The following is a 72,089-nucleotide window of genomic DNA, read 5'->3' as shown; positions in this document are numbered from 1 at the left end:
TTTCTAAATGAGTTGATTAAAATTCAAGGGATCCTAAATTCTACATTCCTCCCATATTGCTCTCTTGTGTTTACTATGCAATTTGTGAGCTACCTAACCTAAAAAACTGTTTTGTTTGAACCCATATTATAGCTTTTGAATGATGAGGATTTTTTTTTTTTTTTTAGCCTTCGAGATCAATGTTTAAATTTCCCAATACATTTCAAAAATAAAACAAGATATACTACCATGGTAAAATATTTTTATGCTAAAAAGTAAATTTAATTAACTCCAAATAAAATGAAATAGAAGAGGAAGAGGAAGAGGGAGAGGTAGAGAAGACCATCAATAATTCAGAAGTTTAGAGTATAAATTACATGATTTTCTCAGTGTTAGCTAGCAATAGCTGGAGTTATGTCCATTTGAACCAAGTTATTTTTGTTTCCAGGTCTGTTGTCTTTGTTTAAGAATCACCAGACTAGCAGTTACTATATCTAGATACTGTCCCAGGCACTTTACAAATATTAAATCATTAAATCCTCAAAACAATCTTATGAGGTGACACAACCACAATCTCCATTTCACAGATGAGGAAAATGAGGAAGAGAGTATCTCTACTTGGCAGAACCAGGATTCAAGATCACGTGAGATATTTTAAAAATTTCTGGCCTCAATTTAGATCAATGAAGTGAGAATCTATGGAGGTTAGACAAAGGCATGTACATATTTTCAAAGCTCCCAGTTGATATTAATAGGCAGCCAGGTTTGAGAACCTCTGTGCTCCAGGGAGCTTCAGCAGAAAACAGTGGACAAGAGCAAAGAACTGTGTAATCAGATGATCCTGGGTGCAAACCTTAGTCCTTTTACCTAATAGGAGCATAATTAGGAGGAAGTTACCTTTCTGGCTGTGTCTTGGTTTCCTCATTATCAACTGGGGATAATAATGATACACCATATCTACTTGATGGGTTTGCCACAGGGCTAATATTTAACTCTTTCATCACACTTACTGAAATGTGTTAGTAAAGAAGAAACTCTTGCATGCATGTCATAGGAAAATTAACAGATTAAGAGAAGATTTGGGCTACAATAATTTGATGGGATATGGTAACTTAATAGGATTAGGTAGGTTGATGATTTAGGTCCTACTTATTCTCTATTTTATATTATTTTGTTTCATGGTTTTTAGAATATCTGAAATCATTCTTGGAGTGCTTATTTAGGAGGTCATGAATGTTGATTCATAACTCTCAATCGCACGTTGCAATTATTATTTTTGTTTTTAATATATTTCTTTAATGTCTATAACTAAAATTTGAGTATAATTTGTATGCACCAATCACTGGTTAAGCTGTTGACACGTAATATCCAATTAAATATTTATATTGTTTCTATGAATTAGTTATATTTTTTCAAATTTTACTAGGAAATTGAGACACATAGCTAATGTGTTTTCCAGCATCAGATACTGGTTTTCTCCCTTCTCCTGTCTTGTAACACATTTACAGAACCACTGTAAGCACTGTAACACATTTAAAGTTTTTCTTACAACAGTATCTTAGTTCTGTAACTGTCTGGATTAATCAGCATTTACTACTGTAATGCTGCATAGCAAAAAACAAAGCCAAACAAAACAATGATATATAATAATAATTGTTTTGTTTTAGTTTTTTCACTCATGTAGCTGCAGCTTGGCTGTGATTCATCTGAACTGGTTGGATTTGGCTGAGTTTGGCTCCAAGCCAAAGATAGGTTCATGTGAATTCCATGTGTCTCTCATTCTTCTGGGACTATGGGTTATTTGACACACATTCTTATATGATAACAGCAGAAATAAAAGAGGGGTGAGAACAGAACTGCAACAACTTTTAAGGCTTGAACTCAAGCTGGCCCACTGTCACTTCTCCTTACATCTATTGATCAAACATTGATGGACAGGGATATATTCTCTGCTTCTAGTAAGAGGAACTGCAAAGTCAAATAAAAAAGGGCAGAGATACAGAGAGTGGTAACAAATTATGATCAATAATATACAGTCCCTTTCAGTTAGTAAGTCACATATCTAATAGTTGAAACTGAAATCTCTCTTAATACAGAATTGGGTGTCTTTTGTGAAATTTTTTCATTGACAACCTAGGAATGATAATTTCAAAAGGTTGAAAAAAATAATAAAATGAAATTTGGTAGACTCTTTTCTACCCTCTTTATCTGCTAAAGTTAGAATTAATAATTGTATTAATTTTAACTAATTTATAGGATTCCCCAATTGTGAATTAGTGATTCACAGGTGATTATCTATCTATTACAAGGTCAACATGTATACATGTTGGTCAGAAGCAACTACACATACACATACAATTACTTTGAAGATTGCAGTCACAGTAGGCTATTTCTCCTTCAATTTAAAACTTTACATCAGAGATTCAAGATGATGGAGGAGTAGGTGGATGTGGAGTTCATCTCTCTCCATGGATGCATCAGGAATATGTCTATAGATGCAACAATTCTCATAGAACACTGGCTGAAAACTAGCAGAAGATTTGGACACCAGAAAGGACTATAAAGATCCCTGCATAACTGGGTAGGATGGAAAAAAGAATGGAGAAGGAAGAGGAGAGGAAGTGGGATGGGGCCTGCACCCCAGGGCAGGGGAACTGAAGCAGAGGAGAGATTCCCAAATTCAGGAAAACACCCTCTCTGACAGGGAAATTAATTGGGATGGAAGGGAAGCATTTGAGGCTGTCAGAAGAGGGTGAAGTGGCCGATCTGTGGCAGACAGGACTGAGTGAGAAATACATGACAGTCCATACTGTGGCCCTACGTGCCCCAGACTGGGAATTGTGTTCACAGGTATGCAAGGGGGCTGGTGCATGGAGATTGGAAAACAGGCCTAGAGGGAGAAATCCTGTTGGCTGTGGGAAGACAGACAGAGAGGATGGGAGGGAGGAAATCTGCAGCAGGGAATGCCTATGGAGGAAGACCGGACTGCCATGGAAACAGGACGCTACTGCTGAGTCACACGCACAGGGAGGAGCCACTGTTGTAACCTCCCTCTCCCCACGTGCCAGCGCCTGCCGACAACAATAAAAGAAGCCCACTCAGGGCTGGCTCTTGGGAACTGGCTGTCAAGCAATAAAAAAAAGCCCCCTCAGAGCTGGCCCTCGCACACCTGCTGGTGCCTGGGCACCAGAAAAAGCCTGGCCAGGGCTGGTCCTCATGTGTCTTATGCTGGACACCAGAAAAGGCCCTCACTAGGGCCATATCTCTTGCACCCATGGCTGCCAGCTTCCCTGCACATTTGGCACTGCCAGCCCTCCCACAATCCAAGCAGTCATACCACCTCTGCACCCAGTTCTCAGAGGGGCAGACCCAAGAGGTCCAAGGCAGCCTCAGGACCAGACTCCTATGGGTGGACCACATGCAGAGGTGGGGATAAAACCAAAGCTGAACCCCAGGGATGGGGTGACTAAGGAAGAAGATCAAAAATCTTTCCATCAGCTGTACAAGCTGCAGATTAAATCCCTGTGATCAGCTAGGTAGACCCTGCATCTGTGGAATATCTGAGTAGACAATGAGTGTTCCCACAAATGAAAATGGTCTAGCTCTGGCAGCTGTGGACTTTGGGAGCAAGCACACGCAGGAATTGGGCCAGATCAAAGTCTGAGTGGTCCCCACAGGGCCCACAGCAGGTCCAGAGACCAGCCCAGAAGCAGAGGAGAGCCTCTTGGGGAGGCAGAGGTGGGCTGTAGTTCATGGCATGTGCAAGGACACTTACAGCAGAGACCCCAGGGAAATATAATTATTACTATTAATTTTATTATACTTTGATTCATTCTGTTGTTGGTTCTGGCTTTTTTTGTTGCTTGTTTCTTTTTCTCTCTCTCTCTTTTTTTGTTTGTTGGTTTTTTTTTGATTTTTTTTTAAATTTAGTCTTTTGGGATCTCCATGTTTTATAACATTAAAAAAATTTTTTTGTATATTTCTATATTTACTTTGCTTTTCTGTTTTTCTGTGATATTTTCCCTTTCTTTTTCTTCTTTTTCATTAACATATTTTCCTATTTTTTTTATATTTCCATTTCTACTTTGCTTTTCTTTGATCTTGTGTTTTTTCTGTTTATATTTTATTTTATTTTTATTATTTTTTAATGATTTTTATCAGTTTGCTCTGTTTGCTTGCTTAATTCTTCAGTTGGCACACTGCTTTGGTTTTGTTTTTAGGTTATGTGTTTTTGTTAGTTTTAATCCTAATTGTCTGATTTCATTTTTGAGTTCTATTTGTCTGGTTGTTCTCTTGCTTTTTGTTTTATTTGGCTCTGTTTTTGTTTCTTTTACATGTGTACGTTTGTTTCCTTGTTTCTGTTTTTGTTTGCTTGCTTTTGTTTTTACCATTTCTCTGGGGTTTTGTTTGTCTCTTTTCTTTAATATATTTTCTATCTTATCTTTATTTTATTTTTATTTCCACATCGCTTTTTTGTTGTTCTGTCTTCTTTCCCCTTTCTCTTTTTCTTTTTTATTTAAACATTTTTGTCAGTTTGTTTTGTTTCTTTGCTTCATTCTTCAGTTGGCACTCTGCTTTGGTTTTGTTTTTTGGTTTTGTGTTTTTGTCAGCTTTCTTTTTAATTGTTTGATTACGTTCTTGGATTCTTTTGTTTGTCTGGTTGTTCTCTTGTTTCTTGATTTATTTGGATATGTTTTTGTTTCTATTGTGTGTGTGTGTTTCCTTGTTTCTGTTTCTGTTTGTTTGATTTTACTTTTTACTATTTGTCTGGGGTTTTGTTAGTCTTTTTTTTTTTTCTTAATCCCCTTTATTGCCAGGTTGAATGAATTGTGGGGTCTTGGTCCCTCAACCAGAAGTCAGGCCTGAAGCTCTGGGGTGGGAACACTGAGTCCAGGACGCTGTGCCACTAGAGAATCCCCAGCCTCAGGGAAGGTTAATCGCAGAGAGCTCTTATGGAGGTCACTATCTGAATCCAAGACCTGGTTCCACCCAACTGCCGGCAGCTACCAGTGCTGGGTGCCTCACACCAAACAACAAACAAGACAGCAACATAAACCTACCTATCAGCACACAGACTACCTAAAGTCATACTAAGCTCAGAGACACCCCAAAACACACCACCTGACATGGTCCTCCTCCTCAGATGGAAAAGACTCAGCTCCACCCACCAGAATGCAGGCACCATTCCCTTGCATCTGGAAGCCTACACAAGCCACTGGATCAAACTCATCACCAGGAGTAGAGAACAGAAGCAAAAGGAGCTACGACCCTGCAGCCTGGGGAAAGGAGACCTCAAATACTGTAAATTAGACAAAATGAGAAGATAGAGAAGTATCTTACAGGCAAAGGAGCAAGATAAAAACCCACAAGACCAAATAAATGAAGAGGAAATAGGCAAACTACCTGAAAAAGAATTCAAAGTAATGATGGTAAAGATGATCCAAAACCTTGGAAATAGAATAGAGAAAATACAAGAAACATTTAACAAGGAACTTGAAGAACTAATGAACAAAGAGTAATGAACAACACCATAACTGAAATTAAAAATACTCTAGAAGGAATCAATAACAGAATAACTGAGGCAGAAGAACGGATAAGTGAGCTGGAAAATAGAATGGTGAAAATAACTGCCACAGAACAGAATAAAGACATAAGAATGAAAAGAATGGAAGACAGTCTCAGAGACCTCTGGGACAACATTAAATGCACCAACATTTGAATTATAGGTGTCCCAGAAAAAGAAAAAAAAAGAAAGGGTATGATAAAATATTTCAAGAGATTGTAGTCGAAAACTTCCCAAAAATGGGAAAGGAAATATTCCATTGAGTCCAGGAAGCACAGAGAGTCCCAGGCAGGATAAACCAAAGTGGGAAAATGCTGAGAAAAATATTAATCAAATTTAAAAAATTAAACACAAAGAAAAAATATTAAAAGCAACAAGGGAAAAGCAAAAAATAACATACAAGGGAATCCCCATAAGGTTAACAGCTGATCTTTCAGCAGAAACTCTACAGGCCAGAAGGGAGTGGCAAAATATATTTAAAGTGATGGAAGCGAAAAACCTACAACCAAGATTACTTTACCCAGAAAGGATCTCATTCAGATTTGACAGAGAAATCAAAAGCTTTACAGACAAGCAAAAGTTAAGATAATTCAGCACCAAAAAACCAGTTTTACAACAAATGCTAAAGGAACTTCTCTAGGCAGGAAACACAAGAGATGGAAAAGACTTACAAAAACAAATCCAAAACAATTAAGAAAATGGTAATAGGAACACACATATCGATAATTACCTTAAATATAAATATATTAAATGCCCCCACAAAAAGACATAGACTGGCTAAATGGATACACAAACAAGAACCACATATATGCTGTCCACAAGAGACCCATTTCAGACCTACAGACACATACAGACTGAAAGTGAGGGGATGGAAAATATCCCATGCAAATGGAAATCAAAAGAAAGCTGGAGTAACAGTTCTCATATCAGAACAAATAGACTTTAAAATAAAGACTATCACAACAGACAGGGAAGGACACTATATAATGATCAAGGGAACAATCCAAGAAGAAAATATAACAATTGTAAATATCTATGCACCCAAGATAGGAGCACCTCAATACATAAAGCAAATGCTAACAGCCATAAAAGGGGAAATTGACAGTAATGCAATAATAGTAGGTGATTTTAACAGCCCACTTACAGGAATGGACAGATCATCCAAACAGAAAATAAATAAGGAAACACAAGGTTTAAATGACACATTAGACTAGTTGGACTTAATTGATATTTATAGAACATTCCAACCAAAAACAACAGAATACACTTACTTCTCAAGTGCACATGGAATATTCTCCAGGATAGATCACATCTTGGGTCACAAATCAAGCCTTGGTAAATTTAAGAAAACTGAAGTCATATCAAGCATCTTTTCCATGCACAATGCTATGAGACTAGATATCAATTACAGGGCTTCCTTTTGATGGATATTCAATGGACATGTTTTAAGTATTTTGTTACCATCATTGGTTGATTGAATAGCTTTTTCATAAAATTGTCCATGTTGTTTTGTATATATTGCCAGTTCCCCTCCATTAGAGTAGTGACAGTTTGCATTCCCACTGAGAATATCTGAGAGTTTGTTTTCTCATAGCTTTATCAACAGAGTCAATTGTCAATCTTGTGATACTTTGCCAATTTGATAAGTGAGAAATTCGATCTCACTTAGAGTAGAGTTAATTTGTCTCTCTTATTATAAGTGAGGTTTAGCATCTTTAACATATTTAAGTTCCATTTACGTTTTTTTTCTATGAAGTTCAGGTTCATATTTCTAACATATTCTCTCTAAGCTAGTCAATATTTTTCCTCTCCATCATTAAAAGTCTTTAAAATATAAATATTAAAAAAATATATATATATAAATATTAATTTATTTATAAAATAAACTACAGAATGAAAATCCTAATTCAAAAAGATACACACACCCCAATATTTATAGCAACACTATTTACAATAGCCAAAGTATAGACTCATCCCAAGTGCCCATCAACAAACAAATGAATAAAGAAGATGTGGTATATGTATATATACAAAGAAATATTACTCAGCCATAAAAAGAATGAAATTCTGCCATTTACAACAACATAGATAGACCTAGAGAATATTATGCTTAGTGAGATTAGACAGAGAAAGACAAATACTGTATGATATCACTTATATGTGGAATCTAAAAAATAATACAAATGAATGTATGTGCAACAGACTCACATATATCAAAAACAAACTAGTGGTTACCAAAGGGGAAAGGAAAAGGGAGAGGGGTAAACAAGGGGTAAGGGGCCTAGGGGATTAATAGATACAAGCTACTATGTATAAAGAGATAAGGAAAAAGGATATATTGTATAGCATAGGGAATTATAGCCATTATCTTATAATAACTTGTAATGGAGTGTAATCTGTAAAATACTAAATCATGCTGTATACTTTGAACTAATATAATATTGTAAATCAATTATACTTCAATAAAAATAATGATAAAATAAAATAAACTACAAATGCTTTCTGCAGTTTGTCATTTTATTTACTTTGCCTTTGATTTTTTTTGCCATGCAATTTATTTACTTCTATGCAATTAAATTTCTATAGCTGATTTCTTTTGGCTTCTCTATTTTGAGTCATAGCTAGAAGAGTTACCCACTCCTTGCTTAGAAAAAAATTCACCCTTGTATGAGGCTGGATTTTATGAACAATTGACCATTTATTTTATATCCATTAACATTAATAGGAAGAGCATAATGAGTATTTCATTGAAATCTCATTCCTGGCTCTGCTACCAAATAGTTCTGTGAGCATCAATGTACTCATAAAAGAAATCGAGTCTCAAAAAGTTTGTCTAAAATTGAGTTAACTTACCAGGGATTATTATGGAATTAATTGAGAATATCAGCTTGGTGCTCTGTGATGACCTAGATGGGTGGGATGGGGGGTCGGAGGGAGGTCCAAGAGGGAAGGGATATAGGTATACATATAGCTGGTACATTTCATTGTACAGCAGAAACTAACACAACATTGTAAAGCAATTTTACTCCAATAAAAAAATAAAATAAAGTAAAATAAATAAAAAGTAAAAAAAAATATTTCATAGACAACTTCATCATCATAGCAGGTCCTTCAAAATTATTTGTTGATTCTGGATTTCTTTTATGTGTGATTTTCTCACAAAAAAATGTTTTTTGGGCTATGCTTCTCCAAAGATAATATTGGCTTTTAGCTCAAAATCCAAGTTACTACATTAAAAATCATAGCTTATTCATTTATACCCATTACATTTTTATGTTCCAATTCCTCAATAACAATGAAGATTATGTCTGTCATTTTTGGAATGAATTAATGAATGAGTTTTATGTAAGGATTAAAGCTTTTTTTTTTTAGTATCTCAGAACCATGGTCAAATTTTCAACTTTATTTTATAATATTCTTTACAACTCGAAGGTGGTCCTTAATGCCTAACCCCTCATCAATTTCTTCCCATGTGCCTCATGCATCAGACATTCAAGACTACTTGCTTCTCTCAGAAAACTTTCTCACCTCTACACATTCATTCATTCTGAACTTTTCTTGAGTCCCCTATGTACCAAGAACTCTTCTACACCTGGTGTTTGCCACTGCTGCCATAATACACAGCTGTGTTGAAATATGCAGTAATCTCCTTCCTTTGCAAAACACTATTCAGTAATTTACAGACAACATCTACCTGTTGTCTCTATTCAATCTACAATTTTTCATTGAATAAAACCCTCTTTTAACATCAGGAATTCTTTTATATTGACTTTTTATTGAAATATAACATGCTACAAAAAAGTACATAAATCAAAAGTGTAGAGCCAAATGAATATTTATAGAGTTAACAAAGTTTTGTAACCACCCCAAGATCAAGTAATAAACCTCTACTAAAACCTGAAAATCTCCTTTCTTGCTTATTCCAGGTGAATGTTCTCCCCCCAAATATACATTATGCTGAATATAAACATCATAGATTGTTTATGTCTCCACCCCTCCCATTAAAAAAAAATGAAGCTTTGTAACATGTGCTCTTGTTTCTGGATTATTTTCCAGGAGCATATAATTGAATAATATTTGCTTCTAGTTTTTGACTATTGTAGGTGGTGCTGTGTGAACATTCTTACACACTCCTTTCATGAATACATTCATTTTTAGAAGATAGTACCAAACAGTTTTCTATAGTAGTTATACAAATTTATAATTTGTGTACAACAGCAGTTTCATAGTGGTACCAGTAGGTCTAGTTGTTTCACATTCTTGTCAATACTTGGTTATTCATTAGTTGTTTCTCTTCTTTCTTTATTTTTGTTTTTACTACTCAGATGGGTGTGTATTGGTATATCATTTGGGTTTGAGCACCTTTTTGATATGTTTATGGTAATATTGGGCATTGGGTTGCATGGGTAAATTCTACCAAACATCCAAGAAAATTAATGCCAATACTTCTAAAATTCTTACAAAAAACCAGAAGACAGAACACTTCTGAACACATTTTATGGCATAAAAAGCCAAAGAAACTACAAGGAAAAAAAAAAAAAACTACAAGCCAATATTCCTGATGAACATAGATGCAAAGCCCTCAATAAAATACTAGAAAAGTGAATTCAGCAGCAAATTAAAAGGGTCATACACCATGACAAAGTGAAATTAATCCCTGGAATGCAAGAATATTTCAACATACAAAAACCAATCAATGTGATACACCACACTGACAAAATAATTTGTTAAAACTACATAATTATCTCAATGGACACAGTAAGAGAATTGGAAAAAGTTCCACATCTATTCATGACTAAAAGTCTCAACAAAATAGATATACAAGGAACTTACCTCACCACAATAAAGGAAATATAAGAAAGCCCACAGCTAACATCACAATCAGTGGGGAAAAACTGAAAGCTTTCTCTTTAAAAGGACAAGGATGTCCATTCTCACCACTCCTATTCAACATAGTACTGGAAGTCCTAGCCAGAGAAATTAAACACGAAAATGAAATAAATTGCATCCACATTGGAAAGGAAGAATTAAATTATCTCTGTTTGCAGATGATATGATAATATGTATAGAAAAATCTAAAGACTCAACAATAGAACTATTAGAACTAATAAATAAACTTGGTAAAGTTGCAGGATACAAAATGAGCATGCAAATATTATTCATGTTTCTATATACAATGATCTATCCAAAAAGAAGTTAAGAAAGCAATTCTATTCACAATAGCAACAAAAAGAATACAGTGTTTAGGAGTAAACTTAACCAAAGAGATAAAAGACTTGAATACTGAAAATCATAAAACACTGCTGAAGGAAGTTAAAGAAGACACAGATAACTGGAAAGATATGCCATATTCATGGATTGGAAGAATACTGTTAAATGTTCATACTAGTCAATATGGTTTAACTTTTTACTTTCTTAAGTTTACCAATCTTTTCTATTTAAATGTTTTAGTATATTTTCTTCTTGAAACTATATCATCTTACTTTTTACACTTAAATTTTACAGTCTATCTGGAATTGATTTTGTGTATGGTGTGAGAATTTCTAACATAATGGAAGCTTAGGTAAAATGCAAAAATTTGTAATGGCACAATTTCTCACCTATATTTAGCCTTTTCACCCTAATGCCCACCAAATCTCCATTTGGATCCCAGATGTAGGAAGATAAGGAGTCTTGGAATTTAGCCACACATGAAGGATATGGTTTATATTAATGACAGCTTTAATGGTTTCTGCTGTTCTATGACTCAGCACCTTTGTTAGATAATCACAGTTCTCAGAGTTAAGAATAATAAATGATATTTACTATACTTTATATGTGCCAGAAACTGATCCAAACAGTTTATAGACACTAATCCATTTAAGCCTTATAGCAATTCTATGAGATAGATACTATTATCCCCATTTTTCAAATGGGGCATTGAGTGAATAAGTAATTTTCAATATTCACACATCTGGTTAGGTGTGAGAACTGAGATGTATTATATGATGTAAACTGAGGCTGCCACACCCCAGATCCATTAACTACTAAACAGTATTGTTCTTAACCACACTGGACCTTCACTATAAAGGAATGATGCTATGCCATTTTAATTAGAGGATTAATAAGCTCTCTCTTCCTCTTACAATTTGTAAACTCAAAAGAATACCTTGTTTCCCTTAACTAATTATTTCTTCCAAGATTCTGTTAAATAGTGGTAATCAAGTTATTCTTGGATCAACTAATTTATCTTATTTAGAGACACATATCTAAAAATTCAGAACTTTCTTCTTTTGAGATTATGCTTATCAGTACAAACTAATTTTTGCCTGTAGTGCACAATAGATTTTGGATTAAGATATTCCAACCATATTAACCTCAGCAATCGCTTTTATTTTCAAACTGATAAACATCTTGACAATATTCTTCAGAGAAAAATTGCATTGCAAGGTCTGATACAAGCTTTGCTTTTTCATGCCAAACATCAAGAATCCTTTAACACATACCATTTAAGAAATAATCTTTATATCAACTAATATTTCAAGAATTTATTCAAATATCAATTTTTTTCACTTTCTCTGCCCCACCCCACACCAAAATTCCCTATTTCCCATAACAATTTATGCACTTTCTCTATAGTATTTAACACAGAGCTATAGTACTTAATACATTGTATTATAGCTATTTTATTTATCTATTCTAAAATCTCCTATATTGGAGACAGGGCTGACACAAGGCAATTTTTAATGGGTTCCTGTCTATATAAACAATTTGCTTTAAAAAATATATTATAAAACCAATGGAACCAAGTGAGACATAGTTATCATCAATATAGATTTAGAATCATGGGCAGAGAAGAGGTAGTTATGTATTTATTTTTCTGCTAGTGCTTGTGAATATTCTTCCTTGTGTTCAGGCACCCTATCTTACTATTCCAGTTCAAGAACCAACTCCATGTTTTTCATTGTCAGATGTGCTTTTTTGGCTAATTGCATATCTCCTACCACTAGAAAAAGGTAGTGATACTGTTATTATGACAATGCAATGGCTCTTTGGAACTTGCTAATATATAAATAATATAGACGTCAAGATGGTGGAGTAAGAAGACATGGAACTCATCTTCCCCCATGAACACCTTAAAAATACATCTACTTATGGAATAATTCTCACTGAAAACTAACTGGAAACTGGCAGAAGGACACCTGTACAAAGAAAGTTGTAAGAAAGATATACACCAAATTGGGTAGGACTGGAATAAAAGCAATCAGGTCAAGTCCTGTGAACCAGGGAAGGGACTCAAAGGAAAAGGGAAATTGCACAGACAGACACCCACCCTGGGGAGTGAGTGGACTGAACCACAGACTGGGCATCCCAGTCCTTGGGTCCTACACATAGGAAGCAAGCCCCTTGGTTGGTTAGAGAACAACTGGGACAGATAAAATGGCTACAGAAGTCTAGACTCTATTCTTGAGGACTGAGTGATTGCTAGCTTGCCCCCAGGCAGGGCAGAAAAAGGTTGGCCCTAGCAGGTGCCATGTTTCCTGTGACCTCCTTGCTGTACTTGCCAGCTGGAGCTGAGCAAATGCCACAGCCCCACTCACTCCACACAAGAACATAGCACTGGATCTAGGGTCGCCAGGAGCTGGGAAAAGACTTGACCTTGGGATACAGAGGTAACCTGGTCCTAGGGCCAGAGCCCAGGTGGGGTGGTAATGACCATTATTGTCACTTACTCAAGTGGTACTCCAAAAGCAGCCCAGACTTCTGACAGCAGTGTAGTTGCTGGGTTTCCCCCAACCACCTCACTATACACTGCAGCCCAAGCTGAACAAACTCTCTGGCGCTGCTCTCTCCATGTCAGAGTGCACCACTAGATCTGGGGCAGCCACTGCTGGGGAAAAGAAGCTATCATGGGCTGCATCTGAGTGGAGAGGTAGATGCCTACACAAGCAGAGCATTGGACCTCTATAGGTACACGAGCCTCACTTGCTTCAGCATTCCTCTCATCTGGGGCAAAGACCCCAGTGCTGGGAGAAGGAAGAACACACACTTAAGGGAATGGAGCCAGCTCAAGCCTGACCCTCATGGCTTCCACTCCAACTACAAAGGATGAGACCCAGCCCCTGACAGTGTGGTGACAGTCACTGAGCAGAAAGGAAGTCCTGCCTCACACTCTGTGCAGGCTCAAGCGCGTCCCTCTCCAGCCTCATCCCCTACGTAGGTGATAGCTGCCAGCACACCCTGTGGAAAGACATGACTGGCATCCACATCAAATCCAGAATCCGCTACCAAAGGCATATGGCATACTCAGTCTGCATAGAGATGTTCTCACATAAGAACACTCCTTCAAGAAAACAATAGGTAACTATTTCACCTAAATTCATAGAGATAGAGAAAGTTAACTAAAATTAAAAAGAAGAGGAAATATGCTCAATTGAAAGAGCAAGAGGAAACCCCTGAAAAATAAAAAATAAAAAAATAAAAAATTAAAATTTACCACGTAAAGAATTCAAAACATTGGTAATAAACATGTTAACTGAATTAGGGAAAATAATTGATCAAAACATGGATCATTTTAACAAGGAACCACAAAATATAAAAAAGATCCAATCAAAAATAGGTAATTCAATAAGTGAAATAAAAAACATTCTTAGAAGGAGTCAAGAGCAGACTAAGTGATACAGAAGAACACATAAGTGATCTGGAAGATAGAATAATGGGAAAAAAATGAAAGCAACATACAAGATCTATGGGTTAATATAAAATGTGCCAACATATGCATAATATGGGTTCCAGAAGGAGAAGAGAGAGAAAATGGGATCAAAAATGTGTTTGAAAAAATTATGGCTGGAAACCTTCTCCAACCTAAAGGAAAAAGATATCCAGGTACAAGAAGCACAGAGAGTCCCACAAAAGATGAATCCAAATAAGCCCACACCAAGACATATCATAATTAAAATGGCAAAAATTTAAAGATAAGAGAGGATTCTAAAGGCAGCAAGAGAAAAACAAAGAAGAGTCAGTTATAAGATAACCCATAAGGCTATCAGCTGATATCTCTACAGAAACACTGCAGGCCAGAAGGAAGAGACATGAAGATATTCAAAGTGCTGAAAGGGAAAAGTGTTCAATCTAGGATACTTTATGCAGCAAGATTATTATTTAGGATAGAAGGAGAGATAAAAATTACTCAGACAAGCAAAACCTAAAAGAATTCAGTGATACTAAACCTACCCTAAAAGACATATTGAAGGGTCTTCTCTAAATACAAAAGAAGCAAGAATCTATAGAAAACAGAAAATCACAATAGGAAAGGCAAATATATAGTAAGGATTGAAGACAACTTTAATAAACCAGTATGGAGATTAATAAACAATTTAAAAAGATGACATAAAAACTATTACAACCGCAATAAACAGTAAGATGATAAGCATGAAGATGTAAAATAGGACAACTAAATAACAAACTGTGGGGGAAGAGAGTATAAAAATGTAAATCTGTTAGAGTGTTCTTGAACTTGAGTGACTATCAGTTTAAAGCAATTAGATATAGTTATGGATCAACATACTTGAACTCCATGATAACCACCAAGCAAAAACATTCAATAGGCTCACAAAAAACAAAAATAAAGGAACTCAAGCATACTGCAAAAGAAAATCATCAAACCACAAAAATAAAAAGAATAAAAAATGATCAATGAAGAACTACAAAAACAACTGGAAAGCCAGGATTAAAGTGACAGTAAGTACATACCTATCAATAATTATTTTAAATGTAAATAGACTAAATATTCCAATCAAGAGACATAGAGTGGCAGATTGTATTAAAAAATAAGAACCTTCAAAGTGGTGCTTACAAGAAACTCACTTCAGGATGAAAGACACACAGACTGAAAGTGAGGGGATGGAAAAGGATATTTCATGCAAATGGTAACAACAAGAAGGGAGGGGTAGCAATAATCATATCAGACAAAATAAACTTTTTAAAAAATCTATGAAGAATGATTAAGAAGGGCATTATATAATGATAAAGGGATTAATATGAGAAGCAAATATCATACTCTTTGACATATACACACCCAGTATAAGAGCACCTAAATATATAAAGCAAATATTAAGAGACATAAAGGGACAAACTGATAGGTCTACAATAATAGTAAGAGATTTTAAGACCCCACTAGCATTAATGGACAGATGATCCAGGCAGAAAATCAATAAGGCAACAGAAGTCCTAAATGACGTGATAGACCAGTTGAAATTAACTGCTATCTACAGGACACTACATCCAAAAAAACAGAATACACATTATTTTCAAGCATACATGGAATATTCTCTAGGATAGACTACATACTAGGTCACAAAAAGAAGCTTCAACAAATTTAAGAGCATAGAAAGTATTTCAAGCATCTCTTCTGACCACAAGGGTATGAAATTAGAAATCAACTACACAAAGAAAAATGGGAAAAGAACAAACATGTGGAGAATAAACAACTTGCTACTAAAATAAATGGGTCAATTAAGAAATCAATGATGAATTCAGAAAATACCTCAAGACAAACAGAAATGACAACACAACCTTACAGAATCTATGAGATGCAGCAAAGCAGTTCTGACAGGGAAGTTTATAAATAGGCGTTCCTCAAGAAATGAGAAAAATCTCAAACAACCTAACCTGCCACCTAAAAGAATGAGAAAAAGAACAAACAAAGTCCAAATTCAGCAGAGGAAGGAGGTAAAAGATCAGAAAGAAAATAAATAAAATAGACATCAAAAACAATATAAAAGATCAACAAACCCAAAAGCTGTTTTTCTGAAAAGATAAACAAAATTGACAAACCTCTAACCAGGCTCAGAAAAGAGACAGGACCCAAATAAAGAAAATAAGAAGTGAAAGAGGGGAAATTACCAGTACAGAAATACAAAAAAAATCATAAAAGAATACTATGAACAGTTATATGCCAACAAATTGGACAACACAGAAGAAATGGACAAGTTTCTAGGAGCTTACAGCCTGCCAAGACTTACTCAAGAAGAAACAGACAACTTGAACAGACGGATCACTAGAAATGAAATAGAATGTGTAGAAAAATCTTCCTATAAACAAAAGCCCGGGACCTGAAAGGTTCAGGTGGGAAATCTACCAAACAGACAAAGAATTTATGCTTATCCTTCTCAAACTATTCCAAAAAATTAAAGACGAGGGAACACTCCCAAATTAATTCTGTGAGGCCATGATCACCCTGAAAACAAAAACCAAGAAAGACATTACAAAAAAAGAAAATTACAGGCCAATATCTTTGGTGAATATAGATTCAAAAGTCTTCAACAAAATATTAGCAAATCAAATCCAATAATACATAAAAAGGATCATACACCAAGATCAAATTGGATTCATTCCAGCGTCACAAAAATGGTTCAAAATATGCAAATCAAACAATGTAATACACCACGTTATATATATAAAAAAAGGAAAGACAGAAGCCACATGATCATCTCAATAGATGGAGAAAAAGCATTTGACAAAATTCAGCATCTATTCATGATAAAAGCTCTCACCAAAGTGAGTACAGAGGACACATATCTTAACACAATAAAGACTATTTATGAAAAACCCATAGTCACATAATACTTAATGGTGAAAAACTGAAAGCCTTCCTGCTAATTTCAGGAAGAAGAAGAGGATGCCCACTCTCTCCACTTCCATTCAACATAGGATTGGAAGTCTTATCAACAGCAATAAGACAAAAAAATAAATAAAATTTATCCAAATTGGAAGGGAAAAGGTAAAATATTTCACTATCTCCACACAAAAATTATTAGAACTAATAAATTAATTCTACCTGATAGCATAATAGTACAGAAATCTTTCATGTTTCCTTACACTAATAATGAAATATCAGAAAGAGAAAGTTAAAAAAAATCCAATTTAAAATTGCATTAAAAATATAAAATACCTAGTAATAAACTTAACCAAGGAGATGAAAGACCTATATGCTGAAAACTATAAAACATTGATAAAGAAAATTGAAGATAATTCAAAGAAATGGAAAGATGTCTCATGCTCTTGGATTGGAAGAATTAATATTGTTAAAATGGCAGTAATACTGAAAGCAACCTACAGATTTAAAGCAATCCTTATAAAAATACCCATAACATTTTTCACAGAACTAGAACAAATAATCCTAAAATTTATATGGACACAGAAGACCAAAAATTACTAAAGAAATCATGAGAAAAAGAACTGGAGCTGGAGGTATAATCCTTCCAGCTTTCAGACTATACCACAAAGCTACAGTAATCAAAACAACATGGTGTTGGCAGAAACAAAACACTCATATAGATCAATGAAACAGAATAGAGAGCCCAAAAATAAACCCAGGCATTCAAAGTCAATTAATTTATCACAAAGGAGGCAAGACTATAATATGGTGAAAGATTCTCTTCAATGAGTGGTGCTGGGAAAACTGGACAGCTACATGTCAAACAGTGAAATTAGAATATTCTTTCACACCATAAGCAAAAATAAAATTAAAATGGATTAAAGACCTAAATGTAAGATCTGAAACAATAAAACTCCTAGAACAGATCATAGGTAGAACACTTTTCAACACATATCATAGTAATATGTTTTTGGGTCTGTCTCCTAAGGCAAAAGCTTTTGCACAGCAAAGGAGACTATCAAAAAACAAAAATACAACCTACAGAATGGGAGAAGATATTTGCTGATGATATGACCTACCTTGTGGGTCAAGGTGTATTAAAATCCAAAATATATAAACAAGTCATGCATCTCAATATCAATAAAATGGCTAAAGGCCTGAATAGACATTTCTCCAAAGAAGACATACAGATGGCTAATAGTCACATTAAAATGTGCTCAACATTGTTAATTATCAAAAGAAAAATGAGATCATCTCACAACTGTCTGAATTGCTATCTTCAAAAACGTCTACAAATAGCAAATGTTGGAGAGGATGTGGAGAAAATGGAACCCATGTACACTGCTGGTAGGAATGTAAATTGATGCAGCCACTATGGAAAATAGTATGAATGTTCCTCAAAAAACTAAAAAAGGAACTACCACATGATCCAGCAATTCCACTTCTGGGTGTATATCCAGAAAAAACAAAAACACTAATTCAGAAAGATACTTGCATCCCAATGTTCATAAATAACACTATTTCAAATAGCCAAGACAAGGATACAACTCAAGTGTCCATCAATAGATGATTGTCTTCTTAAGTCAATTATATGTATATAACATATATACTATATATATATACACACACAATGGAATATTAGTCAGCCATAAAAAAGAATGAAATTCTGCCATTTGCAGCAATGTGGATAGACCTAGAGAAAATTATGCTTAGTGAAATATGTTAGATGAAGATAAATACTGTAAATTATCACTTACAGTGCAATTAAGAAAATAATACAAATGAATGTATATGCAAAAGAGAAACAGGCTCACAGATATAGAAAACAAACTTGTGGTTACCAAAGTGAAGAGTGAAGTGGGAAGGGACAGATTAGGTGTATATAATTACCAAATACAAATTACTATGTATAAAGTAAAGAAGCAACAAAGATATATCATATAGCACAGGAAATTATAGCTATTATTTTGTAATAACTTATAATGGAGTATAAGCCAGAAAAGTACTGAATCACTATACTGTATACCTGAAACTAATATAGTATTGTAAATCAATTATATTTAATAAAACAAATTTAATTTAAAATAAAAATTAATATAGATCTTGCCTCAGTAGTTCCCTGACACAATTTGTTTCACATCAATTACATCATTAGTCTTTACATTTTATCATCCTTTGTGAGTCCTATGATTCTGGTTTCCAATGACATCCTCAAAAGTTGTTAATGTGCTTTGTTGATGATGACCACAAGGGCAAGTCTTAGATTATTCAGGGAAATGTGAAAGATAATTTGTTTTCTTGTGATGTATATTTGACCCTTTGGAAACATAGAACAACACATCTTCCAAACAAGTTTTCTCAAAATCTTAAACTGTTATCATAACAATCCTAGGATATCTCTTTTACTGTGATGACACTCCTGCTTTCCACACACTACCACCAGCAGGTAGGATAAGCTAGAAGCTTATGGGTGGAATGAGAGAAACAGTCCCATTTGCACACGGAATTCCCATTCTTAGTCTGGCACAGCTCAAGAATGATTTAGGAGAGCACGAAGTCACCACGTTGATCTGAGGCAGGAGAAAATATCAGAAGAGCCCCTTGGCATTGTGAAACAAAACTCCAGAAAATTCTCACAAGAGACAGACATGTCCACCCTAAAGGAATGATTGATACAAGTATGGAACCTACAGAAGGACTAGAGTTGTTATCCTGGGTATTAGCAGCAGGAGTAGCATAGATGACAGCCAAAAGGGAAAGAATGCCTGCCACAATCCTTGCTGGCCTCAGATTATAAATTGGAGGTAGGATAGAAACCAGACGTGGACAAGCAAGAACTGGTGACAGGCATACACACCACCATGGATGGCACTTTCAGCCAATCCCAGGCCCCGTGGGGGACTTCCAAAATTTTTAGGGAACCACTGTGAATACTTGCTTCCAAAGTGTTAGTACAAAATGAGGTACAGGAATATCCTGAGGCATTGGATGAGGCAGGCCATGCTTGAGTGGTACTGTTGACACCAGTAGATAAATCAGTGTATGGCTCTTAGATCTACAATTCACTAATTATGTGAACAAATTTTATTCCCTCTCTATAAAATGAAATTCTATCTATCTCACAACGATTCTTGTGAAAATCAGAAATAAAAATGGAGATAAATTGAAATGATATGTTTGGTCACCAATAGCTGTGACTGTATGATTGTATTTTTTACAGTAATTTTTCCTATCCCACCCCCACCAGAGTATAGAATATGTTTCATCATGGGATACAAATATGAACATATTTTGCCAAGGGTAGATACCCAGTCCATTCTAGGCTAATATTGTAAGCTTTCTGGCATTCTCCTAACAGTTGGTTTAGAGCAAAACCCATGGGAGACTTTCTTAGGAATTTTTTTACTTCTGTGGAAATGGGGTATGAAGAATCCCTTTTTACCTGATGGCAACACTGAGAAGATGTAAAGAACCTGGCAATATTTTCTCTCAGCTCCTTGGAGAAAAGTCAATTTTCAGTCATAGAGAAAGAAAGCAGTAAGCAAATAATAACTAAGAGAGATGAAGAGAGTCTTGCAGAATTTTATCCCTATCTCAAGGTTTAATCCTGTTTACTAGTTATGAGTCAATACAATCTTTGTTTAGCCTAATTCAAGTAAGATTTTTGCTTTTTACAAATAAAAGTCCTAATCTATAAAATAACTAGCACAAAGTCTGTTCAGGTAAACTTCTAAACATTGGTAGTTATTATTCATAGTAGTACTGGTTGTCTTCAGAATACTACTGTTATTAGCAGTAAGAGTTCTGGTAGTCATATATTTATCTATGCCTGATTATTATTATCTTTTGGCTGCCTAATTCTTACTGTCCCTACTTCACACATGCTTTCAAGTGAAAACTTCTTTGAGATCCATCACCTTATATCCAAAAACTTACATAGCTCAGTGTTCAAGAGAAGAGGAACTCAGTAAAAAATTAAAGTGAATTATATTCAATCATTGAGAAACAGGAATGATGAACAAAGTTTTCCCAAATATTTCAGTTTTCAGCTACCTTAAATTTCCCCATTGTAATATTATAGTGAAATTGTACATGATGTCTCACACTGACAGAGACTCATGGAAGATGAATTTATATTTATCCAAATGTGAACATGTTAAGATTGAAAACTTTATCGACTTTATACAGGGCAATTAAAATTTTATGATAGCAAGGTTTGTCAGTATTTCTATATTTATTAACAAACTATGTTATTAAGTTAAACTGAATTCTTTAAAAGTATAACTATATTAGCAAACTCTAATACGACAACAAATTTTAAATAGCAATTCTGGGTTATATTTTCATCACAACTGTGAAGAAACAACTTAAAATTGTTTTATTTTTCCTCTTGCTTTGGGAGAGACTTTTTTAGGGCTTTCTGTGCAGAAAAAAAAATATGGAAATTTCTGTGATTCCTGTATGTTCAGGAAGATGCAGAAAAATGTCAGACTTATTCCCCTTCTTTAATACAAATTTCTTTATCTATCAGAGAAATGTTCTTTGTCATTAAAATCATCTATTATTTGTTTTAAATCAGCTTTTAAGTCTAAAAATTGTTTAAACTTTTGAAATGTTACCTGTTCTTTATCAGTATTCAGGTGAATTGAATCCCCAAATTGTCAAAGGGTTTTGTAACTAATCCTGACTGTGAGAGATACAATTCATCATAACAAACTCTGAATCCCTTTCATTCATTTTTTTCTTCAACTGATCAAAGAGTTACTGAGTTAAGCTATTGATACTTTCTCCTCCCCAATATCCCTGTATCATTACTTGCTTACTCATTCTACTTGGCATGGAACAACTGGAACACAATGTATTTGAAGACTTTCAGACAATCTAACAAAATATCTTCTAAAAATAACACTTAAAAATTTCTTTAGAGCCAAAATGTATGTTTCAGGTAACCACACATTAGTTCATGTATCATTAAGCCTTAAGGTTATTTATTAGGTGTATTATCTCTCTTGCTGCAGGCAGCTGGGACTCTAATTGTTTACCTCTCAATTTGTTTCTTGTGATATTGTTTGTTCAAAAACTTACTCTGAAGCATAATATGGTATCACTAGCTCCTCCTTTCTTGACTGCCCCTAAAGACAAGATCAAAAGTCCCTCTGGTGGAGGAAAAGGAAGGTGGAGAATAAACCCAAGAACTAACAATAATGATTAAAAAAACAAGAGGGAATTACAGTGATTCAGAATCATAAAATTCTGTATTATCATGAATCTTAGATCCAGAGGTCTTTCTGAGAAACTAGCTTTATTTTTAGATGGATTTGTTCTAGTCAATTTTATCCACCTAAGGACAAGACACATCAATCCCCACTCCCTACCTCCCAGTTGTACTTTCTTAGAAAAGGCTATAGTAGTTCCATTCTCTATAACAATCCCCAAGACCAAGCCATGGGTCATGTAGACTCCCTCTCCCTGTGTGAACTTTCCAGACATAAGTCTTTATTCCAGGAAATCCACCCAGAAACTTACATGGATGCTAAGGATTTAAGGCTTTATCCTAATCCAAGGACATTTTTATCATTTGTATGAAAGTTTCCTTAAAGTACAAACATTAATCAAACTGAGTGAATGGCAATTCCAGAAACATTGACAAGAATGGGGGCAGGCTATTTAGATACAGCTGAAACCTTCTTCCTCTATGACCTGGTAGATCATTATTAATCAATTTGAATGTTCTTAAAATCCCTTTAAATCTTTTAAAAATGTAGATACAAGTTTCATTGATATGGAATGGGAACTGAGATTCTACATTTCTAATAACACCCTAGTTGCTGAAATGCTGCTGGTCTTGAGACCACACTTGGAATAGCAAGGATCTAGCTGACATGGGTAGCAGGAAAGGATTGATGAGCCCAGGGGCATAACATGAGAGCCAGCTATAGATATGTTCTCTGTGTCTTTAATGCAAACCCCCCTTTCTGCTTCCTATATGATGGGGATCTCTTTCTAGGAATGACTAATGAATATAATTCAGCAAGTGAGACAACTTCTTATCAAGATGCCATAGAGAATATTCATCTAATTGGATGAGAAAAAAAAAAAGCTATCCTTTTCCCATACTGTTTTAAAAAATAATATGACAGTGAGTTAAAAGTTTTGAACTAAATTTTTAAACAGATCTACAGAATTTAATACCCTAAAATGATGTTTTCCCCTTAAATTAGCAAAAATTGATTTTCCTACAAACCTGACCTGAATCAAAATGAGACCATTTGTTTTGTTTTCCTTTATTTTGATTAGTGTGAGTATTCACCCTCCTTGTGGCAGAAATAGTTATGCATTTTGATTGTGGACTGCTACTTTAGCCATATTAGGGGCATTGCCTAATAGTTAGTTAATGCCCTTATATTTGTTTTCTAAAAATTTGAAAAATTCTTAATTCTGAAAACCAATTATACCCAAGAAATTTTTATAAGAGACTTAAGACCTGTATCAATTGTGTATAAAAACCAGATGTCCTAAATGCTTTAAGGTCATTAAGACCCTCACAGTTAATACAATTTATACCTAAAAACTTATGTAAATATTTGAAACAAAGCAAACTTAATTGGTTTGAGTAAAGAAATTAAAAATAAAAGAAGAAGAAGAAGAAACTTAATTGGTTTCTGGCCTCCTAAACTAGTTAGTTGTTTACATCATAAAATGTAAAGATGCTAAGAAACAGACTTTGTAGTTATTTTGGTGAAAATAATATGAGTATACACTAAACCTATTCCCAGTGAATATCAAATCACTATGCGTCCCCTGTCTGTACATTACATTTATCAGTATTTAACTACTCATTTAATAGTGTTTGATATTTGTCTCACAGTAATCAATACCTATTTAATATTTAAGAAAGGAGCAAATGAAGTTAAAAAAGCATATTACAAATGATGATTTTGCTTCTCAACTATTCATCTCTAGTGAAACTATTGGCATTTAATGTAATTTTCCATAATTCTTGTTGGCTTTTAAATTTAATCTCATGATTATGAAATTTTTCAAACTTCTTGTTCCATTTGGGACTTTACCCCACTTATTTTTATTGTTGGGGACAAGACATAGAAGGCTACTGATACTCAACAAGACAAATACTTTTGTTGATCATAGTTTGTAAAATTCTGATTAAAAGTGGTAATACTGATGATGACCATTGTCATTAATAATGACCAATAACTCTGGAATCTTGAATTTACCTAAAATGTGATTGTTCTCAGTATAAATGAGATGTTGAATATATGAGTAAAAGAGGGTTGATTTTTGCATATATTTAACGTCATTTGTATAAATTCACAAACTAACCACTCGTATATAGATACACAGAATTTTGTCAAACATTGTGTCTAGATTTTAGAGGTATAATAATGGTTATTTTAAAGTATATAAAAGATGTCAAATAAATAAAATCCCATTGAATAATTTTTAATCAATTTTTTTCATTACTGAAATTTAAACCAATAACAAAAACATTATCAAACTTTATATAACAACAAGATTTCAACCTGGTAAAATTTGATGGAATAAATGTGGCACTGAGAATTATTAGTAAAAATCTAAAGAGTAGTAATAGCCATATTTTATCTATAAATACTTCATATTATCAGATACCAAAATGATTCTCATGCATTATTTAAAATCTTGTTCCACAGACAAGGTCTTAAAACTCATGTAGAACACTTTTATATATTCGGACTTCCAAAGTATTACACTTCTCTTTCTCTTTTTATTTTTATCTTTAGAGAAATGTAAGATAAGCTCTCAATGACACTGAAAGAACTCTACCAGATTTAGACCAAGCACCTTCCTTGTTGACTAACCTGGTATTCATATTAATGCCTATAATGTTTAGGAGGGTGCCTCACTTATTGTTTGCCAAATTAATGACTGTAAAACACTCATTATTTTACTCTTAAATAAAGATGAGTTCCTTCCCAGGATACCTTATGAAGCCCTAGGTTCTGTTACATCATCTGTGCTCTCTTCCTTTTTATTCTAACTTTGTTTATTTAGACGTTTCTGGGCATAACCATTAGCCCTTCTAACTCCATTTCTTCCAATGGGAAATCAAGGTTTCAATAAAAAAAAAATAAATAAATTCTCATGTTAGCTTTGTTATTGCAGAGCTCCAAATTTGGACATGCAGATTACTCCACAACACTTTTGATGGACATGTAAAGAATGTTTAAAGGAAATGTATGTAGAGATATGTAGGGTATGGCCAAGATGGAAGATTAGGAAAACTGCACTCACCTTTTCCCATGGGTAAGCCAAATTTACAACCACTTACAGAGAAACTATCTATAAGAACAACCTAAACACTAACAGAAAAGATTTTCCACAGCTAAAGATAATAAAGAAGGAACCACAATGAGATGGGCAGGAGAGAAAGGTAGGAGGGATGGGTCAGGATCCAGAGCCCTGGGTCAGTGACCCACAAACAGGAGGAATCTCACAATTTTAGAGGTTCTCCCCAAAGAGTGAGAGGACCAAGCCCTACATCAGTCTTCCCAGCCTGGGGGTCCTACACCAGCAGCACGAGCCCTCAGAACGTCTGGCTTTGAAACCAGCAGGGCTTATATTTGATAGAGCTAAGGGGCTGTAGGAAAAATAAAATGCTCTTAAATGGTGTAAGCAAAATCTTACATTCTGAGTCCCAGCACAGAGGCAATGGTTTGAAAGAAACCTAAGACAGGTCGACCTGCTGGTCTCAGAGAGCCCTCAGGAGAAGGAGGTGAAAACTGGGACCCTCCTGGTGATTAAGTTGTTTGTGGTAGCCATTTGGGGGGGGGGCTCATTTAATAGATGACACCAGAACTGGATAGCACCATTTTGGAAACCTCTCACTAGCCTATTAGAGCTGGGGGTTTACCAGTCTACCAGCTAGCATCATCCCCACACCTCTCCAGGACATGCAGCCAAGAAACAGGTCCTGACCACCAGCATGCTATGAATAGCACTGTGACTCCAGAGCCATGAAGACAGCCATGTAGGGACACAGAACTGACCACTGCCATGCCAGCAGCAGTGTTGTGGGTCCCACACCCCACCCCACTATGAGGTAACATCACAGAGACCTGGCCCCACCCATGAATGGGCTGGCAGCAGCTTTGCTTCCTTGTTTCAGGCCATGCAGCCAGTCACATGAGAAGCACACTTGTTCTCTAGTGGGCTTACAGCCAAACACAAGGCAGAGCCTGGCAGCCAACCAGGTCAGGGGCCAGACACAATTACCAGTGTGCCCACAGTACTCAGCCATGCCACAACAGAAAGATCCATGTAACCTACATAGGGAGCACCCATAGAACACATAGCTTGGGCAACCAGAGGGGACTATGCTGTTGGGTCCCATAAGGTGTCTCCTATATAAAGCCACATCTCCAAGATTGGGAACATACCCAACCTATCTAATAAATAGAAATAAACATAGAGAATTAGGCAAAATGAAGAGACAAAGAAATATGTTCAGAAAAAAAGAGAATAAGACAAAACCTCAGAAAAAGGAACTAAACAAAAATAAGAACAGGCCAATAACCAGTAAAGAAATTGAATCAGTAATTAAAAAAACCAAAGAAACAAAAAAACAAAAAAACTTCCAACAAACAAAAGTCCAAGACAAGAATGCTTCACAGATGAATTTTACCAAACATTTGAAGAAGAGTTAACATTTATTCTTCTCCAGCTATTCCAAAAAATGAGAGGAGAGAATGCTTCCAAACTCATTCTATAAAACCAGCATCACCCTGATACCAAAACCAGATGCAGACGCCACAAAAACTGAAAGCATTTCTTCTAAGATGAGGAACAAGGCAAGGTTTCCCATTTTCACCACTTTTATTCAACATATTATCAAAAGTCCTAGCCAGACCAATCAGAAAAAGAAAAGGAATAAAAGGCATTCAAATTAGAAAGAAGAAATAAAACTGTCACTCTGCAGAAGATGTTATACTATTTATAGAAAATCCTAAAGACACCATCAAAAACTATTAGAACAAATGAATTCATTAATGTTGCAGGATACAAAGTAATATACAGAAACCTGTTGTGTTTCTATACACTAACAACAAACTATCAGAAAGAGAAATTAAAGAAAATAATTCAATTTGCAATTGCATCACAAAGAATAAAATACTTAGGAATAAATCTAACCAAGGAAGTGAAAGACTTGTACTCTGAAAATTATAAGACATTGATGAAATAAAGACAACATAAACAAATAAAAAGATATACTGTGCTTATGAATTGGAAGAATTAATATTGCTAAATTATTTTTGTAAATATTGTTAAGGTAATCTATTGATTCAATACAATCCCTATCAAAACACCAGTGGCACTTTTCACAGAACTACAATAAAGAATTCTAAAATTTGTATGGAAACACAAAAGCCACCAAATGGTAAAAGCAATCTTGAGAAACAAGAACAAAGCTGGAGATATCATGTTCCTTGATTTCAAACTATATTACAAAGCTACAGTAATCAAAACAGTATGGTACTTGCATAAAAACAGGTACATAGGACTATAGAATAGAATACAGAGCCTAGAAATAAACACACACTGATATGATCAATTAATCTATAACAAAGGAAGTAAAAATACACAATGGGGAAAAGACAGCCTCTTCAAATAGTGTTTGGAATGGGGCAGCTACATGCAAAATAACCAAACTGGACTACTTTCTCACACTGTATACAAAAGTAAACTCAAAGTGGATTAAAAACTAAATGTAAGACCTGAGACCATAAACTACTAAAAGAAAACAAACAATATGCTCTTTAACATTAGTCTTAGCTGTATTTTTTTTGGATCCATCTCCTCAGGCAAGGGAAACAAAAGCAAAAAGAAACAAATGTGACTACATCAAACTAAAAAAGCTTTAGACAGTGAAGGAAACTATCAACAAAACAAATAAACAGCTTACTTAATGGAAGAAGGTATTTGCAAATGATATATCCAAATAGGGGTTAATATCAAAATAAACAAAGAACTCATACAACTTGACAACAAATAAACAAAAACCCAATTAAAAATGGGCAGAGGACTTGACATTTTTACTTCCAAAGAACACACAGAGATGGCCAACAGACACATAGAAGGATGCTCAACATCACTAATCTTTACAGAAATGCAAATCAAAACCACAATGAGATACCACATCACACATGTCAGAATGGTTATCATAAAAAAACCACAAGTAAAAAGTGTTGGTGAGGACATGGAGAAAAAGGAAATTTTTGCACTGTTGTTGAGATTTTAAGTTGGTGTATCCACTAAGGAAAATATTACGGACATTTCTCAAAAAAAATAAAGAAATAGAACTGCCATATTAGCCAGCAATTTCAATTTTGAAGACAACAAAAACACTAATTTAAAAAGATATATGCACACCAACATTCATTCCAGCATTTTTGACAATAACCAAGATACGAAAACAATCTATGTGTCCATGGATAGATGAATGGATAAAGAAGATATGGTATATAAATATACAGCAGAATATTACTCAGCCATAAAAAAAATGAACCTTGTCAATTGTGGAAATATGGATTGACCTAGAGCACTGGACAAATATGGCATTATCTGAAGATTATAACAAAGATTGCAAATGATTTAAAAGGGTAGTATAAGAAACCCAGGAGTTCAAAATGGCATAACTCCTTCCCTGATAAGGAAGAGATGGAGGGGAAAAAATGAGAGAGAAAAAAAATTGTCATTCATCAGACACCATTGAAATTGCTAGGATAATAATTTATTACCCTGAAGTTTTATAATTAATGGGAATTAACATTTTTTCTACTTCTCTGACATATGTTTCTGAGTTACCCAATAGGACTAGTGAAAGAATGAAGAAATTCTTCCTACAAAAAAGAATTCTAGGTAATAAATTCTCAAGAGAATACATAATTAAAATGTAAAATTGCAGAATTAGACAATCACAATTTTACAAACCTTAATTAAATACCATTAATAGATGGTGACTGTGATGTGTTATGTTAACATGGCTAAGGCCAAGAACTATGCTTACTATAATTCTATTCTTTGTATGAGCCCACATTAGATTTGAGTAAAAGAATAATTTGCCCCAAATCTAGAAGACAATGTGAAGCCAAACTATAAATTTCAGAGAGTCATTGTGATTAGACATGGTGACAGACAGATGCAAGATGCATGTCCAACCATGTATGACTTCATTTTCCTCCGCTATCCAGCTCATTTTCCTAAGTGCTAGCCTGGTGATCAATAGTGGCCCCAGAACTTTCCAAGATGGCAGAGGAGTAGGAAGACATGGAGTTTGTCTCTCCCAACAAATGCATCAAGAATATATCTACAAATAGAGTAATTCTCATGATGCACCTGCTGAACACTGGCAGAGGATCTCAGACACCTAAAAGGACAAGAGGGATCCCCACATAGCTGGGTAGGACAAAAGAAAGAAGAAGGGGAAAGGAAGAGAAGAGGAAGAAGTATGGGACTTGTGTCCCTAGCAGGGAGCTGAAGGTGAGGAGAGGTTATCACATATGGGGAGGCACCATCACTGTCAGGGAGATCAGCTGGGACAGAGGGGTAAGTTTCAGGGGCTTGGAGGAGAGGGCTGCAGATGGTCAGAGGCAGACAGGACAGAGTGAGACCTACACAGGTGGTCCGTGCTGCAGCCCTGCACACCTCAGCCTGAGATGAATGTCCGCTGGAGGGGACGGGAGTGAGGAGCTCTGCAACAGGCAGTACTCATGGAGGAAGCCTGGACCACTACAGAGGCGAAGCACCATTGTTGGGTGATGCCTGGGGGCTCAGATCCTTCCTGGCTGATGGGCTCGTGTGCTCTGGCAACTTCTGGAGCAGACTCTGGTAGGAGAAACACATGCACAGAAGGGGCTGAAGCCACAGCTGAGCCCCAGGGGCTGTGGGACTGATGAGGAAGTGCTGAAATCTCTCTTTGTTGCTGTGTGAACCACGGAGCTGCACCTCCGCTGACTGCTTCTTAAATTCAGCGCCTGAAAAACTCCAAAAGGACAAGAAGTGCTCCTGCAACTGGGTTAGGTTTGGCTTTTAAAAAGCAGCTGTGGGCTTTGTGGGCAAATACACATGGGGGTTGGGTCAGGCCAGAGTCTGAGCTGCCTCCATAGCTCCCACAGTGGGTCCAAGTGCATAACTACTACAGTCCTGGGACGTTAACTCAAAGGATCTGTGCCAGTGGCCAGGTGAAAACAAAGCCTGAGAGTCACCAGGGTCAATTGCTGGCATACCCACAGTTAAGGTGGGACTGAGAGCAGGGTCAGCAACAGTGTATTTTGGGAGCCCACACAACGCATGAAAGGGGACACAACAGAACACGTTCACAAGTGAACAGATCCAGAGGAGGAATACTCAGTGGATTCTCTCCCAGTGGAAGTGCTCCAGTCCCACCTACCTCACACAGCAGATCAGAAACACAGCTAAGAAACAGATCTGGGAACCTCTACTCCAACAACTAGGGAGAAGCCGCTGCCTCGAAGGGCAGTGAGAACCACAGAGCAAAGGGGAGACCCCACTCAATATCCAGGGTAGGCTTTGTTCACCACACCAGTCAAACCCCCTGACAAGGGGATACTGGCACAAGCCTCTGGATCAACCTCACCCACCAGGGGGCAGACATCAGAAGCAAGAGGAACTAAGATCATACAGCCTGCAGAAAGGAGACCACAAACACAGAAATTTCGAAAAAATGAGAAGACAAAGAAATACCTTGCAGAAGAAGGAGCAAGATAAAAACCTACAAGAACAACTAAATGAAGATGAGACAGGCAATCTACCTGAAAAAAGAATTCAGAGTAATGACAGTAAAGATGATCCAAGATATTGGAATAAGAATAGAGGCATGGATTGAGAAGATACAAGAAATGTTTAACAAAGACCTAGAAGAACTAAAGAACAAACAAACAGAGATGAACAATACAATAACTGAAATGAAAAATACACTAGAAGGAATCAATAGCAGAATAACTGAGGCAGAAGAACAGATAAGTGAGCTGGAAGGCAGAGTGATGGAAATCTCTGCAATGGAACAGAATAAAGAAAAAAGAATGAAAAGAAATGTGGACAGTATCAGAGAACTCTGGGAAACATTAAACATACCAACATTAGAATTCTAGGGGCCTTGGAGGGAAAAGAAAAAGAGAAAGGGTCGGAGAAAATATTTGAAGAGATTGTAGTCAAAAACATCCCTAAAAAGGAAAGGAAATAGTTACACAAGTCCAGGAAATGTAGAGAGTCCCATACAGGATAAACCCAAGGAGGAACATGCCGAGATACATATTAATCAAAATAACAAAATTAAATACAAATTAAAATATTAAAAGCAACACTGGAAAAGCAACAAATAACATACAAGGGAATCCCCATAAAGTTATCAGCTGATTTTTGTGCAGAAACTCTGCAGGCCAGAAGGGAGTGGTATGATATATTTAAAGAGATGAAAGGGAAAAACCTACAACAAAGAATACCCAGCAAGACTCTCATTCAGAGTCTATGGAGAAATCAAAAACTTTACAGACAAGCAAAAGCTAAGAGAATTAAGCTCACCAAACCAGCTTTACAAAAAATTCTAGAGAATCTTCTCTATGTGTGTTGGAGGTGGGGCGGGGCATGGAAAGCCACAACTAGAAACAAGAAAATCACAAATGGGAAAGCTCACTGGTAAAGGCAAATAAACACTAAAAGCCAGAAATCAGTCATACACAAATATGACATCAAAACCAGCAATCGTGAGGAGAGGAGAGTACAAATGCAGGAAACGGGAATTGTATTCGAAATTAAGAGACCAGCAACTTAACTTTGTATATATATAGACTGCTATATCAAAGCATCATGGGAAATGCAAACCAAAAAACCACAATAGATACACAAACAAAAAAGAAAAAGTAACCCAAACATAACACTAAAGATGCTCATCAAACCACAAGAGAAGACAACAAAAGAGGAAGGGAAGAAAAAAAGACCTATAAAAACAAACCCAAAACAACTAAGAAAATGACAATAGAAACATGCATATTGATAATTACCTTAAATGTAAATGGATGAAATGCTCCAACCAAAAGAAAGAGACAGGATGAATGGATACAAAAACAAGAACCATATATATGTGGTCTACAATAGACCCACTTCAGACCTAGGGACACAAACAGACTGAAAGTGAGGGGTTGGAAAAAGATATTCCATGTAAACGGAAATCAAAAGAAAGCTGGAGTAGTAATTCTCATATCAGACAAAATAGACTTAAAAATAAAGACTGTTACAAGACAAAAGGAAGGACAATACATAATTACCAAGGGATCAATGCAAGAAGTAATAACAATTGTACATGTATATGTACCCAACACAGGAGCACCTCATAAAAGGTAAATGCTAACAGCCATAAAAGGAGAAATAGACAGTAACCGAATAATAATGGGGGAATTTAACACCCCACTTACACCAATGGACAGATCATCCAGACAGAAAATTAACAAGGAAACACAAGCCTTAAAAGACACATTAGGCCAGAGATACTTAATTGATTTTCATAGGACATTCCATCCAAAAGCAGAATACACATGCTTCTCAAGTGCACAGGGAACATTCTCCAGGGTAGATCACATCTTAGTTCACAAATCAAGCCTCAGTAAATTTAAGAAAATTGAAAATAATATCAAGCATCTTTTCTGACCACAACTCTATGATTAGAAATCAATTACAGGAAAAAAAAAACTGTAAAAAATACAAACACGTGGGGGTTAAACAATATGTTACTAAATAACCAATGGATCACTGAGGAAATCAAAAACTACATAGAAACAAATGACAACAAAAACATGATGACCCACAACCTATGGGGAGCAGCAAAAGCAGTTCTAAGAGGGAAGTTTATAGCAATACAATCTTACCTCAAGAAACAAGAAAAATCTCAAATAAACAAACTAACCTTACACTTAAAGCAACTAGAGAAAGAAGAACAAACAAAACCCAAAGTTAGTAGAAGGAAAGAAATCATAAAGATCAGAGGAGAAATAAATGAAATAGAGATTTACAAAACAATAGAAAAGATCAATGAAACTAAAAGCTAGTTTGAGAAGATAAATGTAATAGATAAAATTTTAGCCAGACTCATCAAGAAAAAAGGGAGAGGACTCAAATCAATTAAATTAGAAATGAAAAAGGAGAAGTTATAATGGACACCACAAAATACAAAAGACCATAAGAGACTACTACAAGCAACTACATGCCAATAAAATGAACAACCTAGAAGAAGTGGACAAATTTTTAGAAATGTACAACATGCCAAGACTAAACCAGGAAGAAATAGAAAATATGAACAGACCAATCACAAGTAATGAAATTGAAGCTGTGATTAAAAATCTTCCAACAAACAAAAGTCCAGGACCAGATGGCTTCACAGGTGAATTCTATCAAACATTTAGAGAAGAGTTAACACCTACCATTCTAAAATTCTTCTAAAAATTGCAAAGAAAGGAACATTCCCAAGCTCATTCTACAAGGTCACCATCACCCTGATACACAAACCAGATGATGATATCACACATAAAAGAAAATTACAGGCCAATATCACTGATAAACATAGATGCAAAAATCCTCAACAAAATACTAGCAAACTGAATCCAACAACACATTAAAAGTTTCATACACCATGATCAGTGGGATTTATCCCAGGGATGTAAGGATTCTTTAAATATATGCAAATCAACCAATGTGATACACCATATTAACAAATTGAAGAATAAAAACCATATGATCATCTCAATAGATGCAGACAAAGTTTTTCACAAAATTCAACACCCATACATGATAAAAACTCTCCAGAAAGTCAGCCTAGAGGGAACCTACTTCAACATAATAAAGGACAGACATCATTATCAATGGTGAAAAACTGAAAACATTTCCCCTAAGGTCAGGAAGAAGACAAAGATGTCCACTCTCACCACTATTATTCAACACAGTTTTGGAAGTCCTAGCCATGACAATCAAAGAAGAAAGAAATGAAAGAAATTCAAGCTGGAAAAGAAGAAGTAAAATTGTCACTGAAGGCAGATGACATGATACTATATGTAGAAAATCTTAAAGATGCTACCAGAAAACTACTAGAGCTCAGTAATGAATTTGGTAAAGTAACAGGATACAAAATTAATGCACAGAAACTTCTTGCATTCCTAAACACTAACAATGAAAGATCAGAAAGAGAAATCAAGGGAACAATCCCATTTTCCATGGCCTCAAAAAGAATAAAATACCTAGAAATAAACCTACTTAAAGAGGCAAAAGACCTGTACTCAGAAAACTATTAGATACTGATGAAAGAAATAAAGGATGACACAGTTTGACAGATATACCATGTTCTTGGATAGGAAGAATCAATATTATGAAAAAGACTATACTACCCAAAGCAATCTACAGATTCAATGCAATCCGTATCAAACTACCAATGGCATTTTTTACAGAAGTAGAACAGAAATATTACAGTTTGTATTGAAACACAAGAGACCATGAATAGCCAAAGAAATCTTGAGAAAGAAACACGGAGCTGGAAGAATCAGGCTCCCTGATGTCAGACTATGCTACAAAGTTACAATAATCAAGACAGTATGGTACTGGCACAAAAACAGAAATATCGATCAATGGAACAGGATAGAAACTCCAGAGATAAACTCACACACCTGTGGTCAACTTATCTATGACAAAGGAGGCAAGAATATACAATAGAGAAATGACAGCCTCTTCAGTAATTGGTGCTGGGAAAACTAGAGAGCTACATGTAAAAGAATGAAATTAGAACACTCCCTAACACCATATACAAAAATAAACTCAAAATCAATTAAAGACCTAAATGTAAAGCTGGATACTCTAAAACTCTTAGAGTAAAACATAGGCAGAACACTCTTTGACATAAATCACAGCAAGATCTTTTTTGTTCCACCTCCTAGAGTAATTAAAATAAAAACCAAATAAACAAATGGGACCTAATTAAACTTAAAACCTTTTGTACAGCAAAGGAAACCATAAACAAAACAAAGAGAGAATCCTCAGAATGGGAGAAAATATTTGCAAATGAAGCAACCAGCAAGGGATTAATCTCCAAAACATACAAACAGCTCATGTGCATCAATATCAAAGAAACCAAACAACCCAATCAAAAATGGGTGGAAGATCTAAATAGACATTTCTCCAAAGAAGATATACAGATTGTCAACAAACACATGAAAGGATGCTCAACATCACTAATCATTAGAGAAATGCAAATCAAAACTACAATGAGGTATCACCTCACACTGGTCAGAATTGCCATCATCAAACTATCGACAAACAATAAATGCTGAAGATGGTGTGGGGAAAAGGGAACCTTCTATCCCTGTTGGTGGGAATTTAATTGGTACAGCCACTATGAAGAACAGTATGGAGGTTCCTTAAAAAACTAAAAAAAGAGATACCATATGATCCAGCAATGCCACTCCTGGGCATATATCTGGAGAAAACCATAATTTGAAAGATACATGCACCCCAATATTCATTGCAGCACTAATTACAATAGCCAGGGCATGGAAACCACTGAAATGTCCATCAACAGAGGAATGGACAAAGAAGATATTGTACATATATATAATGGAATATTACCAAGTCATAAAAAAAATGAAATAATGCCATTTACAGCAACATGGTTAGGCCTAGATATTGTCATACTGAGTGAAGTAAGTTAGACAGAGAAAGACAAATATCACATGAAATCGCTTATGTGTGGAATCTTAAAAAATGATACAAATGAACTTATTTACAAAGCAGAAATATAGTCACAGATGTAGAAAACAAACTTATGGTTATCAAGTGGGAAAGGGCAGGGGATAAATTGGGTGATTGGGATTGACATGTACACATACCATATATAAAATAAATAACTAATAAGAACCTACTGTATAGCACAGGGAACTCTATTCAATACTCTAAAGACCTATATGGGAAAATAATATAAAAATATTGGATATATGTATATGTATAACTGATTCACTTTGCTATACACCTGAAACTAATGCAACATGTAAATCAAATATATTCCAACAAAAATTAATTTAAAAAACAAACAGTGTCCCCAGGCTCACCAAAATTTTGGGGCTGCAGATCACAGATGTGAATGCTACAGAGAGGCATCATTTCCTGGAGATTCCATCTACTTCTCCTACTTTTCCTTCTCCCTTTTTATTCAACTTCCATGGCTGTCCACATATGCCTTCTCTGATATCCTTGGTACAGAATTTCAGACAGATTGTTTACTGATTGTTTCTTTCATCCTGACACCTCCTTTCCAGACTTTTATCTCTCCAGTTCCTCCCTCATTTGCTTCTGTCAAATTCCTATAATAAATATATAGTATTACGATGGAAAGAATGGCTCAGGTTTTTTTTTTCTTCTTTTTTTTACTAAATTTTCATTGATTCAGTTAATAAAATCAATAAATATATAGGTGATTGGGCGACTTACAACGAAAGGAGCAGGGAGTTAGAACCTGAACATTTTGATCACTTTTACATCAAGAAAATTGTGACAATAAAAAATTATAAATTTTCTGATTTGATGTAGTATGAGTGGACAGACTACCTATTCAGGCCAGAGGAAAATAATGAATCTAGTCTTACCAAGTCTTTAGATTTAACTTCATGTGTTCAGGAGATATAGAGAATAGTAAAGCAAGGAGCAGGTGTGTTTGCTACCATAAGGAAGAAATCAGGCAATTCTAGAATGTAGAACATTTTTCAAGATAACTGCTGAATTGTTTTCAGCAAGTCAATATCATAAACAAAACAGGGAAAGGAAGAAAGTTCTAGTCTAGATTAAAAGGGATCTAAAGATAATTAGGATACATAACAACAAAAATAATGAGCAAAACATCGTTGGATTCTGATTCAAACAAATTGATTATAAAAAGACATTTTTAGATAGTTGGGGGATATTTAAAAATAAATTTATTAGATGATTTTAAGAAACTATTATTAATCATGTTATATAAATAGTGCTATTGTGGTCATGTAAGAAAATTCTAAAGTCATTTTATATATATATAATGAAATATTTAAGAATGAAATGATATGACATCTATGATTTCCTTTAAAATGCAGAAACAAATATGGGTGGTGTAGGGCAGAAACAATTATGATACATGTAGATGGTGTTGAAGCTGGATGAAGGATTCACAGTGATTTGTTTTGATTTTTTATTTTTCGAATTTTTGTAATTTTTCTAATAAAAATTGAAAAAGTGAAAGAGCATCCTAACAGGTATTGAGTTGCCTATCATTAAAATTTTTAAAGCATTTCCTGGATATTCCATTCTACACATTTTAAATATAGTATCTTCTTATGATGAAGAGCTTGAACTTTGGAATTAGACAATCTGAATTTAAATTACAGCCCATCCCTTCAACTCCCCTCTCTACTGCAATGCACCTCTTGCTAGCTGTATGATCCTAAATAAATCATTTAACTTACTAAGTCTCAGATGGATCAATTGTTAAATTCCTTATATCAAAGAAATATTTATAAAAGATATTATGAATTTAAGAGCTTAAGCAGAGAGCCTGACTCATAATAAGTAGTCATTAACTATTATTCACACTAAACTAATAACATTTTATTAGTAGTATTATTACTATATTACATGAAAAATTGAAAAATATATACCTTTAAAATATGCTCTGGAATGTGCCAAACTGCCTGTAAAAAGGTTGGAGTGACTGAATCATGAGATGGCAAGACTTTTCCAACACAAATACATTTCAACGCTTCCTTGCTGCTCCCCCATCTTTTTATAACCCTCCCACCCACCTTCTGAGTCTTTACATTTGGGTGTTCAAATTTTTTGCTCCTTCAGTGTCTGGTGTACAAAATGACTTCCTGCACCATAGCTCAGACTGGCTCAGTACAACCTTATGTTAATTTGACTCTTCTGCCTTTGCTTTCAGGACTTTTTCCCATCAACCACCTCACATTTCATTCAGGGTTTCATGTAGCTCTTGCCACAACCCAATTCTAGATTGCAGTCCTGGAATAAGTAAGTTCTGGAAAAAATGGGTGGTTGAAATGGATGAGTTTTAAAGTCCTTTCCAATGAAATGTATGATTTTGTTATATCCTCTAGTCTACCCTTCAGAGAATACCATTACATCAAAATGCTTTAGAGCAGACTAATCAAAATATATTATTTTATATTTTTAATTTTCTAGAAATTACTTTTTAGTTTATAGAAAGTTTTAATTTTAATTAATCTAGCAAATTTTAACTTTATAAAAGCATTAATTTAAAATATTTAAAAAGCAGATAAAATAATTTTAATAAGATATTTTAATAATATATTTTATTTATTTAACCCAATGTGCTTACAATATATCAAATGATTAATATAAAATGAGATATTTTCTTTTTCTTTTTCTTTTCCATGCGGTTTTTCTTTTTTTTACCAAAAATTAAAGTTTATTACTCCAAGTCAGTATGCCTTTATCAGTGACTCAAAACAGTAATCAAGGAACACATAAAAATGGATTCCTTGATATCATTCTAAATATTTAGCATTTTACCATCAATTTATTAAAAAAAAAGAGAACATATTTTAAGTTTTCACCTAGTTGATACATTTACACTTTGTGAAATAAAATAATGTGAAATTTAACTAACATTATTTGTATTTATTTAATAAAGGAATCACATTAAGAATAGTATTGAATTACTGTTTTTGTGTTTCCATTTGTTAAACTAATATTAAATATTATTATAATATTTCAAAGGTAAGCCTCTTCTCCTATTCTTTCTTCTTTCCCCATACTGAAACTCAAATTGCTTCAGGAACATGAACTAGTTTGAAAAATAATATTTTGTTGACACAAATGACAATAATTCAAACATAGATTAAAAAGAAATTTGTCTGAAAAGTAATAATTTAGTGTTTACTGAACCTCTAATTTTCAGAAGGAATTTACATATATATATAAATAAATATATATATATATATATACATAATTGAAGTATAGTTGATTTACAATGTTGTGTTAGTTTCAGTGGTACAGCAAAGTGATTCAATTATACATATACAATTATACGTATACTTTTTCAGATTTTTTTCCATTATAGGTTATTGAGTAGAGTTCCCTGTGCTATACAGTAGGTCCTTGTTGCTTACCTATTTTATATTTAGTAGTATGTATATGTTAATCCCAAACTCCTAATTTATCACTCCCCACACCCCATCAACGTCCTCTTTCATAACCATAAGTTTATTTTCTATGTCTGTAAATCTATTTCTGTTTTGTAAATATGTAAATGCATTTGTATCTTTTCTTTTAGCTTCCACATATAATCAATATCATATGATATTTGTGTTTCTCTATCTGACTAACTTCACTTAGTATGATAATCTCTAGGTTTACCCATGTTGCTGCAAATAGCATTATTTTATTAGTTTTAATGGCCGAGTAATACGCCATTGTGTGTGTGGGGGTGTGTGTGTGTATATATTATTTTCTCAATTTCTAATTTAAATTTTACTTTATATTAGAGTATATTTGATTTACAATGTTGTGTTAGTGTCAGGTGTACAGCAAAGAGATTCAGGTATACATATACATATACATATATCCATTATTTTTCAGATTCTTTTCCCATATAGGTTATTACAGAATATTGAGTAGAGTGCTCTGTGATATACAGTAGGTCCTTTTTGATTATCTATTTTATTTATAGTACTGTGTATATGTTAATCCCATACTTCTAATTTATCCCTCCCCCCATCTTTCCCCTTTGGTAAGCACAAGTTTGTTTTCAAAATCTGTGTCTTTCTGTTTTGTAAATAAGTTCATTTCTATTTTTTTTTTCAGATTTCACATACAAGTGATATCATATAATATTTGTCTTTGTTTGATTTGTTTCACTTAGTAGGATAATCTCTAGGTCTATCCATGTGACTGCATATGGCATTATTTCATTCTTTATTGTGGCTGAGTAATATTCCATTGTGTGTATGTGTGTGTGTGTATGTATATATATATACCACATTTCTTCATCCATTCATCTGTAGATGAACATTTCGGTTGCTTCCATGTCTTGGCTCTTGTAAATTGTGCTGCAATGAACACCAGGGTGCATGCATCTTCTCAAATTATGGTCTTCTCCAGATATAGGCACAGGAGTGAGTTTGCATGATCATATGGTAGCTCTATTTTTAGTTTTGCAAGGAACTTCTGTCCTGTTCTCCTTAATGGTTGTGCCAATTTCATTCCCACCAACAATGTAGGAAGGCTCCCTTTTCTCCACACCTTCTCCAGGATTTATTGTTTGTAGACTTTTTGATGATGGTCATTCTCACCTGTGTGAGGTGATACCTCATTCTACTTCTGATTTACATTTCTCTAATAATTAGTGATGTTGAGCATCTTTTCATGTGCTTTTGCCATCTGTATGTCTTCCTTGGAGAAATGTCTATTTAGATTTTCTGCTCATTTTTTGATTGGCTTGTTTGTTTGTTTTTGATATTGAGCTGCGTGAGCTGTTTGAATGTTTTGGAGATTGATCCCTTGTTTGTTGCTTCATTTGCAAGTCTTTTCTCCCATTCTGTGGGTTGTTATTTTTGTTTTGTTTCTGGTTTCCTTTGCTGTGCAAAAGATTTCACGTTTAATTAGGTCCCATTTGTTTATTTTTGTTTTCATTTTCATTACTGTAGGATGTGGATCCAAAAAGATCTTGCTGCAATTTATGTCAAAGAGTGTTCTGCCTATGTTTTCCTCTAAGGATTTTATAGTATCTGGTCTTATATTTAGGTGTTTAAAAATTTAGAGTTTATTTTTGTGTATGGTGTTACAAAATATTCTAGTTTCATTCTTTTACATGTAGCTGTCCAGTTTACCCAGCACCACTTATTGAAGAGACTGTCTCTTCTCCATGGTATATTCTTGGCTCTTTTTTATTTAAACATCTTCACTGCAGTATAATTGCTTTACAATGGTGTGCTAGTTTCTACTTTATAACAAAGTGAATCAGCTATACATAAATGTATATCACCATATCTCCTCCCTCTTGCATCTCCCTCCCACCCTCCTTATCCCACCCCTCTAGGTGGTCACAAAGCACCGACCTGATCTCCCTGTGCTATGTGGCTGCTTCTCACTAGCTATCTATTTTACATTTGGCAGTGTATATATATACATGCCACTCTCTCACTTCGTCCCAGCTTACCCTACCCACTCCCCATGTCCTCAAGTCCATTTTCTACATCTGTGTCTTTATTCCAGTCCTGCCCATAGGTTCTTCAGAACTTTTTTTTTTTTTTTTTAGATTCCATATATATGTGTTAGCATACAGTATTTGTTTTCCTCTTTCTGACTTACTTCACTCAGTATGACAGACTCTAGGTCCATCCACCTCACTACAAATAACTCAATTTTGTTTCCTTTTATGGCTGAGTAATATTCCACTATATATATGTTCCACATCTTCTTTATCCAGTCATCTGTCAATGGACACTTAAGTTGCTTCCATGTCCTGGGTATTGTAAGTAGAGCTGCAATGAACATTGGGGTACATGACTCTTTTTGAATTATGATTTTCTCAGGGTATATGCCCAGTAGTGGGATTGCTGGGTCATATGGTAGTTCTATTTTTAGTTTTTTAAGGAACCTCCATACTGTTCTCCATAGTGACTGTATCAAGTTACATTCCCACCAACAGTGCAGGAGGGTTCCCTTTTCTCCACACCTTAACCAGCATTTATTGTTTCTAGATTTTTTTATGATGGTCATTCTGAACAGTGTGAGGTGATACCTCATTGTAGTTTTGATTTGCATTTCTCTAATGATTAGTGATGTTGAGCATCCTTTCATGTATTTCTTGACAATCTGTATATCTTCTTTGGAGAAATGTCTGTTTAGGTGTTCTGTCCATTTTTGGATTGGGTTGTTTGGTTTTTTGATATTGAGCTGCATGAGCTGCTTGTAAATTTTGGAGATTAATCCTTTGTCAGTTGCTTCATTTGCAAATATTTTCTCCAATTCTGAGGATAGTCTTTTCATCTTGTTTATGGTTTCCTTTGCTGTGCAAAAGTTTTAAGTTTCATTAGGTCCCATTTGTTTATTTTTGTTTTTATTTCCATTTGTCTAGGAGGTGGGTCAAAAAGGATCTTGCTGTAATTTATGTCATAGAGTGTTCTGCTCTAAGAGTTTTCCTCTAAGAGTTTTATAGTGTCTGACCTTACATTTAAGTCTTTAATCCATTCTGAGTTTATTTTGGTGTATGATATTAGGGAATGTTCTAATTTCATTCTTTTACATGTAGCTGTCCAGTTTTCGTAGCACCAATTCTTCAAGAAGCTATATTTTCTCCATTGTATATTCTTGCCTCCTTTATCAAAAATAAGGTGACCATATGTGCATGGGTTTATCTCTGGGTTTTCTATCCTGTTCCATTGATCTATATTTCTGTTTTTGTGCCAGTACCATGCTGTCTTCATTACTGTAGCTTTGTAGTATAGTCTGATGACAAGGAGCCTGATTCCTCCAGCTCTGTGTTTTTTCTCAAGATTGCTTTGGCTATACGGGGTCATTTGTGTTTCCATACAAATTGTGAAGATTTTTGTTCTAGTTCTGTGAAAAATGCCATTGGTAGTTTGTTAGGGATTGCATTAAATCTGTAGATTGCTTTGGGTAGTATAGTCATTTTCACAATGTTAATTCTTCCACTTCAAGAACATGGAATATCTCTCCATCTGTTTGTATCATCTTTAATTTCTTTCATCAGTGTCTTATCATTTTGTGCATACAGATCTTTTTTCTTTCTTTTTTAGGTAGGTTTATTCCTAGGTATTTTATCCTTTTTATAGCATGGTAAATGAGAGTATTTCATTAATTTCTCTTTCAGATTTTTCATCATTACTGTATAGGAATGCAAGAGATTTCTGTGCCTTAATTTTGTATCCTGCTACTTTACCAAATTCATTGATTAGCTCTAGCAGTTTTCTGGTAGCATCTTTAGGATTCTCTATGTATAATATCATGTCATGTGCAAACAGTGACAGTTTTACTTCTTCTTTTCCGATTTGGATTCCTTTTATTTCTTTTTCTTCTCTGATTTCTGTGGCTAAAACTTCCAAAACTATCTTGAATAATAGTTGTGAGAGTGGACAATCTTGTCTTTTTCCTGATCTTAGAGGAAATGGTTTCAGTTTTTCACCAGTGAGAACGGTGTGGGCTGTGGGTTTGTCATATACGGCTTTTATTATGTTGAGGTAAGTTCCCTCTATGCCTACTTCCTGGAGGGTTTTTTTTTTTTTTTTTTAATTTATTTATTTATTTACTTTTGGCTGTGTTGGGTCTTCGTCTCTGTGCGAGGGCTCTCTCCAGTTGTGGCAAGCGGGGGCCACTCTTCATCGCAGTGCGCGGGCCTCTCACTGTCGCGGCCTCTCCCGTTGCGGAGCACAGGCTCCAGACGCGCAGGCTCAGTAGTTGTGGCTCACGGGCCTAGCCGCTGCGCGGCATGTGGGATCTTCCCGGACTGGGGCACGAACCCGTGTCCCCTGCATTGGCAGGCGGATTCCTAACCACTGCGCCACCAGGGAAGCCCTCCTGGAGGGTTTTTATCATAAACGTGTGTTGAATTTTGTCAAAAGCTTTCTCTGCATCTACTGAGATGATCATATGATTTTTCTCCTTCAATTTGTTAATATGGTTTATCACAGTGATTGATTTGCATATAGTGAAGAATCCTTGCATTCCTAGGATAAACCCCACTTGATTACAGTGTATGATCCATTTAATTTGCAGCTGGATCCTGTTAGCTAATATTTTGATGAGGATTTTTGCATCTATGTTCATCAGTGATATTGGCCTGTAGTTTTCTTTCTTTGTGATATCTTTGTCTGGGTTTGGTATCAGGGTGATGGTGGCCTCGTAAAATGAGTTTGGGAGTGTTCCTCCCTCTGCTGTATTTTGGAAGAGTGTGAGAAGGAAAGGTGCTACCTCTCTCTAAATGTTTGATAGAATTTGCCTGTGAAGCCATCTGGTCCTGGGCTTTTGTTTGTTGGAAGATTTTCAATCACAGTCTCAATTTCAGTGTTTGTGATTGGACTGTTTATATTTTCTATTTCTTCCTGGTTCAGTCTCGGAAGGTTGTGCTTTTCTAAGAATTTGTCTGTTTCTTCCAGGTTTTCCATTTTATTGGCATATAGTTGCTTGTAATAATCTCTTATGATCCTTTCTATTTCTGCAGTATCAGTTGTTGCTTCTCGTTTTTCATTTCCAATTCTATCGATTTGAGTCTTCTTTTTTTTTCTTGATGAGTCTGCTAATGGTTTATCATTTTTGTTTATCTTCTCAAAGAACCAGCTCTTAGTTTCATTGATCTTTGCTACTGTTTCCTTCATTTCTTTTTTCACTTACTTCTGATCTGATCTTTATAATTTCTTTCCTTCTGCTAAAATTGGGGTTTCTTTGTTCTTCCTTCTCTAATTGCTATATGTGCAAGGTAAGGTGTTTATTTGAGATGTTTCTTGTTTACTGAGGTAGGATTGTACTGCTATAAAATTGTCTTTTAGAACAGCTTTTTCTGCATCCTGTAGGTTTTGTACCATCGTGTTTTCATTGTCATTTGTTTCTAGTCATGGTTTGATTTCTTATTTGATTTCTTCACTGATCTCTTAGTTATTTAGTAGCGTAATGTTTAGCCTCCATGTGTTTTTGTATTTTTTACCGATTTTTTCCTGTAATTGATACCTAGTCTTATAACATTGTGGTTGGAAAAGATACTTGTTACAATTTCAATTTTCTTAAATGTACCAAGGCTTGCTTTGTGATGCAAGAAATGATCTCTCCTGGAGATTGTTCCATTGGCACTTGAGAAGAAAGTGTATTCTGTTGTTTTTGGATGAACTGTCCTATAAATATGAATTAAGTCCATCTTTTTTAGTGTACCATTTAAAGCTTATGTTTCCTTATTTATTTTCATTTTGGATGATCTGTCCATTGGTGAAAGTGGGGTGTTAAAGTCCCCTACTATGACTGTGTTACTGTCGATTTTCCCTTTTATGACTGTTAGCATTTGCCTTACATATTGAGGTGCTCCTTTGTTGGGTGCATAAATATTTACAATTGTTATATCTTCTTCTTGGATTGGTCCCTTGATCATTATGTAGTGTCCTTCTTTGTCTCTTGTAATAGTCTTTATTTTAAAGTCTATTTTGTCTGATATGAGAATTGTTACTCCAGCTTCCTTCTGATTTCCATTTGCATGGAATATCTTTTTCCATCCTCTCACTTTCATTCTGTATATGTCCCTAGGTCTGAATTGGGTCTCTTGTAGACAGCATATATATGGGTCTTGTTTTTGTATCCATTCAGCTAGTCTATGTCTTTTGGTTGCAGCATTTAATCCATTTACATTTAAGGTAGTTATCGATATGTGTGTTCCTATTACCAGTTTCTTAATTGTTTTGCATTTGTTGTTGTAGGCCTTTTCTTTCTCTTGTGTTTCCTGCTTAGGGAAGTTCCTTTAGTTTTTGTTCTAAAGCTGTTTTGGTGCTGCTGAATTCTCTTAGTTTTTGCTTGTCTGTGAAGGTTTTATTTTCTGTGTCGAATCTGAATGAGATCCTTGCTGTGTAGAGTAATCTTGGCTGTAGGTTTTTCCCTTTCATCACTTTAAATATGTCCTGCCACTTCCTTTTGGCTTGCAGCGTTTCTGCTGGAAGATCAGCTGTTAGCCTTATGGGGATTCCCTTGTATGTGATTTGTTGCTTTTCTCTTGCTGCTTTTAATAGTTTTTCTTTGTATTTATTTTTTGATAGTTTGATTAATATGTGCCTTGGTGTGTTTCTCCTTGAATTTATCCTGTATGGGACTCTGTGCTTCCTGGACTTGATTGACTATTTCCTTCCCCATATTAAGGAACTTTTCAACTATAATCTCCTCAAATATTTTCTCAATCCCTTTCTTTTTCTCTTGTTTTTGTGGGACCCCTATAATTCGAATGTTGGTGTGTTTAATGTTGTCCCAGAGGTCTCTGAGACTGTCCTCAATTCTTTTCATTCCTCATTCTTTATTCTGCTCTGCGGTAGTTATTTCCACTATTTTATCTTCCAGGTCACTTATCCATTCTTCTGCCTCAGTTAGTCTGCATTTGTTTCCTTCTAGAGACTTTTTAATTTCTTTTATTGTGTTGTTCATGACTGTTTCCTCTTTGGTTTTTCTAGGTCCTTGTTAAACGTTTCTTTTATTTTCTCCTTTTGATTTCCAAGATTTTAGATCATCTTTACTATCCTTACTCTGAATTATTTTTCAGGTAGACTGCCTGTTTTCTCTTCATTTGTTTGGTCTGGTGGGTTTTTACCTTGCTCCTTCATCTGTTGTGTGTTTCTCTGTCTTTTCATTTTGCTTAACTTAATGTATTTGGGGTCTTCTTTTTGCAGGCTGCCTGTTTGTAGTTCCCATTGTTTTTGATGTCTGCCCCCAGTGGCTAAGGTTGGTTCAGTGGGTTGTGTAGACTTCCTGGTGGAGGGGACTGGTACCTGTGTTCTGGCAGATGAAACTGGATCTTGTCTTTTTGGTGGGCAGGACCATATCTGGTGGTGTGTTTTGGGGTGTCTGTGAACTTATTATGGTTTTAGGCAGCCTCTCTGCTAATGGGATTGGTTGTGTTCCTGTCTTGCTAGTTGTTTGGCATACACTGTCCAGCACTGTAGCTTGTTGGTCGTTGAGTGGAGCTGGAGCTGGAGATCTCTGGGAGACCTTTTTCCATCTGATATTACGTGGAGCCAGGAGGTCTCTGGTGGACCAATGTCCTGAACTTGGCTCTTCCACCTCAGAGGCACAGGCCTGACACCCAGCCAGATCCCCGAGACACTGTCAGCACACGGCTTGAATTCACACAGAGTCCCGCGCTTGGCTGAATTAGGGGAGTGTGCTAGTATTCCCAAGACGTCACTGAATTATTTTCAAAAGGCACAAGGGTAGGGGAAGGAGCATGGTGAGAGGGGGCAGGAGAGATTTTGAAATTGAAGTGGGAAGGAGGAGGAATCAGGAAAAAAGAAGTGGGGGCAGGAAGACAGGAGGAGGGAAAGGCAAGAAATGGAGAATAAAATGAAAAGAAGAGAAGGGAGACAGTTGGTGGGGGTGGGGATCTGTCTCCTGCCCACAGAGTGGAAAAGAAATATCTGACAATTAGAAAGAGAACTCACACACATGGCCCCCAGTGGAGTCAGACAGAGATGAGAAGACTGGAGCTGTCTTCAAAAGAGCAAGAAATGGCTCTTTTGTCATAGATTAACTGACCATAGGTGCATGGGTTTATTCCTTGGCTTTCTATCCTTTTCCATCAATCTATATTTCTGTTTTGCTGCCAGTACCATACTGTTTTGATGACTGTAGCTTCATAGTATAGTCTGATGTCAGGAAGCCTGAGTCCTCCAGCTTCTTTTTACATTCTCAGGATTTTTATTTAGTCCTGTGAAAAATGTCCTTGGTAATTTGATAGGGATTGCATTGAATCTGTAGATTGCCTTGGGTAGTATAGTCATTTTGACAATATTGCTTCTTCCAATTCAGGGACACGGTGGTTCTATCCATCTGTTTGTGTCATCTTCATCAGCATCTTATAGTTTTCAGAGTATAGGTCTTTTGCCTCCTTGGGTGGTTTATTCCTAGTTATTTTATTCTTCTTCCATGAAATGGTAAATTGGATTGTTCCCTTAATTTCTCTTTCTGATCATTCATTTTTATTGTATAGAAATGCAAGAGATTTCTTTGTATTAATTTTCTATCCTTCAACTTTACCAAATTCATTGATGAGCTCTAGTAGTTTTCTGGTAGCATCTTTCAGATTTTCTATATATAGTATCACATAATCTGTAAACAGTGACAGTTTTACTTCTTCTTTTCCCATTTCAATTCTCCTTATTTCTTTTTCTTCTCTGTTTCCCATGGCTAGGACTTCTATAACTATGTTGAATAATATTGGTGAGAGTGGACATCCTTGTCTTTTTCCTGATCTTAGAGGAAATGCTTTCAGCTTTTCACCATTGAGTATGATGTTAGCTGTGGGTTTGTCATATATGGCTTTTATTATGTTGAGGCATGCCCACTTTCTGGAAAGTTTTTATCATAAATGGGTGTTGCATTTTGTCAAAAGTTTTTTCTGCATCTATGGAGAGAATCATATGGTTTTTATTCTTTAATTTGTTAATGTGGTATATCACACTGATTGATTTGCAGATATTGCAATTCTTTGCATCCATTGGATAAATCCCACTTGATCATGGTGTATAATCCTTTTAATGTATTGTTGGATTTGGTTTGCTAGTATTTTTTTGAAGATTTTTGTATCTATGTTCATCAGTGATATTGGTCTGTAATTTTTGTGTTTTTTTGTGGTGTTTGTCTGGTTTTGTTATCAGGGTGATGGTGGCCTCATAGAATGAGTTTGGGAGTGTTCCTCCTTTGCACTTTTTTGGAATAGTTTCAGAAGAAACATTTATAATTATGTAATGTACTTTATCTTAGTTAAATATAGATGGCTTTCTCTAAACCTATTACTGTATACCTAATATTAATGTCTTCTTGAAAAGGAAACTAAGACTACTATAATAAGCACCATATTTTATGCATATTTCATACTCAGTCACTTAAAATTTATAATGTATATTGCTAAAACATTTATTCAATATTGATAGCTTATTTTATACCACTTCTAGTTGTTATTACAAATATACTAAATGTCTAAAATGCATAAGCTCTTTATATCCACATTCACTTAATGTTAATGCTTTCTGAAACACTCATGTAATAATAATAACCACCTCACATTCAAAATCATTTATAATCCCCTTTTACAATGAGCTGCTGATTCATCAAAAGCAATATATCATTATATCAAAATTACTGTACAGCATATGCTGAGAAAAAAAGCATAAGTGACCGTCTGCTCCATAAATTAAAATTATGACTTGATTGAACATGATTTCTATCCTATAGTACCCACTTGGTGAGCCAGGCATCCTTGGATCTTCCTTTTCTATTACTTTGATTACCACACCAATGCCAGAAGGACAAAAAGACTGACAACCATTTTTTCCCCAAATGTTAGATTCTTGGGTAAAAGTTAATAATGGGACAAAGATGAAATAAATGGTTTGGAAGTATTTATTATGTTATCCCAAAACACTGCTAGAAGACTAGCTATAAGCAACAAAATGGTTAGGTGTTTATAATACAAAGGAGAATAGGATATGACCACAGTGTTTGGGGTCGATCACAGTGATTAAGGTAGATCTAACATCAAAATGAAGCAGTAGTTAGTTAGTATCATAGTTATAAAGATATGATACATGTTACTACTCAGAACTATTGGAATATAGAGAAGAAATAAGACAAACTTCTCTATGAAAGTGGAGTCTGGATGCAGAGGGGAGATGATATTCAAACTTGGTTTTGAAAAATAATAAAAATAGTTTTCTGGTTTGTTCAAAAATGACAACTCTTATATATAGTTAAAACAGAGAGAATAGGAAAGGAAACTAATAAGAGACAAATTGGATGGTTTGGCTGGTGCCAGAAAGTAAGTAGTTTTAGGTGTCCCACTAAGCATTTTATCCTGCCAAGTGATTGAAATTCATGATTTTAAAGTATATGAGTAACATGCTTGGAGCTCTGTGTTTACGTTTATGATAACTGGTAATATGGAAGAGAATGTGTTGGAGGGAAGATGGATCAAATACAATAATGTGAGGAGAAGTGGTAGGGCATAACTGAGATGTAGTCCACAGATGCATATGATGTAGACATATTTTGATACAGGCACTAGATTATTTAACAAGAATACATGAAAACATTACTTCGGAAATATAAGAGAAATCAGATTGTGAGTCAGAAAAAAGTCATGTTTTTTCTTGTCTGAACAATGCTCATTGTTCTTTGTAATGTTGATGACAATAACAGAAATGAGAAAGATAAAGAATGCAGGATATTCATGTAATAGGAGATGTAATTATTTATCACAGTCCTTCCCAAGTGATAATCCACTTTGGATTAATTGCTTCCAAAACTGTGTTTTAAATGTTGAAGCTGTAGTGAAATAATGTAGTGAAATTATGTAGTGAAATAATTAATTATGTGACCATTTATCATATCATGCTTTAATGCCAAACATACAACAGGAGCAATGAGTATATATCAATGTTTCAATTATAATTGAGCAGTGATGCCCCTGTTTATTATACTTTTAAACATCTTTCAAACACCTGGCAGCCACAATAATTTTTCTTTTAATGTTTTCTGTATTGGTATCAGGCTGGCTTTGAGAGCCCAAAGATTAGAGAGTATTAAACACATTTATGATCAAAGATGCAGGGGTTAACTCCAACCTGTCATAAATACAGGACAGGTTTTATCAACCTCAGTATTATTAAAGTTTTGGCATAGATAATTCTTCACTGGAACAGGTGTCCAGTGTATTGGAAGATGTTTGGCAACATCCCTGGCCTCTACCCACTATGTGTCTGTAGCACTCATCTATAGTTGTGACAATCAAAAATATCTCCAGACTTTGCCCAGTATTGCCACTGATAAAAGGTAAGACATACCTTTGCTTGAAAGTTGCACCAGTGAAGTAACCCATCATGTGGCCTACCACTAATTATTGAATTTCAAAGTAAACAGTTGCAAACAAAATTACAGAAGATCACCCAAAGTAACATTAGCCAGAACTAAACCATGAATATATGGGAGTATATTTTAGCTTTTTTCCCATCAGTAAATGTGTTCATTTAACCCTCATTTCCATCTATTCATCTGGATCAGTGGCACAATTAACTCTGCTATCTTGCTAGAGTAGTCAAAAACACATGTTGGGATAGCTTCAAGATGGCAGAGGAGTAAGATATGGAGATCACCTTCCTCCCCACAAATACATCAAAAATACATCTACATGTGGAACAACTGCAACAGAACACCTACTGAACGTTGGCAGAAGACCTCAGACTTCCCAAAAGGCAAGAAACTCCCCACGTACCTGGGTAGGGCAAAAGAAAAAAGAAAAAACAGAGACAAAAGAATAAAGATGTGACCTGCACCTCTGGGAGGGAGCTGTGAAGGAGGAAAAGTTTCCATGCACTAGGAAGCCCCTTCACTGGCAGAGATGGTGGGTGGGCAGGGGGGAAGCTTTGGAGCCATGGAGGAGAGCACAGCAACAGGGGTGGAGAGGGCAAAGTGGAGAGATTCCCACACAGTGGATCACTGCCAACCAGCTCTCACCAGCCTGAGAGGCTTGTCTGGTCACCACTGGGGCAGGTGGGGACTGGGAGCTGAGACTTGGGCTTCAGAAGTCATACCCCAGAGAGAGGACTGGGGTTGGCTGCATGAACACAGCCTGAAGGGGGCTAATGTGCCACAGCTATCCAGGAGGGAGTCCAGGAAAATGTCTGGAACTGGCTAAGAGGCAAGAGACCATTGTTTCGGGTGCATGAGGAGAGGGGTTTCAGAGCACTGCCTAAACGAGCTCCAGAGATAGGCGTGAGCCACGGCTATCAGCGTGGACCCAAGAGACGGGTATGAGACACTAAGGCTGATGTTGCAGCCAACAAGAGGTCTGTGTGTAAGTACAAATCACTATCCACACCTCCCCTCCCGGGAGACTGTGCAGCCCACCAGGGCCAGGGACAACTTCCCCAGGAAAACACACATCATGCCTCAGGCTATTGCAACGTCACTCCAGCCTCTGCTGCCACAGGCTCACCCTGCATTCTGTACCCCTCTCTCCCCCTGGCCTGAGTGAGCCAGAACCACCTAATCATCAGCTCCTTTAACCCCATCCTGTCTGGGCGGGGAAGAGATGCCCTCAGGCGACCTACAAGCAGAGGCAGGGGCAAATCCAAAGCTGAATCCCAGGAGCTGTGCAAACAAAGAAGAGAAAGGGAAATCTCTCCATGCAGCCTCAGGAGCAGTAGATTAAATCTCCACAATCAAACTGATGTACCCTGCAACTGTAGAATACCTGAATAGACAACAAATCATCCCAAAATTGAGGTGGTGGACTTTGGGATCAACTGTAGACTTGGGGTTTGGTTTCTACATCTAAATTGTTTCTGATTTTATGTTTATCTTAGTTTAGTATTTGGAGATTATTATCACTGGTAGACTTGTATATTGATTTGGTTGCTCTCTTCCTTTTATATATATATTTTTTTCCTTTTTCTCCTTTTGTGAGTGTGTATGTGTATGCTTCTTTGCGTGATGTCGTCTGTATAGCTTTGCTTTTACCATTTGTCCTAGGGTTCTGTCTGTCTTTTTTTTTTTAGTAGAGTTTTTAGTGCTTGTTATCATTGGTGGATTTGTTTTCAGTTTAGTTACTCTCTCTTTTTTTATTACTTTTTTATTTTTATAAATTTCTTTAATTTTTTTTATTTTAATAACTTTATTTTACATATTTTTTCTTTCTTACTTTCTTTATTTTTTTCTCCCTTTTCTTCTGAGCTAGGTGACTGACAGAGTCTTGGTGCTCTAGCCAGGTGTCAGACCTGAGCATCTGAGGTGGGAGATCCGAGATCAGGACATTGGTCCACCAGAGACATCCTGACCCCATGTAATATCAAACAGAGAATGCAATCTCAGAGATCCCAATCTCAACATTAAGACCCAGCTCCACTAAATGACCAGCAAGCTACAGTGCTGGACACCCTATGCCAAACAACTAGCAAGAAAGGAACACAACCCCGCCCATTAGTAGAGAGGCAGCCTAAAATCAAAATAAGTTCACAGACACCCCAAAACACACCACCAGACGTGGTCCTGCCCAACAGAAAGACAAGATCCAGACTCATCCACCAAAACACAGGCACTAGTCCCCTCCACCAGGAAGACTACACAACCCACTGAACCAACTTTAGCCACTGGGGCAGATACCTAAAAAAAGGGAACTACAAACCTGCAGCCTGTGAAAAGGAGACCCTAAACACAGTGAGTTAAGCAAAATGAGAAGACAGAGAAATAAACAGCAGATGAAGGAGCAAGGTAAAAACCCACCAGACCAAATAAATGAAGAGGAAATAGGCAGTCTACATGAAAAATAATTCAGAGTAATGGTAGTAAAGATGATCCAAAATCTTGGAAATAGATTGGAGAAAATACAAGAAACATTTAACAAGGATCGAGAAGAACTAAAGAGCAAATAAACAAGGATGAAAAACACAATAAAAGGAATTAAAAATTCTCTAGATGTAATTAATAGCAGAATAACTGAGGCAGAAGAACAGATCAGTGACCTGGAAGATAAAATAGTGGAAATAACCACCACAGAGCAGAATAAAGAAAGAGGAATGAAAAGAATTGAGGACAGTCTCAGAGACCTCTGGGACAACATTAAATGCACCAACATTCGAATTATAGGGATCCAAGAAGAAGAAGAGAAAAAGAAAGGGACTGAAAAAATATTTGCAGAGATTATAGATGAAAACTTCCCTAATATGGGAAATGAAATAGTCAGTCAACTCCAGGAAACACAGAGAGTACCATACAGGAAAAATTCAAGGAGAAACAGGCCAAGACACATTAATCATCCTATCAAAAATTAAATACAAAGAAAAACTATTAAAAGCAGTAAGGGAAAAGCAACAAATAACATACAAGGGAATTGCCATAAGGTTAACAGCTGATCGTTCAACAGAAACTCTGCAAGCCAGAAAGGAGTGGCAGGACATGTTTAAAGTGATGAAAGAGAGAAACCCACAACCAAGATTACTCTACCTAGCAAAGATCTCATTCAGATTCGATGGAGAAATTAAAACCTTTACAGACAAGCAAAAGATAATAGAATTCAGCAACACCTAACCAGCTTTACAACAAAACCTAAAGGAACTTCTCTAGGCAAGAAACACAAGAAAAGAAAAAGACCAACTATAACAAACCCAAAACAACTAAGAAGATGGTAATAGGAGCACACCTATCGATAACTACCTTAAATGTAAATGGATTAAATGCTCCAACCAAAAGACATAGAATGGCTGAATGGATACAAAAACAAGACCCATATATATGTTGTCTACAAGAGACCCACTTCAGACCTAGGGACACATACAGACTGAAAGTGAGGAGATGGAAAAAGATATTCCATGCAAATGGAAATCAAAAGAAAGCTGGAGTAGCAATTCTCATATCAGACAAAATAGTCTTTAAAATAAAGACTATTACAAGAGACAAAGAAGGACACTACATAATTATCAAGGGATAAAACCAAGAAGAAGATATAACAATTGTAAATATTTATGCACCCAATATAGAAGCACCTCAATACATAAGGCAAATACTAACAGCCATAAAAGGGGAAATCAACAGTAACACAATAATAATAGGGGACTTTCCCACTCCACTTTCACCAATGGACAGATCATCCAAAATGAAAATAAATAAGGAAACACTAGCTTTAAATGATACATTAAACAAGATGGACTGAATTGATATTTCTAGGACATTCCATCCAAAAACAACAGAATACACTATCTTCTCAAGTGCTCTTGGAACATTCTCCAGGATATATCATATCTTGCATCACAAATCAAGCCTCAGTAAATTTAAGAAAATTGAAATTGTATCAAGTATATTTTCCAACAACAACGCTATGAGACTAGATATAAATTACAGGAAAAAATCTGTAAAAAATACAAACAAAGGGAGGGTAAACAATACACTACTGAATAACCAAGAGATCACTGAAGATATCAAAGAGGAAATGAAAACATATCTAGAAACAAATGACAATGAAAACATGACAACCCAAACTCTATGGGATGCAGCAAAAGCAGTTCTAAGAGGGAAGTTTATAGCAATGCAATCCTACCTCAAGAAATAGGAAATATCTCAAATAAACAACCTAACCTTACACCTAAAGCAACCAGAGAAAGAACAGAGAAACCCCAAAGTTAGCAGAAGGAAAGAAATCATAAAAATCAGATCAGAAGTAAATGAAAAAGAAATGAAAAGAACAATAGCAAAGATCAATAAAACTAAAAGCTGGTTCTTTGAGAAGATAAAAAATATTGATAAAACACTAGCCAGACTCATCAAGAAAAAAAGAGAGAAGACTCAAATCAATAGAAATGGAAATCAAAAAGGAGAAGTAAAAACTGACACTGCAGAAATACAAAGGATCATGAGAGATTACAACAATCAACTCTATGCCAATAAAATGGACAACGTGGAAGAAATGGACAAATTCTTAGAAAAGCACAACCTCCCGAGACTGCACCAGGAAGAAATTGAAAATATAAACTAACCAATCACAAGCACAAAATTGAGACTGCGATTAAAAATCTTCCAACAAACAAAAGCCCAGGACCAGATGGCTTCACAGGTGAATTCTATCAAAAATTTAGAGAACAGCTAAAACCTATCCTTCTGAAACTCTTCCAAAATATAGCAGAGAGAGGAACACTCCCAAATTCATTTTATGAGGCCACAATCATCCTGATACCAAAACCAGACAGATGTCACAAAAAAAGAAAACTACAGAGCAATATCACTGATGATCATGGATGCAAAAATCCTTACCAAAATACTAGCAAACAGAATCCTACAGAACATTAAAAGGGTCATACGCCATGATCAAGTGGGGTTCATCCAAGGAATGCAAGGATTCTTCAATATATGCAAATCAATCAATGTGATAAACCATATTAACAAATTGAAGGAGAAAAACCATATAATCATCTCAGTAGATGCAGAAAAAGCTTTTGAGAAAATTCAACACTGGTTTATGATAAAAACTCACCAGAAAGTAGGCATAGAGGGAACTTACCACAATATAATAAAGGCCATATATGACAAACCCACAGCCAACATTGTCCTCAAGGGTGAAAAACTGAAACCATTTTCACTAAGATCAGGAAGAAGACAAGATTGCCCACTCTCACCACAATTATTCAACATGTTTTTGGAAGTTTTAGCCATGGCAATCAGAGAAGAAAACAACTAAAAGGAATCCAAATTGGAAAAGGAGAAGCAAAACTCTCACTGTTTGCAGATGACATGATATGATACATAGAGAAACCCAAAGATGCTACCGGAAAAATACTAGAGCTAATCAATGAATCTGTTAAAGTAGCAAGATATAAAATTGATACACAGAAATCTCTTGCATTCCTGTATACTAATGATGAAAAATCTGAAAGTGAAATTAAGAAAACACTCTTTTTATCACTGCAACAAAAAGAATAAAATACCTAGGAATAAACCTACCTAAGGAGACAAAAGACCTGTATGCAGAAAACAATAAGACACTGATGAAGGAAGTTAAAGAAGATACAAACAGATGGAAAGATATACCATGTTCTTGGATTGGAAGAATCAACATTGTGAAAATGACTCTACTGCCCAAAACAATGTACAGATTCAAAGCCATCCCTATCAAACTACCAATGGCATTTTTTACAGAAGTAGAACAAAAAATTTCACCATTTGTATGGAAACACAAAAGACCCCAAATAGCAAAAGCAATCTTGAGAAAGAAACACAGAGCTGGAGGAATCAAGCTCCCTGACTTCAAATTATACTACAAAGCTACAGTAATCAAGACAGTATGGTACTAGAACAAAAACAGAAATATAGATCAATAGATCAGGATAGAAAACCCAGAGATAAACAAACACGCATATGGTCACCTTATCTTTGTTAAAGGAGGCAAGAATATATAATGGAGAAAATACAGCCTCTTCAATAATTGGTGCTGGGAAAACTGGACAGCTACATGTAAAAGAATGAAATTAGAACACTCCCTAACACCATACACAAAAATAAACTCAAAATGGATTAAAGACCTAAATGTAAAGCCAGACACTATAAAATGCTTAGAGGAAAACTCTTAGAGCAGAACACTCTATGACATACATCACAGCAAGAATCTTTTTGACTCACCTCCTAGAGAAATGGAAATAAAAACAAAAATAAACAAGTTGGACCTAATGAAACTTTAAAGCTTTTGCACAGCAAAGGAAATCATAAATAAGATGAAAAGTCAGCCCTCAGAATGGGAGAAAATATTTGCAAATGAAGCAACAGACAAAGGATTAATCTCCAAAATATACAGGCAGCTCATGCAGCTCAATATCAAAAAGTGAAACAACCCAATCCAAAAATGGGCAGCAGATCTAAATAGACATTTCTCCAAAGAAGATATACAGAATGCCAACAAACAAAAGAAAGGCTGCTCAACATCACTAATCATTAGAGAAATGCAAATCAAAACTACAATGACGTATCACCTCACACCAGTCAGAATGGCCATCATCAAAAAATCTGCAAACAATAATTGCTTCAGAGGGTGTGGAGAAAAGGGAACCCTCTTGCCCTGTTGGTTGGAATGTAAGTTGATACAGTTGCTATGGAGAACATTATGGAGGTTCATTTAAAAACTACAAATAGAACTACCATATGACCCAGCAATCCCACTACTGGGCATATACCCTGAGAAAACCATAATTCAAAATGAGTCATGTACCACAATGTTTATAGCAGCTCAATTTACAATAACCAGGACATGAAAGCAACCTAAGTGCCCACTGACAGATGAGTGTATAAAGAAGATGTGGCACATATATACAATTGAATATTACTCAGCCATAAAAAGGAACGCAATTGAGTTATTTGTAGTCAGGTGGATAGAACTAGACACTGTCATACAGTAATTCAGAAAGAGAAAAGCAAATACCATATGCTAACACATATATATGGAATCTTAAAAAAAAAAAAAAAGGTTCTGAAGAACTAGGGACAGGACAAGAATAAAGAAGCAGACGTAGAGAATGGACTGGAAGACACGGGGAGTGGAAAGGGTAAGCTGGGATGAAATGAGAGTGGCATGGACATATATACACTACCAAATATAAAATAGATAGCTAGTGGTAAGCAGCCACACAGCACAGGGAGATCAGCTTGGTGATTTGTGTCCATTTAGAGGGGTGGAATAGGGAGGGTGGGAGGGAAACCCAAGAGGGTAGAGATATGGAGATATATGTTTATGTATAGCTGATTCACTTTGTTATACAGCAGAAACTAACACACCATTTTAAAGCAATTATACTCCAATAAATATGTTAGAAGAATGCCAAAAAAACCCCCCACGTTTTTAAAATCCATAAATCCTTTGCTAACTAAGCATATTCTGTTTCCATATTCAAATAGATTTCTACTAAGACTAAATTCAGATTAGTGTGAAGATTTTATCTCCTCTAATTCTCCCACCTTACACATTTGTAAGCCCTAACTTGTTTTCTCTTTATTTGCTAGCAGAAAAGGGGTAAAATTTGAGTACCTCTGCATGTCTAGACTAAGAACTTTGAATTTAGATAAAAGGCTATAACACCTAAATTGATTAATTTGAAGGTGGAAAAAATATAAATTGTACATTGAAGAATGAGAAATAACTAATTGGATTATAGAGTAATGGTGGAACAAAAATGTGAAGGGTGATTCACTGAATTTAAAAATCATTCATCACATGTACTCAGTCTATTGGACTATTACCATAAAAGGAAGGGAAAAAATGAAACCTGAAAAGCAAGGATAGGGCTATGTGCAACATGGAGTTGAGGGAACAGCATAATTTTCAAATCCTGGATCTTCTGATTTCTAGCTGAGCTTCTGGCTAAGTTACTGAAACTTTCTGGGTCTCAATTTCTTCAGTATGGGATGCTATCATTTACTTTCACAATTGATTGTGCCATTACAGCAATAATAATAGTAGACACTTATCCATAACTCCTATATGCTACACAAGTTCTGTAAATAATCTATATATTATCTCAATTAATATTAAAGACAACCCCATGAGGTTGGTATTGTTATTAACACTGTTCTACAGAAAAAGAAACAGAAGCAAAGAAAGGTTGCATATAAGTAATGAAACTGATTTAAATTTAGTCAATATGACTTTAAAAAAGTAACTCTGAGAGTTACAATATGCTAAAAAGGAACGAAATTGGGTCATTTGTTGAGACGTGGATGGATCTAGAGACTGTCATACAGAATGAAGTAAGTCAGAAAGAGAAAAGCAAATATCGTATATTAACGCATATATGTGGAACCTAGAAAAATGGTACAGATGAACCGGTTTGTAGGGCAGAAATTGAGACAGATGTAGAGAACAAACGTATGGATACCAAGGCGGGAAAGCCGCGAGGGGGTGGAGGTGGAGGTGGTGGTGTGATGAATTGGGCGATTGGGATTGATATGTATACACTGATATGTATAAAATTGATGACTAATAAGAACCTGCTGTATAAAAAAATAAATAAAATTAAATTAAAAAATTAAAAAAAAGAAAGTTACAATATGCTTTCATAAAGAACTAAAAGAAATGTCTTACACATAGTTGCTTAAGAATACACAATAGTTCTCTACCTTAAACTTAATATTTGAAGACAAGAGAAATAATAAATTTAACTAAATATGTGAAAAAACTCAGAGATAATGTCAGTGAAAGTCCATGCCTGCTAGTAAGCCTATAAACCAAATTCACCATCCCTTTCTTCCCCCACTAGCCAACCAATGTCTGGTGATTCTCCTCTTCTTGACAATCTCCTTGGGCACTGCCTTATTTCAGGTTCATAAGTTTTTGCTCAATTCCAATAACGTTTGCATATTGCTGCCAGAGATTTCTAAACCAAAAACCTTACCGTGCTGATGCCTTCCTTAAACATCCTTCAGGAGTTTCCTTTGGCTTCTGGGTTAAGTATAAATAACTCTTTTCATTTAGCAACACTTAGTTAATTTGAAGATTCACATACCCTTAGACCCAGTAATTTCTTACTCATATATTCTAGATAAACTCTTGCACATATCTAACAGGGGAATTTACAAAACATTCAGTTTAACATTGTACCAGTGAAAAATGGTAAATGACATTTTTCAGAGCACTGAGTATAAAAATTATGATAAATTCAAATAACTGAGTACTATGCAACATTTTAAATGAATGTCTTGCATTTATATAAGAATATAGACTATTTTCCAAAAAATCAAATGACAATAAAAAAGGAAAATGCATACAAAATAATATAATTGTTTATCATCTACAAAGGGACAAAATGATTTTATATATATATATATATATATATATAGTTTAGGGTTACATAGCTATATAGCAAAATTTTGGATAATTATTACCTGTAGTGATGAGAGAGGAGGTGACTGAAGAATTTTATACACAGGGGACTTTAAGTGTACTTCTAATTTAATTTTTAAGGTAGGTAGCAGGTACATAGTGTTTATGTATTTTAGATCTTTTTGCTTGCTTTAATTAGTTAACAGTCTCTTTAAAAATGAATAACTAAAACTAAGCCTAGTAACAAAGGGCCACTGTGAGTTGATCCTTACATATCTTTCCAGTACTACATACTGACAATCTATTGATGTTAACCCTCCAGTCATGATGAACCATATACAGTTTTCTGTACATATTACTCTCTCTTTTCTGTATGGTCTACATAAGGCCACCATCCTTTCCATTCACCTTACTCCTGCTAATTGTTAAGGCTCAGCTCAGTGTCCTTTTACTCCAGGAATTTTTTCCTTAAAGTCTTTAGTCTGGATAATGACTATGTTCTGATTTCTCATAGCATCATTTCTACTTCTGTGTCAGTTCTTAATTAACTTTGCTTACGTTATAAAACCAATAGAGGTTGGCAAGGGGCCTCTGCTCATTACAGGTATTAAGAAACCCAGATAATGGATATTATAGCTGTACCATTGCAATCACTGTGTCATTTGGACACATTTTCTGTGTCCAAGAAAGTGACATGGTAGATCATGGCCTGGCTCTTTGAACTTCTAACCAGAAGTGGTTAAAGTCACTTCCAGTCACATTAATTGACTGAAGCAACTCAGATGATCTCTACTAAATTCAAAGGCAGTGGAAAGTATAAGACTTACAATGTGGTTAAACGGTGAGAACTGATATGTGTGAGATTTGTGAAGAGTCCTCATGCCTACAACTACAACAGCATTTTCCCATTTCTCTTATAATGAATTATTTCTCCCCTGACAAGAATTCTTCTCTTAATCATCTCAGTGTGTCTATCACCTTATGTAGATACATTCAAAATAATACTTGTTGTCTCAATAAGTGGACAGGACCTCACTAAATTGTGCTACCTTTAGATTGGTAATACAGAAAGTAATATTTGTGCGTGAACATTAGCATTTCATTATTGGCTTGTTTTCTAAACATATCTTGCTTGATTGACTGTATGGTTATGAATCCATAATTTTTCAGAGCAGTCCATATTTAGTTCAGCTTTCCCACAAAGGAATACCTGTCAGGTATTTGCTGGAAAGTGATAAATCAGGTCTATCTATTGTAGTGGTTTGTCTGTTATCTAAGGGTAGGAGTGTCAGTTTCTTTAGTTTTCTTGGTATAGATATTCACTGTAAAAATCCACACTTCAGAAAGTTTATCCAAGCTGATTGTTCACTCAAGATCATAAGGATCTATCCCTCTTGAAAATGGTTTACCTATTTATCATCCAAAGAATAATGATAATGGAAATAAAATTTTTCCTAAGATATCATATATATATATATATATATTTATTCTTATATACTTCTTCCTTTTAATAACAATTAATTTATTATGTTGAGAGGTGAGAAGGAATGTATCAGGTATTTCCTTTTTTCCTTTCTCCTTCAGAATTATATCTACTTTTGTATCTCACTATTTTAACATTCTAAGGAATTTATGGAACTTGAACTAAGCACTCTTGTCACAGGTAACTGATCTAGTGTGTAACATCTTATTAAATATAAATAATAAAAATAAATTTGTATATTCATATTGAAAGTCAAATCTGTCACCCACATTTACAAAGGCACAACACAGTTGCATTCTAAATTCTTTCACTATTTACAAGCATTTTAACATGATCCCATTAATCTAGCAGTAAATCCTATTAACTATACCTTAAAAACATAATCAGAATTAACTGCGGCTCATAGTTTTCATTGCTCCCTTTCGTGGTCCAGGCCACAATCTTCTGAACTATTTCAACAGTCTCAGTGTGTTCAAGAGTTCTCAGTGTGGTCCTTTTAAAATGCAGCTCAGTAAAATTACAATCATATCAATCCTGTGCTTGAAATCCTCCAATGTCTGTCATTCTCATTCAGAATGAAAAACAGTCCTCAGCATGGCACTCAAGGTCTTACATTACCTTGCTCCTGGCTAACTTCCCAACTACTGCCATTCTCCTGGCCACCATTCTGCTTTCTTGTTTTCCATTCAGTGCAACTTTTATGCTCTTGGTCTAGGGACTTTGTATCTGTGTTTCCCCTACTTTGGATAATCCTCTCCTTATCAAATGATTAGTTTCCTCTCTTCCTAAAAATATTTGCTCAACACTCACATTTTGTGAGGGAAACTCTCATATAACATTACCTGATACTGAAATATCAAGACATTCTCTATACTTTTATTCAGCTTTTATTATCATCTGGTATGATATTATACAGTGTTTTGTATATATATACATACATATACATTTATAAATATTTTACATATACATATAAATATAAAAATAAACAAAAATATTATTTGCCTGTCTTCACTAAAATAAAGATTACATAAGGCAAGGATTTTTTGTTTTGTTTTGTTTTTCACATGTACCTAGAAGACAACCAAGGGCATCATAAGTATTGAAAAAAATATTTGTTTAAATGCATAAATGAGTAGCTAAATAAACTCTTATAGAGTAGATGGGTCAGGATGTTCTTCTCGAGGTATTTCTCTTGGTCCTTTGTACTGCCATTCCTTACACATATCATAACTTGCTACTTATATCAATGAATGAATTTGAAAGTGTACCAGGGATATAATTTTATCACTGGTCCTGCCTTAATCAAGAGCCCTTCCTATGCACAGAAAATCAGTAGCCTGCCTTCTTTCCTCCCTTCCTTCTTTTCCATTCACTCACTATGGGAATTAAAACTTCTATGATTTTCTGATCAATGTGGTTTAGGCTACCTTCTTGGGAATATTCTTTTGTACTTAGTGCTGCAGCATTCTGAGTTTTTACTATAGTGTGTGCATGGGTAGTAGCCTAGAATATTGCTACCTCAGCACTGTGAGATGCCTTATATAGTATGCAGTTCATCAGTGATTCTGAAACTGTGAAGGAAGCTAGTGGGTCAAGCTTTGGTTTTGGTTAAGATCTTGATCAAGCAAACAGGGGAGAATTATCAGACAGCAAACATAAGGTGGAAATTCATAGACACAAGAGCTATAGCTGGTGTATGGTTCTTCCATAGCCTATTGCATTCTAAAATAGCACACAGGAGTTTATCAAGACAGAATGTCAAAGTTTTGGAGAAGACCACTGGCTCTTGAGTTGTGAAAATTTTAATCTGCTTGATTAGGAAGGCACAAACTCCACCCCAGTCAGCATAATCAGTAGCTTGAATACAAGTCTTGTGGTTACAGCAGTATGAAGTTGTGGAATTTCAGCCTCTGACCTTCAGTTGGAACACCAATCACTTCTCTGATATGATCAAGAGTCTAGGGCATCTACTAGTGACTATATGATGTGGTTTTCTGCCCTGACCTGCTACCAAAGCATTCTACCAGGAATGACTGTCTTAATCACTAAATTGTTTCTGGTTTCACTGAGTAGGCCTCATTTCCTAAAACGGTGTGCTCTGCAGGAGGCCAACTTTGCTTCCCTGGGAGATTAGGTTCTGGGATCAGTCTTGGGCAATTTAATCCTTATATTTCACTTTGCTTAATCACTTTTCTTTATTATTTTCTTTTATCACTTTAGCTGAGAGTATTTAGGAGGCTCATCTGGCTATTAATATTGAGAGAGGTTCCATAATCTCATAATAAATCATGTATTGTCCAGCCTGTGCTTTGTGGTATCATAGTCTCTAAACATTTTAGGCTTATCTCCATGCTATTTTTAACTCTCTGATCTCTGGATCTTTATATTTTTACTGAACACATGTAACTATGAAGTTCACTATGTGTGAGGCACTCTTTTAAGTGTTTTATAGTTATTGACTCATTCATCTCTTATAACAACTTTATGGTATAAGTACTATCATCATTCTTACTTGGCAAATGAGAAAAGTAGGACACAGGAGTTGAAACAACTTCTCCATAGTTCTAAAACTAATAAGTCCATAAGTTGACCTGATTATTTATAGCCTTATTATCTTGTCTACTAGTTTATTGATATTTCATTAATTAGTTCTCCATCTAAAAAAATTCATATATAAATTTAATTATAACAATTTTACCCACTTTTTAAGAAGGATAAATTTTCCTCAAAGTCCACCAGGGTCAGTCACGATTCTTGTCTTAAATCTCCCATCGTAATTTGGTTTTGTGAATTTACACATGGATTTTCAGATTCAGAAAAAAACATTTTATTTTCCAAGCATGAAAAGATTGTGTTTCCCTTAGCTTAGTTTTTAGACATGTAACTACAGAGAGATTATGAAGATTTGTACCAACACGGGGTCACCAGTATGGAAGGAGAATAAAATGCTGGAAAATACGTATGCATGCAAGAACTTTCCTAAAATTAATTATTTTCTTAGTTTTCCCAGAGATCTGCCCATCTGGAACAAGAGACCTAAAAGCTGTTTGGAAAGAAGATAAAGATTTTACTGTGTCATAATTCCACACTAGCTTAAAAAACATTTTCTAGAATATGGTATCTAGTTAACAATATTGGCTAAATGCCGTTAAATTATACTACTGATATGAATAACTACTATTGTTATGTAGAAATTTCCAAATATGAAATCCATTTAACATTTCTGAAAAGGTAGAATTTAATATACTAACTTTTAATTCATTCTTTTTTTTTAACATCTTTATTAGAGTATAATTGCTTTACAATGGTGTGTTAGTTTCTGCTTTATAACGAAGTGAATCAGCTATACATAAACATATATCCCCATATCTCCTCCCTCTTGCATCTCCCTCCCACCCTCCCTATCCCACCCCCCTAGGTGGTCACAAAGCACTGAGCTGATCTCCCTGTGATATGTGGCTGCTTCCCACTAGCTATCTATTTTACATTTGGTAGTGTATATATGTCCATGTCACTCCCTCACTTCGTTGCAGCTTACACTTCCTCCTCCCCATGTCTTCAAGTTCATTCTCTACGTCTGCTTCTTTATTCCTGTTCTGCCCCTAGGTTCTTCAGAACCTTTTTTTTTTTTGATTCCATATATATGTGTTAGCATACAGTATTTTTCTCTTTCGACTTACTTCACTCAGTATGACAGACTCTAGGTCCATCCACCTCACTACAAATAACTCAATTTTGTTTCTTTTTATGGTGGAGTCGTACTCCACTGTATATATATGCCACATCTTCTTTATCCATTCATCCGTCAATGAACACTTAGGTTGCTTCCATGTCCTGGCTATTGTAAATAGAGCTGCAATGAACATTGTGGTACATGACTATTTTTGAGTTATGGTTTTCTCAGGGTATATGCCCAGTAGTGGGACTGCTGGGTCGTATGGTAGTTCTATTTTTAGTTTTTTAAGGAACCTCCATACTGTTCTCCATAGTGGCTGTATCAGTTTATATTCCCACCAACAGTGCAAGAGGGTTCCCTTTTCTCCACACCCTCTCCAGCATTTTTAATTCATTCTTAACTAATTTCTCTTCCAGCATTGAATAAGAACAGATGTGTTTTGACTATCATTGTTTACAAAAATATTAATTCAGTCATACAGTTTGATATTTCAATAGCTTTGATAAGAAACTTTTAAGTGTTCAGCTCCTATAACTGATCTTTTCTTAATTGGAGTTTATCAAGTATTTCTATTATATTCAGATTTATAGCTCAAGCAAAGTAACATATCTGGATTTAAATTATAATTTAATGTCTTTGACTTCTGAAAATTAAGATGAAGTAAATTAGTTTAAAAACACATATTTAGAATCCATGTGTATTTCCTATTGCGTTGCAGCAATATAGTAACTGTTGCAGCAAAACCTTGTTTGGCCCATTGCTTTGGACCAATAAAAAGCTACATTATCTTTTTAACAAAAAATATTCCTCAGCCGAGGGATCAGACCAGGCATTTGAAAAGACCACCCCATCCTTTTTGTTTAACGCAGTCAGTGAGTGCTTTAGATGGTGATATTCAATGCCAGAATCTCTAACTTTCAATCAGGAAATAAAATTAGACACTTCCAAGGTTCTGTGATCCCCAGCTCAGACTCTAAAATCACCTACATGTTTATATTGCAAATTTCTGAGTCCTCAAAACAAAATTCATTTTAAATGACTCAATTATAAATTACCTAAAGTCTGTCATACAGAGTGAAGTAAGTCAGAAAGAGAAAAACAAATACCGTATGCTAACACATATATATGGAATCTAAAAAAAAAAAAAAAAAAAAGGTCATGAAGAACCTAGGGGCAAGACGGGAATAAAGACGCAGACCTACTAGAGAATGGACTGGAGGACACGGGGAGGGGGAAGGGTAAGCTGGGACAAAGTGAGAGAGTGGTAGTGTATATATGGACATATATACACTACCAAATGTAAAATAGATAGCTAGTGGGAAGTAGTCGCATAGCACAGGGAGATCAGCTTGGTGCTTTGTGACCAGCTAGAAGGGTGGGATAGGGAGGGAGGGTGGGAGGGAAGGAGACGCAAGTGGGAAGAGATATGGGGATATATGTATATGTATAACTGATTCACTTTGTTATAAAGCAGAAACTAACACACCATTGTAAAGCAATTATACTCCAATAAAAATGTTAAAAAAAATTACAGAAAGAAAAAAATATATAAATTACCTTTAAAGAAAGCTTAAAAATCAAATAAAATAATACATTAAACACTGCTGTGAATGTGACCAAAGAGAAACACATTTTTGTTCTTGAATCATCCAGTAAAACTTTTACAATTGAAATATAGTTTATGTACAATATTATGTTGGCTTCAAGTATACTACATAAATATTTGACATTTGCATACATTATGAAATGGTCACCAAGATAATTGTAGTAACCATCTGTCTCCGTACAAAGTTAATAAAATATCATTGACTATATTCCTTATGCTGTATATTACATGACTATGACTTATTTATTATATAACTGGAGGTGCATACCTTTTAATCCCTTTCACCTTTTTCATGCCCCCCACCCTTTCGACAACCACCTGTTTGTTCTCTGTATCTATCAATCTGTTTTCATTTTGTTGGTTTATTTTTTTTAAGATTCTATGTAAATGAAATCATACATTGTCTTTCTCTGCTTGATATTTTATTTTAGTTAGGATAATACCCACTAGATCTATCCATGTTTTCTGCAAATGGCAAGACTTTATTTTTTTAACGGTTGAGTAATATTCAATTATATATAGATACTACCATATTTTTATCCATCATATAAAATTTTGATTTTTATTTTTTGAGGAAACTCCATACTATTTTCCATACTGGCTGCACTAATTTATAATCCCAAAACAGTGTAAGAGGGTTTCTTTTTCTCCACATCCTTGCGAACACTTGTTATTTGTGTTCTGTTGATGATTCTGACATGTATGAGGTGGTATCTCATTGTGGTTCTGATTTGCATTTTCTTTATGATTATTGATGTTGAGCATCTTTTCATGGGCCTGCTGGTTATCTGTATCTCTTCTCTGGAAAAATGCCTATTCAGGTCCTCTGAATAGACTTTTTTTTTTTTGGCTGCATCAGGTCTTCATTGCTGTGCATGGGCTTTCTCTAGTTGCCGCGAGTGGGGTACTCTTCATTGCAGTGCACATGCTTCTCATTGAGGTGGCTTCTCTTGTTGTGAAGCATGGGCTCTAGGTGTGTGGGCTTCTGTAGTTGCAGTACACAGGCTCAGGGGTTGCAGCACACAGGCCCTAGAGCATGAAGGCTTCAGTAATTGTGGCACGTGAGCTCAGTAGTTGTGGCTTGTGGGCTCTAGAGTGCAAGCTCAGTAGTTGTGGTACACGGGCTTAGTTGCTCCATGGCATGTGGGGTCTTCCCAAACCAGAGATTGAACCCGTGTCCCCTGCATTGAGCCACCAGAGAAGTCCCTCTGACCATTTTTTTTTTTAATTAATTAATTTATTTATTTATTTTTGGCTGTGATGGGTCCTCGTCTCTGTGCAAGGGCCCTCTCCAGTTGTGGTGAGCGGGGGCCACTCCTCATCACGGTGCGCGGGCCTCTCACTGTCGCGGCCTCTCCCATTGCGGAGCACAGGCTCCAGACACGCAGGCTCAGCAGTTGTGGCTCACGGGCCTAGCCGCTCTGCGGCATGTGGGATCTTCCCAGACCGGGGCACGAACCCATGTCCCCTGCATTGGCAGGCGGATTCCTAACCACTGCGCCACCAGGGAAGCCCCCTCTGACCATTTTTTAACTTTTTTTTTTTGATGTTGAGTTGTATGAGTACTTTGTATATTTTGGATATTAAACCCTTATCAATAAATATTGTTTACAAATATCTTCTCCCATTCAGCAAGCTGTCTGTTTTGTTGATAGTTTTCTTCACTGCACAAAAGCTTTTAAGTTTGATGTAGTCAGATTTATTTATTTTTGCTTTTGTCTCCCTTGTCTAAGGAGACAGATTCAAGAGAAATATGACTAAGATCAATGTGAAAGAGCATACTGCCTTTGTTTTCTTCTTTCAGTTTTATGATTTCAGGTCTTACATTTTTCTTTAATCCATTTTGAGTTTATTTTTATATACAATGTGAAAGAGTAGTCCAGTTTGATTCTTTTGTATGTACCTGTCCAGTTTTACCAAAACCATTTATTTAGGGGGCTTTTTATTTGCCCATTGTATATTCTTGCCTCCTTCATCATAGACTAATTGCCCATACAAGTGTAGGTTTGTTTCTGGGCTCTCTATTCTGTTCCATTGTTCTATGAGCCTGTTTTTGTGCAAGTACCATACAGTATTGATTATTGTAGCTTTTTAGTATAGTTTTTTAAATTTATTTATTTTGGTTGCACCACATCTTAGTTGTGGCAGGCAGGCTCCTTAGTTGCAGCTTGATGGCTCCTTTAGTTGTGGCAAATGTACTCCTTAGTTGCGGTCAGTGGGCTCATTACTTGTGGCTAATGGGCTCCTTAGTTGCAGGTCACTGGCTCCTTAGTTATGGCACACGTGCTCCTTAATTGAGGCCGGTGGGCTCCTTAGTTGCGGTACACAGGTTCCTTAGCTGTGGCACACAGGTTCCTTAGCTGTGGCAAGCGAACTCTTAGTTGCATCATGCATGTTGGATCTAGTTCCCTGACCAGGGATCGAACTCGCATCCCCTGCACTGGAAGGTGAATTCTTAACCACTGCACCACCAGGGAAGTCCCTTTAGTATAGTTTTGAATCAGGGGGTGTGATACCTCCAGCTTTGTTCTCCTGTCTCAAGATTGTTCCATCTATTGAGGACTCTTGTGTTTCCATACAAATTTTAGCATTATTTGTACTAGTTCTCTGAGAAATCCCATTAGTATTTTGATAGGGATTGCATTGAATCTGTAGATTTCCTTGGGTAGTGTGGGCATTTTAACAATACTAATTCTTCCAATCCATGAGCATGGTATATCTTTCCATTTTTTTGGTGTTGTCCTCAATTTCTTTCATCAGTGTCTTATAGGTTTCCAAGTACATGTCTTTCACCTCCTTGGTTAGGTTTATTCCTTGGTATTTTGTTCTCTTTGATGTGACTGTAAATAGTAATGTTTTCTTAATTTTTCTTTCTGATAGTTTTCTGTTAGTGTGTAGAAATACAACAGATTTCTGTATGTTAATTCTGTATCTTGCAACTTTACTGAATTCTTTAATAGTTTTAATGGTTTTTTGCTGGTGTCTTTAAGATTTTCTATATATAGAATCATATCAGCTGCAAAGAGTAAACAGTTTTATTTCTTCCTTTCCAATTTGGATGCCTTTTATTTCTTTTCCTTTACTGATTGCTCTGGCTAGGACTTTCAATAATACGTTGAGTAAAAGTGTTTAGAGTGGTCATTCTTGTCTCATTCTTGATCTTAGAAGAAATGCTTTCAGCTATTTACTGAGGAGTATGATGTTGGCTGTGGTTTTGTCATATATGGTCTTTATTATATTAAATTATGTTCTCTCTATATTTACTATGTTGAGAGGTTTTTTTTTAATCATAAATGGATGTTGAATTTTGACAAAAGCTTTTTGTGCATCTATTGAGATGATCATATGATTTTTATTCTTCAATGTCTTATCACATTTATTGATGTGTGAATATTGAAACATCTTTACATTCCGAGAATAAATCCCAATTTATCCTGGTGTATGATCCTTTTAATGATTGTTAAATTCAGTTTGATAATATTTGCTGAAATTTTTGCATCTATTTTCAGGTATGTTGGCTAGTAATTTTAAAAACAAAGAAAATTTGTGGTGTCTGTGTCTGATTTTGGTATTGTGTTAATTCTGGACTTGTAGAAAGAGTTCAGAAGCATTTTTTCCTCTTCAATTTTTTTTTTTGGAATACTTTGAGATAGATAGTCGTTACCTGCTCTTTCAATGTTTGGTGAAATTCACCTGTGAAGTCATCCAGTCTTGGACTTTTGTCGGCTAGGAGTGTTTTGATTACTGATTCAGTTTCATTACTGGTAATTGGTCTGTTCATATTCTATTCCCTTCTGATACAGCTTGGAGCATTGTATGTTTCTTGGAATTTATTCATTTCTTTTAGGGTTGCCATTTACTGGCATGTTTCTAGGGATTTATCTATTTCTTTAAGGTTTCCCTTATTGACTTATAATTGTTCATTGTACTCTTTTATGATCCTTTGCATTTCTGTGGTGTTGATTGTAATTTCCTTTGTCCTTTTCTGATTTTCTTTATTTGGGCCTTATCTCTTTTTGTCCTGATTAGTTTAGCTAAAGTTTTATTAGTTTTGTTTATCTTTTCAAAGAACCAGTTATTAGTTCATTGATTTTTTTCTCTATTTCATTTATTTCTGCTTTGATGTTTACTATTTCTTTTCTTCTATTAATTTTGGCTTTTTCTTTTTTTCTTTTCCCAGTTCATTAAGGTGTAAGGTTAGGTCTTTTATTTTCGAGATTTTTCTTGTTTCCTGAGGTAAGCTTGTATCACTATAAATTTCCACTTAGAACTGCTTTGCTGCATCAAATAGATTTTGCATCATTGCTTTTCCATTTTCATTTGTCTCTAGGTATTTTTTATTTCCTTTTTGACTTCCTCAGTGACCCATTTTTGTTTAGTAGCATATTGTTTGGCCCCCATGTGTCTGCCATTTTTGCAGTTTTTTTCTTATGGTTGATTTCTAGTCTAATACTACTGTGTTTGGAAAAGGTACTTGATATGACTTTAATCTTAAATTTACTGAGACTTGTTTTGTGGGCTAGTATGTGATCTATCCTGGAGGATACTCCATGTGCACTTAAAAAATGTATATTATGCTGCTTAGATATAATATTTTTATATATTAAGTCCATCTGGTTCAATGTGTTATTTAAGGCCAGTGTTTCCTTATTGATTTTCTGTCTGGATGATCTGTCCAATGATATAAGTGGGGTGTTAAAATCCCCTACTATTACTGTATTACTGTCAATTTCTTCCTTAATGTTTGTTAATATTTGCTTTATATTTAGGTGCTTTTATGTTGTAACTATATATATATTTACAATTGTTAAATCTTGTTGGATTGATCCCTTTATCATTATGTAATGTCCTTCTTTGTCTCTTGTTACAGTCTTTGTTTTAAAGTCTATTGTGTCTAATTAAAGTATTGCTACACCAGGTTTCTTTTTATTTCCATTTGCATGGAGTAATTTTTCTAATATCCTGAATTAAGTCTGTACAGGTGAGTA

Source organism: Eubalaena glacialis, chromosome 19 (genome assembly GCF_028564815.1).
Source record: "Eubalaena glacialis isolate mEubGla1 chromosome 19, mEubGla1.1.hap2.+ XY, whole genome shotgun sequence".
In the NCBI taxonomy this organism is placed as follows: Eukaryota; Metazoa; Chordata; class Mammalia; order Artiodactyla; family Balaenidae; genus Eubalaena; species Eubalaena glacialis.
Note: the sequence above shows the minus strand (reverse complement) of the source record.